The sequence below is a fragment of the Megascapheus bottae genome, chromosome 27, assembly GCF_031878675.1.
Source record: "Megascapheus bottae isolate mThoBot1 chromosome 27, mThoBot2.hap1, whole genome shotgun sequence".
Lineage (NCBI taxonomy): Eukaryota > Metazoa > Chordata > Mammalia > Rodentia > Geomyidae > Megascapheus > Megascapheus bottae.
Window position 1 is genome coordinate 17,893,802 of NC_143535.1, and position 60,948 is coordinate 17,954,749.

Here is a 60,948-nt window from a genome sequence, read left to right on the forward strand (position 1 = left end):
TCCTGAGCTTGTTGCAACTCAAGCCCTACTGGGCCTAAAGTATTGTTTGATGCATTTTGCTAAAATACCCAATAAATTAATTATTCCCTATACCAGGAATCAGGTGGAAACTTTGGCTGCCACTGTGGATATATGGGCAATTTTATTATGTGCCTTTCCCAATATTATTGATAACCATTATCCCAAGCATCCCCTGTTTGCCTTTGTAGAGAGAAATTTGGTTTATTTCCCCATTATTACCTCTAAGAAGCCTTTGGTTACAGCCTTGACTATTTATACTGATGGGTCAAAAACTGGCCAGGGTGCCTTTGTGGTGGAAGGTCAAAATCCAGTCGTGTTATATTTTCGACCGGATGTTCCCCAGGTCACGGAGTGCCTGGTGGTTCTAGAGGTGTTTAAAAGATTTGAAGAGCCCTTTAATCTTTTTTCTGATTCACAATATGTTGTTAATGCTGCTATTTCTCTTGAAGTCGCCACCTCAATTAGGCAGGCCAGCATGGTTTCTAACATATTATTACAGATTCAATCTCTTATTTTGGCAAGAAAGAAACCCTTTTATATAGGGCACATGAGAGCTCATACCTTGTTGCCAGGTCCCATGGCTAAGGCTAATGCCCAGGTAGATCAGGCAATTAGGGCCATGGTTTTGACAGCTATTGATTCTGTAGAATCAGCAAAAACTTTTCATCAGTTATATCATGTACCTGCTAATACACTTAGAATAAAATTTAATATAACCAGACATGAAGCACGAAATATTGTTAAAGCCTGTCAGTCTTGTGTGATTTTTCTCCCCTCTCCTAATGTGGGGATAAACCCTAGAGGCTTAAAACCAAATGCCCTATGGCAAATGGATGTTACTCATTTAGCGGAATTTGGAAAATTAAAATATTTACATGTCTCAGTGGATACCTATTCTGGCATAGTACATGCCACGCCCTTGGCAGGAGAAAAGGTTTCCCATGTAAAAGTACATTGTTTAGAAGCCTGGGCAGCCTGGGGAAAACCCCTTCACTTAAAAACTGATAATGGCCCTGCCTATACTTCTCATGGCTTCCGCGCCTTTTGTGCGCAAATGCAAGTAGCCCATACAACAGGATTACCATACAATCTGCAAGGACAAGGAATTGTGGAAAGAACCAACAAAAAATTAAAAGAAATACTTCAAAAACAAAAAGGGGGAATTGCGGAAGGAGCATCTCCCAGGGAAAGACTTTCCCTTGCACTTTTTACTTTAAATTTTTTAATTTTAAATAGTGATGATAAGTCAGCAGCAGATAGACATGCTGCCCCAAACCCTAAAATTATAACTGAGATGGTTAAATGGAAGGATGTTATTACAAATACTTGGTGCGGACCGGATCCCATAGTAAGGAGATCCAGGGAAGCTGTTTGTGTTTTTCCACAGGAGCAGGAAACACCACTTTGGGTCCCATTGCGATTGACGCGAAAGGTGGAAGGAGAACCCTAGAAAGGCACTGATGATGAAGATCATTCTCATGTTGGTGGTAATACTAGCAGATCCAGTGATGGCCCAGGAGAGGATTTTGTGGGCGCTGATGAAGACCTTTCCAATACCGATGCCTGTGAAGCATGACGCTCGTGTTTTCCCGTATCTTTTCACGACCAATTCATCATTGCAGTTACCTTTTCTTCCCATGGACAGACAGTTGGGCAATTATACGTTGCCGATGTCTTTATACCGCTAATCTGTCAAGGCAGTTGGGTCAGATGTTAACTGGACAATGGTCACATGATTTTGAAAACCTTACAAACCAATTGAGATATGAAATTATGATTGTTAATTCAACCAGGGTAAATGTGGCCCCTTTTCGGGAAAATTACTGATTGGATATTACAGGCGTCCTCCTGGGTAAAAGAATGGGCTGGAAGTTTAGCCTTATTGGGATTAATGATGTGTGGGTTGGGGATTTTGTGTTGGATGCTATGTAAAATGAGTTATAAACGAAAAAGAGATAATGCTATTATAAAACAAGCTTTTGCAGCATTAGAAATGCATCACTCCCCCCAAGTTTGGTTAAGTATGCTTGAAAAGAAAAGGATGTGTGGTCTGCCTATGGTTGGTCTGTCGCCTGCAAGCCCAAACACAGAGGGATAAGGTAATGATTTTCACAAGCATTAGCCGCCTTGGAAGTTGGATCCTCACCCCAAATATGGCTTTCAGCCTTAAAGGGCAATTGAGCCTTATTTTTCTGCATAGCCTTTGCACCCCAGGGGACAAGATCCCATTGCACAGGGACAGGTATGCAGCTTAAGATCTGGAGCAAACAGGATGCGAGGCGGATGCACTGCACTTGGGAAAAGGGAGATGCCTTTTCTCGAGAAGAGCACGTCTGTTTGCATGTGGGTAGATGCTAAAATTTCCCACCTCTGAAAAAAGGGCATCGGACTGGCGGGTCACCCTCTGGGAAAGAGCCTGGAGAGGAGGCCTTGCATTGTCCTTATTCTCTTCAGAGAACAGACCTCTACTCTTGCCTGATGCTCAAAACAAGAAGGGGGAGCTGTAGGGAGCCGGGACAAACGCCATTATAAGATGGCGCCCGTTTCCTGACTCCTTAGAGGTAAACAACTCCATATAACGTAATGCTGTGCTCAACTACGTGTCCTAAGTTATGCGCATGCGCGAATCACATGATGATCCCTGGCCAATCCCGCGGCACCTCGTTGTGGCAGTAGGGCGGCAGCCAATGGTGGAGTGACCCGTGTTCCTGTTCCCTATATAAGCAGCTGCTTTTGATGCCTCCCCCCTTTCGCTTCCTGCTCCCCCTTCAATCAAAAGGCTCTCCAATAAAGTATGATTTGAGAAGAATCCTCGAGTGGTGGTCGTTCTTCCTCGCTGGTCGAGGAGCTTGCCGCAAATGGGACTAAAGACATCCAGTGGATAAAAACATAGCCTCTTCAACAACTGGTGCTGGGAAAACTGGGCCCTCATATGCAGAAAACTGAAAGTGGATCTCTGCTTGTCACCGTGCATTAACATCAATTCAAAGTGAATCAAAGACCTCAATGTGACACCTGAAACACTAAAACTACTCCAAGAGATAGTAGGAAAGACCTTAGAACTTACAGATATAAATAGTAATTTTCTGAATAAAGCCCCAGAGGCACAACAAATAGAAGAGGAACTCCACAAGTGGGACTGCATTAAAATAAAAAGTTTCTCCACAGCTAAGGACATAGCTATGAAATTAGGAAGTCAACTAACCAATTGGGAAAAGATTTTTTAGCAGCAATATATCAGGCAAAGGCCTAATATCCAGTATATACCAGGAGCTCTAGAAACTAACCTCTCCCAAAGTTAATAGACCAATTACTAAATGGGCAAGGCAGCTAAGAAAAGACTTCTGGGAAGATGAGGTAAGAATGTCAAAGAAACACATGATCATCATTCCTGGCTATAAAGGAAACACAAATCAAAGCAACCCTGAGATACCATCTTAATCCAGTTAGATTGGCTGACATTTCTAATTCTGACAACAAGAAATCCTGGCAAGTATGTGGGTAAAAACGAATCCTATTGCACTGGTGGTGGGAATGAAAAGTAGTACAATCTCTCAATATTCACACAAACTCACATATTTACAGACACACATACTCACAAACTGCATCAATATTCAGGGTGGTTGGTCTACACTTTTCTTCGTTGTGAATCAGTTTTGAAATATCATACTTGTTTCATAGCAGCATTATTTCAGGAAGAGCTCAAAGAGTTATGGGTGTTAGGTTTTAGGGGTTTTGTTGTTGTTCTCTCTTTCTCTCTCTCTCTTTCTTTCTTTCTTTCTTTCTTTCTTTCTTTCTTTCTTTCTTTCTTTCTTTCTTTCTTTTCTTCCTTTTCTTGGTAGAATTCATCAGTGAATTCATCCTGGAATTTTCTCTTTGGGAGATTCCTTATTACTGCCACATTTCTTCTAGATTTTACAGTCTGAGTATAGGCTTTTAAAATATTCTCTCATTAGCCTTTTGATTTTCTTTGGTATTCTCTTTTTTCCTCTGGTATTCTTTAATCTTATGAATTGAAGCCTCTTCTATCCTTCTTTTAGTCAAATAGTTAGGGGTTTATAACTCTGTTTTCCATAAAACTAACTTTTTATCCCCTTGATTCTTTCTGCAGACGTCTCATCTCCTTTCTATTAATTTCTATCCTAATCTTCACTATTTATTTCCATTTGCTAATTTTCTTGTTTTTCTAGAAACTTAAGGTGTATCACTAGGATTCTGGTTTTATTTCTTTTTTTTATGTAGCACTTACAAATTTTGCTTTTAGCACTGCTTTTGCTGGATCTCAAAGGTTCTGGTAGCTTTTGTCTTCATTTTCATTAAATTCTAGGATATTTTTTTTTCTTTATGTCTTCAATGACCACTGAAATGCAGGTAAAAAAATGTTCAGTCTTAAATATTTATTTTCTGTAGTATCTTTTTGCTGTTGACCTCTAGTTTAATTCCATCACAGTCTAGCAGACTACAAGGTGTTATTTCAATTTTCTTTATTTGTTTAAGACTTGCTTGATGTCCTAAAATGGGATTTATTTTAGAGAAAGTTCTATAGGCTCCTGATAAGAATGTATATTGGGGCTGGGAATGTGGCTTAGTGGTAGAATGCTTGCCTAGCATGCATGAGGCTCTGGGTTCCATACCTCAGTACCCAGTGAACAGAACAAACTGGAAGTGACACTGTTACTCAAGTGCTAGAGTTTTAGATGTGAACACAGAGAGAGTCAGGGACAGTGCCCAGGCCCTGAGTTCAACACCTGGAACTGGCAAAAAAAATGTATCGAGCAGCTTCTGGGTGCAATATTTTTTAAATGTCTGTTGAGACAATTTGGTATTTGATTTCATTTAGTGCTGAGGTTTGTTTGTTGATTGTTGATTTCTTTGTTGATTTGGTGGTCAGTTGGTGATATTGGCATATTGAAGTCTGCTATTATTTTCGCACTGCAGTCCACCAGCATTTGTAAGTCAAGGAGTTTAATAACCTGGGGTACAGTATACCAGTTAACAACTGTAAATTCCTCTTTTTCAATCATTTTCTTTATTAATATGAAATGACTTCCTTTTTCTCTGCTGAATGATTTTAAGCTACTTTTATCTATTTATGAAGCCTATTTTTTTGTTATATGCATTTCTATTCTGCTTTCTTTCATGGTCTATTTGCTAGGAAAATCTTTTCCCAGCCTTTTAGCCTAAGCCTATATTTGTGTTTGTCAATGAGATGTGTTTCTTGTACACAACACATGGTTGGGTCTGGTTTTTTTTCTTTTTAAATCCAAGTTGCTCTTTTAATTGCTTTGATTAGAAATTCGAAGTCATTAATATTCAATGCTAATATTAAAAGGTATGTAACATTTCCTGTCATCTTGTTGCTTTTATGATACTTGATTCTCTTCTACTTCCATGTTTTTCCTATATTTTCCTGTTTGTTTTTTTAAATTTTCTTCTTTGGATAAGAGTCTTTTAAATACCTATTTTGTGTTGCTTTAGTAGTCATTAATTCCTTTAGCTTTTATTGATAATGGAAAATTTTCATTTCATCTGCAATTATGAAAGACAGCTTTGCTAGGTACACTACTCTAGGCTGGCAATTGTTACCTTGAAGGGCTTGAATTATGTCCTCTATATCCTCCTTGTATTTACAATTTCTGTTGAGAAATATGTTATTCTAATGTGTTTGTCATTATATTTAATCTGTCTCTTCTTCTTTGCAGCTTTCAACAGCTTTCTTTATTCTGCATTTTTAGAATTTTAACTATGCTTACCTGTCATGGTTTTTTTGGGTTTTTGTATGAACCTTTCTTTCCTCTTTAGTATCATTTAAATTTGTGACTGTGGGGAAGTGGCGCAGTGACTCAAAGAGGTAGAGCACTAGCTTTGAGCTGAAGAGCTCAGGGACAGGGCCCAGGCCCAGAGTTCTAGCCCCAGGACCAAAAAAAATATCTTTGACTGTGGAGTTGTTGGTTTTTGAGAAATACAGAGCAATATTAACTTAGTGATTTCTGTTTATTGGGATTCATGCATCTGGGGCCAGGTTTGGGTGAACATTTCAATCTCTTGTGTCCATTTAGTTAGTGATTTCTCACAATTTATTCCTGAGTAAAGTTTTGATTGTAGTGAATTTTTTTCTGTTACTAGAATGGAGTGTCGCAGCTCAATTAATAAATGATCCATTTCAGTACAATATAAACTATGTTCAGAACTTTTTGCTTAGAGAGAAGAAACATGGCTATAAAGCCATTGCAGTTGACAAATGACAGCTTCATATTTGTGGCAGTTCATAATGAAGATTAGACAGTACCTCCTTTCCAATGCCTTTGAGTACAGAAACAAAGATGTACCTTCGTGATTTCTGTTCATGTGATCAGGGGCCCACCTCTGCAATAACATCAAGAACAGCATCAGGAACAACAAAAATCTCTTTTTTCCACTTCTTGGAATTCACTTCATAAAATATTATGTCATATGATCAAATGCACATAGCTATTGGGCTTTTGTGGTCCACTCTTATGCATATCATCCTCCTTGGTCTCACCAAGCTACTAACACAACCATATTCATTGCAGCATTGTTTACCATAGCCAAGATCTGGAATCACCTCACATGCCCCCAAGTGGATGAATGGTCCAAGAAAATGTGGTAAATATATACAATAGAATTTTACTCTTCCATAAGAAAAAAAATGATTCCATATCATTCATAAAGAAAGGAAAATACTTGGAAAAAAATATGGTAAGCAAAGCCAGACTCAAAGAAACATAGATTAATAGATTGTGTGCTTTTTCAGATTTGTGGTAACTAGAATGTGCCTATAAATATATAAGTAAACACATTGGATGGTTAAAAAAGACCTGGGGGGAGGGAAAGGGAGACAAAGCATGAAAAGGGGTACCAATGTGCAAGAAGTATTGCACCCACTACCTGAAAAATGTAACTGTAACCCCTCTACACATTACCCTGACAATAAAATAAAATAATACCCTAGGAGGTGATTAATTATACAGATCTCTAAAAACCTTTTGTTTTATGAAGTGGACTCAGAAGTTTGTTGCAGTTCTGAAGTGGGGCTACCACCTGCCAAGCCTGAGTTTGCCTATCAGTAATCAGAGCTCTCTACCAGCAGAGGGTAGTTTCTCCATATTCTGGAATAAATGGCCACAGGTTTATGAAATTGTCCTCAGTCTGGGAAGGGCTGACACGTGCTCCCTCCCTCCCTCATTCCATTCTCTCTCTCTCTCTCTTTCTCTCTCTCTCTCTCTCTCTCTCTCTCTCTCTCTCTCTCTCTCTCTCTCTCTCTCTCTCTCTCTCTCTCCTTCTCTGTCAATGCTAGTGGTTTTAGGACACCTAGACAGTGGCTGATTGCTGCAGATTGCATTGATCTAACTGATGGTTTCTTTACAAGTTCCCAGTTTTGTCTGTCTCAGAACCTGAGGGACTGGAGCCAGCTTACTGACAAATAATGTCCTGGATACCTCATTCTCAAGCAGAAGGCCTCTCCATAAGATGATGTCTAACTAGCCACTGCTCTTCAAGATAGGGAAGCACCAGTTTCTCTCTCTCTCTCTCTCTCTCTCTCTCTCTCTCTCTCTCTCTCTCTCTCTCTCTCTCTCTCTCTCTCTCTCTCTCTCTCTCTCCTTCCCTCCCTTCCCTCCCCTCCCCCCCTCTTGCAAGCAAGTGCCCAGCCACAGTTACACACAGCATTCCCAGATGCCCAAATCTATACTCTAAAAATAAAAAGGGCTAGGCATAGTGGCTGATGCCTCTTATCCAAACTACTTGGGAGGCAAAGATTGGAAGGAACATGATTGCAGGCTAGTCCAGACAACTAAGTTCAAGAGAGACCATATCTCAAAAAATGAGAGTAGTTGTATATCCCTGTTATTCCAGCTACACAATAGGAGTAAACAGGAGGGTTGTATTCCAGGATGGCTTGTGTGTGTGTGTGTGTGTGTGTGTGTGTAAAAAGACTTGGTGTTCTAAGCTAGCAAGTACAAGACCCTGAGTTCAAACTCTACTACCAGAGAAAAAGGAAAAGAAGGAGAAGGGGGGGAGAAGGAGAAAGGGGGGAGAAGGAGAAGGAGGAGGAGATGGGGAGGAGGAGGAGGGGCAGGAAGAGAAGGAGGAGGACAGACTGAGACTAGTGACCTCTGAGAGAATAGATTTTTAAATATTCAATGTTCTCTGACCACAGTGAAATTAAATCAATATAATTTATCAAATTATATTAAATAAAATATTATTTAAACTAAATTCATATATAATATATTAGCTGAGCCATCTGGAAATTAAAACTACTAGTATTGTTTTGCTGGGTCTAAACCATACACTATGGCAAGAAAATTAAATTAAAAATACAGATATTGGAACAAAAGATTTTTTCCCATTCATATTATCATTAAATTATATGTCTTTAATCCGTACATTATTCTACTGATGTGGCCGTCACTCCAATAACAGTACTGATACTAGGACTTTAAATCCCTTTGGATAAAATACATTCAGGAAAGTTACTGTAACAGTGGGTGGCTTAACATTACATACATACATTTATCATCTGTCTGGTCTAATTTTACTTCTTGATTCCTTTAATGCATAGTTTACTAGCTTCCTGAGAAATTTTCTTTGATTGTAATTGAAGTTGGAAAGTTATCTCATCTTTCTTAAGGGAGGTAACTTGAATGGTTTTAATTGCTATTTCCCACATAGCTGTTTAATATGTATAAGGAAGAAAATAATGAGATTCTAGGAACCTGGTTCTGAGGTTTTGCAAGACTGTGGATGAGAAATTCTGTATCCTGTTCTATATGATCTGAATCCATTCCACTGTCCATTCCTGGGGAGAAGAGACAGAGGAAGACAAGGCATATACATTAACTATGTTATAATCCAAAATTCACAACTTTTGCCTCACCAAAGTTTTTGGCTACAGATACTGACTCCAAAATGACAGAGCTGGCAGATTTCCTCTTCTTGATTCGTGAGTGTGTGTGTGTGTGTGTGTGTGTGTGTGTGTGTGTGTGTGTGTGTGTGTGTGTCTGTCTGTCTGTCTGTCGGTTTGTCTCTGTCCTGGGGCTTGAACTCAGGGCCTGGTCATTGCTTAGGAGCTTTTCTGCTCCAGGATAGTGCTCTACCACTTGAGCCACAGTTTCACCTATACTTATTTAGGCAGTTAATTGGAGGGAAGAGTCTTACTGACTTTCCTGCCAGGACTGGCTTCAAATCCCAGTCCTCAGATCTCAGTCCCCTGAGTCATTAGAATTACAGGCCTGAGTCACTGACACCCAGATTTTCCTGATTCTTGGTAATAATATCTCACAAAGGTTTTAAGAAGAAAGATAAATGAAAGCCCGATTTAAATTATTTCCTCTGAATCCCCTGATCTTCAGAATCTCAAACTCTGTTTCCCTCCTGACTTCTTATTCTTCCTACATCCAGTTATTTACCTCTACCTTTTCTCAGTAATTATATCCCCCTCTTCATGGATAACTGAAAAAATATTTGAAGGGTAGAGGGCAGAGGAGGGCACAGAACTTGAGGAAAAAGGATGAGGACGTGCATCAAGGAAGCTCAGTGGGCACTGATGAATGTGAGCTCTACAAGTCATGGGTGGAGACTGAAGAGAATAAAGGAACAAAAGACACTGCCCAAAAGTAAATGTACTCATTACCTGACTCATATAATTGTAACCCCTCTGAATATCTCTTCTATAATAGCAATAAATTATTTTGTAAAAAAAAATCCTTTCTAAACATGAAAATTCAAAAAAAGTGTTGAATATATACATCGTGTGTATTTACAACTAAGCAGAAATTACTATTTTGTCGGATGTTACCATTGCTTCAGATCTCTCTAATAGAAACATTTGGAATATGCTTGCTATTTACCATGCAGAATAGATGTCACATGAATATGTGAATCCTTAGATAAGAGATATGTGAGTTGATGATTACACCAATCATGTAATAGATACTATCATCATTTCCATTTCACAAGCAGAGAAGTTGAAGCATGCAGAAAATTGTACCGTAACAGGGCTGATAATCGGCAAATCTGAAATTTGAATCCCTGTTAATTCACCTGCCGAGGCTCATGATTTGACCTCTGCACTATATATTACCTCTCACTAACACAGAGGCTACAAGAAAGCCAGTCTTTCAAAAATAAGTAAAGTTGGAGCCGGGAGTTTGGCCTAGTGGTTAAAGTGCATGCCTAGCATGCATGAAGACCCAGGTTCGATTCCTCGGTACCACATACATAGAAAAAAGCCAGAAGTGGTGCTGAGGCTCAAGTGGTACAGCTCTAGCCTTGAGAAAGTCCAAGGACAGTGTTCAGGCCCTGAGCTCAAGCCTAGGACTGGCAAAAAAAAAAAAAAAAAAAAAGTAAAGCTGTAGCACAGTAGCTAATTGCCTTCCTCTCATTCTTTGTCCTCTCCATTACTCCCCCCTCCCTCTGAAAAGGTTGCAAGTAATTTGAAGATGTGGGTAATTATGATAAATAACATGTCCTGTTCTGTGTACTTTGGGGTCACAGAGGAAGAGGACTGAATGGTTCAACTCAACATCCATCTTGGTCCACCTGGATCCCTTTCGTGGTTTCTGTAAATAAATTTACAGATCCCTTTCAATTCCTGCTTTTTAACTCCTCTATGTCCTGGTTCCTCATCCTTCGCTTTCATACTTAGCTGGTCTAAGTCCTATTCCAAAACTAAGTGACATTTTTCTTGGAATAGATTAATGTTTAAAATAATTTGCAGTGCAAGGGATCTATTTTTATATATTTTAAATTGCTTGCAAGGTTTTGTAACTAATGGATAAATAAAACAATGCAGATTTATTATCTTGTCGTTTTGAGGGTCAGAAATACAAAAATCCCACCTGAAATCTTAACTACTCAGGAGTCTGAGATGCAGAGGATTGCACTGTTCAAGCCACCCCAGAGGGGGAAGAAAAAGTTCTGACAACATCTCCAAAATGATCAGAAAAAAAAAAAAAAGCAGAACTACAAATGCGGCGGCTCATGGGGTGAGGTGCTAACCCTTCAAACAAGCCAAGTACGCAGAAGTTGCTGAGTTAGAGGCCTGTTGTGCTTCTCCCCACACCCCCTTATCCCTCCTCCCCAAAGAAAAAAAATGTTACAAAACCAGTGTTGTCCTTGGGTTGAAGTTGCAGTGCAGAACTCTGTCCTGAAGGCTCTTGGGAGAAGATCCATTTCCTCTTCTTTTCAGCTTCCCTGCATCCCCCAGCTTGTGGTCCCTTCCACTGTCCTCAAAGCCAGCCATCACCACTATGATAGCTCCTTCACTACCCCTAACCTTACTGTCCCCCTAATGTCATGACCCTTGTGATTACTCTTAGGATTCCAAGGGGAGAATTGGATGATCCCCTTACCTTTTATTTTTAATTTTCATTAGTACAAATTATTTGTATAAAGGTATTTCGTTGTGATATTTATTCACATCTATGTAGTTTCAGCTGATGAAATTCAATTGAATAATTCAGTTCTGTACCACTTGTTCTTCATACTCCTCCCAAGTTTCACATTATTTGTAAAACTCATATTGTGTTTGGTCTTCAAAGGCCAAACACATGATTCCAATTATTAATGAGTTGGAAAAAGACTTGAAATGCTTCTCATTTGTGGGTCTCCTTTGAAAATGTCCTGCTTGTATCATTTGCCAAGGTTTCTGTCATATTTCACATTGCTGGTTCACAAGGGCTGCTTTTCTGCTCTAGCATTTGTCTCTTTCAGTCTCAGAGATTCTAAATACATTTTCCCAAGTGTATAGTCACTCAAAATCATCAAATGAATGAACTAGTATGATGTAAGTTGCAGGTGACTACTAAAAGTTTTAGCCAACAATGATAAACAGGGGAAAAGAACAGGAAAAGTTTGGTGATATATATGGTCATTCATTATATGCTTTCTTCCAGTTTTTATTAGCTGGTGGCTCATGTCTGTAATCCTATCTACTCAGGAGGCTGAGGTCTGAGGATTGCCATTTAGAGCCAGCCCAGGCAGAAAAGTCTCTGTAAAACTCTATGTCCACTTAATCACCAGAAAACCATTGGTACTGTGGCTCAAAGTGGTAGAGCACTAGCCTTGATCAAAAGAGCTCAGGAACAATGCCCAGGCCCTGAGTTCAAGCCCCATGGCTGACAAAACAAAGCAAAACAACAACAAAATAACCCCACCATTTTTTACAAAGTACTTTTTAAAAGGTGAACGCTAACCCTATTACAGCTGAAAAAGCTTCAAGATACCTACCCCCAGGCTTTCTGCTAGAGGCCACTCTGTTTGTGGGGCTTGGGCTGTCTCTTAGCTTTACTGCTCAAGACTGGTATTCTATCTCTTGAACCACAGTTCTACTTCTGACTTATTTGCTGGTTTATTGAAAATAAGCATATCATTCATGGACTTTTCTGCCCAGCCTGTTTTCAAATTGTGATTCTCAGATCTTAGCACCATGGGTAGCTAGGAGTATAGACATGAACCTAAATGTATGTATGAACGTATGTATGTATGTACACATGCATGAATATACACACATATATGCACTTAGGTATTAGAAATATATGTATGTATATATTCCTAATACATACATATTATATGTATTCCAAATATATGTATGTGTATATGTATATATATATGTATTTCTATGTGGTATGTATGGTATATGTAAGTTCATAATACATACGTGTATATAGGCACACTATATTAGGTATTAGTAATATATACATATGCACTTGCTCTTTAGATATAGTGATGCCCTCTCTATTCCTGTACAAAGCCTACTCTGCTTGCAGGACTCAGCACAGCACAACCAGTACTAAGGAAGCACTGGAGCTGAGGGGCTGTTGCAGCATAAGATGTGTCCAGTACTGCTGCTCACTTTCAACTCTTCCTGCCCCTCTTCCGTTCAAATCATCATGGAGCTTCCTCCAGTGTAGAGGTTGGGTGCAATGTCTGCAAAGTTTCCTGAACAGGACCAGTTACTGGGCAGCAGGTCTTCAGGACATTATTGTCGTGATCATCAAGTTCCACCCCACCAAGATTGCTTCCCTCTGCCCTTAATTCAGAGGTAACGTGCTCTGAAAAGAGGAGGCTTTCTCCCCTGCCTACCTCTGTCTCTTACTGCTCCTAAGAGTAATCAAAGTAGCTTCCTTTTCTGCTTGCGTGTGTAGTACACACTTGAAAACAATCAAGTGCGTGTATGTGGGGTTTCATTTCTGTGAGACATGCAAAGCAAAAGCAAATCATATCAGTAGCTCCATACGAAAAGAACCACTCAACCACGGAGCCCTCTTCTCACGTACAGCTGGAACGTTTTCCAGGATAGAACATGTAAAACCACAAATCAAACCTCTGTAGGTTTTTAAAACATAGATACCATACAAAGTTTTTCTCAGTGGCCATGATGGGATAAAGATAAAATCTAATCACAGAAAGAAAAAAACGTTTTGGGGCAGCTGATTTACCATTTTAGTTTTTATCTTTTGTTTCGTTTTGTTTGTTTGTTTGTTTTTGCTTTGGTTACCTTTCAGATAAAGTCTTGTGTTTTTGTTTGCTGGCTTTGATCATTCTAATCCTTTCATGTTACAGTTGTCAGCACACCCAATTTAATGAACGAGGTTTCACCACTAACAATTTTTCCAGGTTTGACTTGCTTCTCAACCCTCCCAATCACTACCTGTACAGTATCTCAGATTACAGGCGAGAGTCTAAACACAACCTTTCACAACCAAGGAGTCAGAGAAGAAAATATAAGGAAACTCCCTGCCTACTTCCTCATTCTGGAAGAAGAGTAAGATAGCAGATGAGATTTCTAAACTGAAAGCTTACTGAAGGAAGAAAAATGACACAGCTTAGAAAACAAGAGACTCAAGAAGTGAAAGGCTAAAAACAAAATAGAGAAATCAGCAAAACTATCATTGTATTCTTTGAAAATCAAATCAATCCCCACCTCTATCTTCATCTTCCCAGCATGTGATCAGTAACTTCCAGTTATTTATAAACCACCCAGTATGGGATATTTTGCTACAGCACCACAAATGGACTATCACCTAGATGAAATAGGAAAATGATCAATTTTTGATTAAGAACCGAGGAAAGAAAACTTAAAAAGCAAACATAAGAATAGGGCTATTACTGAGTCCACAAAAATAAAAACAATTATAAGAGACCATGGTGAATACCTTTTCACGCCAATAAACTGGATGGTTGGTATGGTTGCCCAATTCACATGAAAACTGAATGCCCCATATGCAACTGAATTATGAGCTGTAGCATTTGGGAGGTGATTGAGTCAGGATGATTCTATCCTTATTAAAGGATTTTAAGAAGGGTGTCAATCCTTCTTGAGCAAACTTTCTGCAACGTGACACTTCAGTGTCCTATCCTCTGAAGGATACAGCAACAAGGTATCATCTTAGGATATCTTTGGCACCACAAGAACCAAAACCTACTGTAATTTTTTTCCAGCCCCAGGAACTCTGAGCAATTAACTTTAAGTTAATTAATTCCAAGTTGCAGCACAAACAAACTAAGGCAATAATCTAGATAATATGAGCAAACTCCTGAAAACATATCATCTACCAAAAGTAAATGATGAAGAAAGTAAAACTAGTAAGATTAAATCAATAATTCAAAAACCTCCTGAGCAGCGTGTGGCTCAAAAGATTGAGGGCCAATCTAGAAATCTCATGACTCTTCAGTTAATACCTTAGTTTATGGCAGTTCTTGTCATGCACATTTGTTGGGTTTTGTCCAATTTTCTTTCTGTACCAATTGAGATAATCAGTCGGTCTTCTTTTTTCCCCCATGCTGTTAATATGATATATTATACTAGCTCCTGTCACACACACATACACACACACACACACACACACACACACACACACACACGCACACACGTGCAAGTGCTGGTACTAGGGCTTGAACTCAGGCCCCAGGCACTGTCCTTCAGCTTTTTCACTCAAGATTGGCACTCTACCACTTGAAGCTACAGTTTCACTTCTGGCTTTTGGGTGACTAATTCGAGATAAGAGTTAAATTTCTGCCCTGGTTGATTTTGAATCATGATCCTCAGATCTCAGCCTCATGAGGACCTAGGATTATAGGCATAAATTACCAACACCCAGCTCATTTTTATATATAGAAACATCCTTGAAGTCTGGAAATAAATCCTACTACAATACTACAAAAGACGTATTTGAAAAAAATCAATATCCTACCTGAGACTTCTCATCCACTTGCTCAATCATTGGTCTATGGAAGTTCACCAATTTAGTCATCATGTTTGAATTCCAGTCCACACGAGAGGAGAAGGGAAGCCATATGATGCAATCCTCGTTTTTACCACACCCACCAGAAGTTGCCTGTTTTACTCTACTCTCAGCTCATTGCCCTGAACTGAGTCATACTAGACTAAGTTCCCAGGTAGACTTAGCTACTAAGCTACTAGACTAGCTATGAGTGAGCCTGTTGTATGAAAATTGGCTCAACTAGCACCACAGTGGACAAGAGGGGACTGGAAGTGAGCAACTCTATCCCAAGATTTTCCAAAAGAATAATCGTTCTATTCTAATAATATGTATAAAATAAATCATTCCCCACTATAATGCCACCCTAACCAGGGCACTGGTGTTTCATGCCTGTAATCCTAGCTACTCAAGAGACTGACACCTGGAAAAATCTCAGTTCAAAGTCCACTGGGCACAAGTCTATGAGATTCAATTTCCAAAACAACTAGACAAATGCTGTAGTGGGAACATTATTCAACTGGTGGACCACCTGAAAGGTGACTGAAGGCATAAGGCCCTGAGTTTAAGCCCTAGAACAGGAAAATGAAAAAATTTTAAAGATACATACATACATACATACATACATACATACATACATACGTACATACATATGTACGTACATACACATGTCACTGAGCTGGGCACTGGTGCCTCATGCTTAAAATCCTAAGGGCTCAGAATTGGAGACTCTTGGTTCAAAGCAAACCCTGGAAGAAAAGTCCATGAAACTTTATTTCTTAAATAGCCAGCAAAATCTGGACTGAAGATATATCTCAAGTGGTAGAGCACCAGCTAAGCAAATAAGCCGAATGAGAACATGGGGTCTTGATTTCAAGCTTTCATACTAGAAAAAAATAAAATTAAAAAGCCATCCTTAGTTTACTGAGAAGCACATGAAAACCCATTTCTATACATTAACGTGTTCTATTTCTATATGAAAGCAGCTTGATAATATTTTGTTAGCTGCTATTATTGTATCATTGTATAATTGATTTCCTAATTGTTTTCCTGTTGTTGACTGCTTGAAGCTTTGTTTTTAGCTTTTTTTTTTTTGCCAGTCCTGGGGCTTGAACTCAGGGCCTAAGCACTGTCCTTGGGCTTTCTCAAGGCTAGAGCTCTACCACTTGAGCCTCAGCACCACTTCCAGCTTTTTCCTATGTATGTGGTACTGAGGAATCGAACCCAGGCCTTCGTGCATGCTAGGCAAGCACTCTACCACTAGGCCAAACTCCCAGTCCCTAGTTTAGCTTCTTTTAAAGATGTTCAAATCTGTACTGTTTTATTAAATAAATATTTTCATTCTTAAAAAAGTTTATTTGGTATTTTTATTACATTCAGGTGCCATGGTGGATTTTTTTAATGTATTCAGACATGTCTTAATGTCATATAGTCAATCGCAATAATCAATGGATTAAAATAAAAGCAAGGAATATTTGAAAGCTGGAAAACAAGCAGAAGCCATAACATAATTGAGGATTTTTGTTATTTTTTTCCTAAGGAGAATGAAAGTTTCAGGAAGGCTATAGTCACATCTACATTTGTCTGGCTGCAGAGAGATTGGGGAGCACACAACTAGGAAATGGAACATGTGAATAGGAATGATAGCTACCTTGACTTTCACCTTATTAACAAGTCCTGAAAATTCTCACTCAAAGAATATGGTAGGAGCATATCCAGAAGGTGACAGGAGCTATCTGTCATTTGTAGAAAATGCTAGTATTTTCCAGGCTGAGATTCTGTCACTCTGAAGAGCATGGAAAAGCAGAACAAAGCAACCCACAATGAGAGCATGCTCTGTGGTCCCTGAGTATAGTAGTGCATTTCACTCCTGAGAAAACTGAGGGGCTTTGTACTAAGAAGAAATTGTAGGTCTGTCTCTTGCACTATTAGGGTGTTTGAGGATTTAGGGATTTCTGTAAGTACCATTCAATCCTTGGGCATTGGAAAATAATGCTTCTCAAAAGTTTTATCCTACACAAGAGGGTTTGAAGGACTTGGTCTCATGTGGAAATACAAAAATCTACTCACAGTGGGGTGTGTGTATGGGTGTGTGCGCGCGTAATGGTGATGTTGTTGTTACTTGCTTTCTAATTGCAGGGCTATGGTCTCCGTATATTGTAGTACACACTTTTGATAACCGATGTAAGTAGGCCTTGGCGTTGGTGTGCTTCTTAGTTGGAGAAATCAAGTTGGGGCTTGCTATTAGTCGATACCACATACTTTTTGAGCAACGGTCAACATTAAGGATACAGGACACTAAGATTCGGACACTTAGCTGATAAGGTCAGAGCTCCTCTATGTACTTGGGACATGATTCTTAGAGAGCCCAGCTTGGGTTTTGCTGAGACCTAGAGCTGCCTTCTCCTCCCCTTCCTTCTACCTCCTCAGTTTTTCCTTCCTCCCATCTCCCTCATATCCCTTTTGGGAGCAGCATCAGCTTTAAGCTGCCTGAAATTGATAGAGGCAGAAATAAAATCTTAGTTCTGACTTTTTAAGACTAAGAAGCATCTTTATCCTCCACTAACTATACAATTAACACTCATATGTTTATGGCTTTAGCTTATGAGGAAGTTAGGAGGCATACAGAAGCAGGTGTGAAGAGACAAGGCCATAGTCCCAGCACTCGGGAGACTAAGGCAGGAAGATAAGAAGTTTAGGCCAGCCTGAACTCTACCCAGTGATACCTTAAGTCAAGAAACAAAACAAGCAAAGGGGATGTAGCGATGAAACAGTCTCTTCGGGGTTATAGTCACTTAGGGCTCCGCTTGAAAATGTGTGCTGCAACGTGCATCAGGGTGAGGGCTGGTGATCTCATTTTCAAGCTAAGATGCCAGACCCGTTCTCGTACTGACTGGTGCCCATGGATTTTGAAATACGGGGTGGGGTGGAGCTCTGAGTGTGTCACCAGAGACAGGTAATTCTCAGCCACTGGATTCTTTCTCTGGTTTTTCTGTGCCTGACCTCTAGGCCATTATCCTTCCCATGTGTCCCCTTCCTGGGTCCAGGTCACAGAAGAAGGACGTTTTCAGGTTAATGTCTTAGGTTTCCCAATGCCTTTCCTGACTAAATAGAAGAGTCAGATTACTTGAACAAAAGAAGCAGCAATAGCCAGGCACCCATAGCTCGCGTTTGTGATCCTAGCTATTCAGAAGGCTGAGATCTGAGGATCTTGGTTCAAAGCCAACCTCAGAAGGAAAGTCTGTGAGACTCTTTATTTCTAATAAATTACCAAAAAAAGCAAGAAGTGGAGCTGTAGATTGAGTGGTAGAATGCTAGCCTCAGGAACAGCATAAAAAGCCCAGTTCAAAGTTCAAGCCCCAATGCCCCTCACCAAAAAAAAGAAAGAAAGAAAGAAAGAAAGAAAGAAAGAAAGAAAGAAAGAAAGAAATCATTGTCCAAGAAAACTTATACCCATTACCTGACTCATGGAGTTGTGGCCTCTCTATACAATACCTTAATTCTAACAATAAAATTATCTCAAAAAAAAAGGCAGCATTAAGGAGCCCTGCCCTTTGGTATTGCTTAGTGACCATCATTTGCTTTGCTTTACAAATGGATACTAAAAGCATGATCTCCAAGAAGCCTGAAAACAATAGAATGAGCTAGGATACCTTAGCCATCTCTAGAGGTTCTCATCCCCCACTTTCCCCAGTCATTTGTTTCCTATATGCCATTTGTGGAGCTGGAACCCAGGGTCTGGGCTCTGTCCCTGAGCTTTTATTGCTTGAGGCTAATATTGTACCACTAGAGCCACAGCTCTATTTCTGGCTTTAAGGGTAGTTTAATCAAGACTAAGACTCTCACAGACTTTCCTGCCTGGGGTAGCAGCTGGCTTTGATCCACATTCCTCATAAATCAGCCTTCTGAATGACAATAGCCACTGGATACCCAACATGGAGAGGTTTTTTTATCTCATTTTTTAAATTGAATAATTTTTGTTGTAAAGATGATGTACGGAGGGGTTAATAAGTAAGATAATGAGTACATTTCTTGTCGAACAGCCACCCCACCCTCATTTTTCTCCCATTATCCCTCCTCCCAACACCTTCCCCCAAAGCTGTAAAGTTCATTGCCAATCTGGTGTCTTGTAATTATTGCTGTTGCATTAGTTCACTATTTGTCCTAGTTTCATCATTTTGTCATTCCCCTTCCCTTCCCCAAAGCAGAGAAACATACATGCAAGACACAAGGTACCAGAATCAAAAACTAACTACAGGGGATAAGCTGTGGGAACCAAAAAGCAGAGAAGCCCTCACCCACTTATGACCAAAGAAGATTGCAAAGTTTCTTCAGTGTAATTGTGCTGCTCTGCTGTTTGGAGGCCATGGTGACAATGTTTATTGTGGGGTCCAGAGGTGGACAAACTATGAGACTACTCAGACACCATCGGGAAGTTAGAAGTTTATTGAGCAGGGAAGGAGCTGACATGCCAGGACTGCACTCCAAGGTCGGGATCCAGAGTGCAGCCGGGATATGTAAAAGCAGGCAGTTTTTAAAGAAGGCCAGCAAACATGATGAGGGTTTCACACTATAAATCTCATGCCTCTTTATCGATAGTCAAGAAGCATCTGGTAGTGCGTGCCAGGATGTCTCAAGATACAGTCTTTTTAGTCTGGGTAAAGGAATGACAGGGGAAAGGGTGTTAAGTCTGGGTAAACAGTGACAGAGGGAAGTGCTGAAAAGTGTGTTAAGTCTGGGTAAACAATGGCAGAGGGAAGCAGGGGGAAGGGAAGGACCCTAAGCCACAGTCCCTGATTTCCACAATTCCATTACAATATATTTCTCCATTTTCCCACATTACATGTTAAAAAAGAGGTAAAATTCTGTTAACTTAACTGCTGAATTCTGCTTCTGCAAATGGCTTGCTTAACTTGTGTTTGCTTGACCACCTGTATGTGGTACATGTAGCTTTTGTGCTTAAAATCCCAAGTTACAGGGGCCAGAAATTTGGCCTACTGGCAGAGTGCTTGCCTAGCATGCACAAAGACTGGGGTTTGATTCCTAGGTACCACATACATAGAGAAAAGCCAGAAGTGGTGCTGTAGCTCAAGTGGTAGAGCTCTGGCCTTGAGAAAACCTGAGGACAATGCACAGGCCATGAGCCCAAGCCCAGGACTGGCAAAAAAAAAAAAAAAAGCTACAGAGTCTAGATCCCAACCCTAAGACTCAGTCTCCCTGCCACCCCCATATGGTATAAATAATTTTTTCATCTGTCTCTGAGAGCAATGGCCTTGCTGCTTGTCTGGGTATACCATAAAACCAAAGGAGAAAAAAAAAAAGAAAGAAAAAGAAAAACTTCATGGAGTACATTAAACATAACAACATCCTCAACAGTAACAACAGCCAAACAAAACACTGAGAAGTGTTTAACAACTTAGTAATTCACCTCAGCTCAATTCTTTAAATTATCTGAGGCAGAACCCTAGCTCTAGCATTCTTTTAGTTCTGTTAATGCCTCCAGGGATGAGGAGCAAGAAAGAGACTGGCAGAGCAGGTAAATCCCTTAGCTAGAGATAAAGATAATCGCTGAGATAACTACAAAGATGAATAGGGCTTTAACACCTTAGAAGGAGCAAACAAAGTCAAGAATTCTAGATAAGAAAGCCGCTCCTCCTGGATTTTCGCTCAGAACACCTACGTCATCCATCCCATGGATTTGTGGTCAGAGAAGCCTATAGCCAATTTATTGGATGGGTGGCTGGATGGATGGATAGATGGACAGATGAATAAATGGGTGGATGGTGGGCAGGTGGATAGCTGGATGGTTGGATAGGTGAATGGGTGGATGAAATAATAAATGAATGAACTATATAGGCACAGAACTTAAACCCTGGACTTTGGTCCTGCATGAACCAACTGGAAGGAATCAACCCCTTTGCCAGATGCTGATTTATAGCTGTTTCTCTGGTGCTCACCTGCTTGTTGGACTTGGTAAGCAGTCTTTAAAGACTCTTCCAGTGATTCCCCTCCTCCCGGACCTTGCGATAACTTCGCACAGTTGAAGGTCACAGCTGGTCAAAGTCCACCTGGATGGCACCGGAACTGCCCACTGCTAAACCCCACACCTGGAGCCCACAGTGCCTGGGGACAGTCACGGTCTTCAAAGAAGGGTCGGGGAGGGTCAAGATCGCGGAGGCTAGGGCGGTTCCGGAAACTGCAGGCCCAGCAGGCTGGGAGGGAGGGGAGGTTAGGACTGGAGAGGGGCGGGACGGGGCGGGGCAGCCGGCTGGCGCTGGCACCTGCCCTCCTGGGCTCAGCTGCAGTTGGCAAGTGGCTGCGCCGGCCGGGGACACCTCCTAGACACCCACCGGGCGCAGGTCAGATGCCCTTTTTGGGGGAAGGGGACTCGAACTGGGAAGAGGGCTGGGGAGAGAGGACTCACCGAGAACGGGCTGGGATGGAGAGGAGAGATCAGGTTGAGAGGGGTCCGGACAGAGGAGGGAAGCAGGGATGGGAAGGAGTGCTCAGCTGGAGAGGGGGTTGGAGAGTGTGGGTTCCCTGGAACCCAGCCTGGGAGGCCCCTTGGGTCTGGGGAGCGATAATCCACAGGGCTTCAGCCTGAGCTCTTGCACATCTGTCCCCAAACAAAGCACCCGTCACCCTGGAAAGCTGGTGGCTCAGAGTCCCCAGGGAATCAGAATCATCCCACCCAGATACCCCTAAGTGTCCCAAGTGACTTGTGGTCACTTGTAACCCCGACTGTCTTTCTTAGCTCCTATCTGCAGGTAACACAACCAGGAAGTTTGTTATCTAAGAAAAGAGACTGATTAAAAAAAAAAACGTTCCTCCAGCCAGTTCCTCCAGTTTTGTTATTAGATTAAGGGGTAGAAACTTTAGGGGCACGGGAAGTTAACTAAGGATAAGCTGCACCATGGAGGCACCTATTGCTTTATGAATTGCAAATCGCTTTAAAATGTAATCAGAGAAGCCTCTCTCTTAAAGCTGGAAATGACTATTTCCTTTACATCCTCTTCCGTGCCACACCCTTCCTTATTGCTCCATCCAGGACTGCGCTCCATCCAGGGCTCTACTTCACGCCCACCCGACGTAGCCTAGTCGCTTGTTTTACAAGGTACTCAGTAGGCTGAGATCAGATCAGGGTTGGAAGCCAGCTCAGAAAGGAAAGTCCATGAGATTCTGATTTGCAATTAACCAGAAGAAAAGAAAAGAAAAGAAAAGAGAGAGGAAGAAAGAACAAAAGAAAGAGAGAGAAGGAAGGAAAGAAAGAAAGAAAGAAAGAAAGAAAGAAAGAAAGAAAGAAAGAAAATGATTTTTTTTTAAGCTGAAAGTGGAGTTGTGACTCAAATGGTATCTACTAGTCTTGAGTGAAAAATTAAGAAACCATGCCCAGGCAAAGTTCAAGTGCCACTACCAACACACAAACAGGAGAGGAGGAGGAGGAAAGAAAAAAGAAGGAAGGGAAGGGAAGGGGAAGAGGGAGGAGGAGGGAGGGAGAAGCAAAAGAAAGAAAAGAAAGAAGGTAGGAAAGAAAGAAAGAAAAAGTAGTGTGGCTTATTGTTTATAAGAATTGATGCTGGGAACTCGTGGCTCACACCTGTAATCCTAGCTACTCAGGAGGCTGAGATCTGAGGATCACAGTTCAAAGCCAGTCCATGCAGGAAAGTCCTTGAAACGTCTCCAATTAACCACCAGAAAACCGGAAGTACAGCTGTAGCTCCAAATGTTAGAGCACTAACCTTGAGCTGAAGAGCTCAGGGACAGCACCCAGGTCCCGAGTATGTTTATTTTAAACTGGATTGCAACAGAATCTGGTTTTTGTACCACAGTTCTATTGTAAGTGGCATAGGGCCACTTCAGACTTAGAAATCATGGAAGTTTCTTGATTTAGTAACCATGTGGTTTGGTCACCCTCTGTTAGTCAGAATGTGGGGAAGACATGGAACTGATATTGAGACTTTATAGAATCTGAACCTTGGGTTTTACAAGGGGGAGTGGCTGTGATCATGGAAGCTGACCTCGTTATCTCTGGTGCAGATTATTTGTTCTGATGTGATGGGAGCCACACGTGCAAGTTCCTTCTTTCTAAAGTGCTTTGGATTTTTTTTTCTCAGTCCTTCCATGGGAGGTGGAAACAGTCCCTCCACCCTTGTCCTTGTATTCTGTATATTCTGGATTCTTCTCCAGCCCTTCTGATGATGAAGCTTAGCTGTAATGGCAGAGATGAAGCTGTTGAATCTTCTGTTTGAGGGTCTCCTCTAATATGTATGTGGCTCCTGATATATTTGACCAGAGACACTGAGAAAAAAAGGAAGATTTGTATGAAGAGAATGCTGTCTTCTAACATTTACTAGTAAAGGATTCAGGGCAATTTCACCTGTGTGAAGCTACCCTCTTTGCAAAAGTCCTTGAAATTTTAAAACTTCTTAATTATAAGAGAAGTCATGTGTGTTATCAACAGATATGCACATACATAGGCAACATTTCTTAACCAATCATTGTTTCTACGAAGATGTCAGCAGACATGATTATTTACTATATTGGAATGTACTAAATGTGAATAGAGGCTGCAGGCAAGTAATCTCCATACTTCATTAGAACCCTGCAATTTCGAGACTTTTAACCAGCTAGTCTGCTCCCCAAGATGTTCACTGGAGCTAGATAAACAAAAACAGATTTAAATTTTAAGTTTTTTAGACTAACCAATGGCTCACAGCTGCAATCTTACCTTTTTGAAAGGATGGAGGTACAAAGTCAGCCCAGGCAGAAAAGTTTCCAAGATGCGTATCTCCAGTTAATAAGCAAAATGCAGGACTGATGCATGACTTCAGTGGTAGAGGACCACCTTTGAACAAGCTCCTCTACTGACAATTTTTGTTTACATACACAATTTTTTTTAGCTGCTCTCTTGTGTAAAAATTAAATAAGCCTAAGATGTATCTCTGGAGGCTAGAAGGAAAGTCAAAAGGTCTACCTACCCATTACGCTGAAGATATCAAAGCTTGTTGCCAGGACTAAGATACTATAAGCCATCCATTATCCACATCTTGCTGGCGTACGGGGTGTGGTGGCTCACGCCTGTAATCCTAGGTATTTAGGAGGCTGAGATCTGAGCACTGTGGTTCAAAAATAGCTGGGACAGACAAATCCAATTAAGCAGCAAAAATCTGGAAGTAAAAGTGTGGATCAAGGGGTAAAGGACTAGCCTTGAGCCCTGAATGCTAATGGTCAAGCCCCATTATAGTCACACACACACACACACACACACACACGCACAATACTACAACCGAGGTCTTTCAAACCTCACTCAGGGTTATCCATATATTAAATGGGGAACCAGGAGTCCACCCAGAATTACTTCCAGGACTGTACAGGTGTTTTGTTGTCGTCATTGTTGTTTATTTGTCCCTTTCATTTTGTGATAATGATTGTGATTTATTTCTCCTGAACAGATATACATTTGTTCGTCTCTTTTTATTTATTTATTTATTTTCATATATTTTTATTGTAATTAATAGAAGGGTTACATTATATTCGCCAGAGAGAAGGTGCATTGTTCGTCTCTTTTTGAGACAGTATCACACCACCTAGACTGGACTTGAACTTTCAATCCTTCTGCCTCAGCCTAAGAAAGAACATGAGGCCCTGAGTTCAAGCCCTGATATCAGCACAAAATAAAATAGAATAAATGGAGTTCCTGCCAAAGTATTATGTAATCACATCATAAGTCGAAAACGATTTCCCCACACCTAACCCCTGAGTGTCCTACCTCAGCAATGAAAATATACAATATAGGTTACTCCCTATGGAATTGTTTGATAGCTGGGAAACATCAGGTTGTCCCCACCCAGAAGCACAAAGAAGGTCATCAAAATATCACTCATGAAACATGTGAGTAGCCAAGATGGCCAAACACAAAGTCCTGTTGTAACCATATTGCTTTCATACTATCCTGTACTCAAACACTGTCAAGTTGAATCTTTGTCAATCCTTATCCTCTATACGTATAGATCCTAAAGATTTGACTGGATTTTGTGTTCTATGAGGGAAAAACATATTTGTCTGTCTGCTTTATAATTTCCATGCAAAGCCTAGACACTTAATAACAATAACAATGTATTCATTATATTCAATGTTTAAGCAATTAAAGGATGGCATTAGAATTTCATTTAGCTGTAAGCAGCAGATAACCTTTTTAAGGTGGCTTCAACAAGTAAGGAGTTGGGTTTGCCTCAGATAATTGTAAGCCTTGAATGGGAAAAGTTTGTGGCAAGAAAATGTGTTTTAAAATGTCATCTGAGACAGGGTCCTTTTGCATCCTGCCTCACTGGTGTGTGGCTAGAGCCATGAATCTCACTCAGATTCAGCATAAAGAAAGTCAGAAGCATATTTGAGTCTTTGATAACTTAGAGCTTTTCTGGCTAGGCACTGATAGCTGTAACTCTAGCTACTTGGGAGACTGAGATCTGAGGATGGTCATTTAAAGCAAGCCAGGGAAGGAAAGTCTGTGAGACTCGTATCTCTAATTAACAGAAAACAAGAAGTAGAGCTGTGGCTCAAAGTGGTGGAACACTACCTTTGAGTAAAATTGCTCAAGGACAGTCCCTAGTCCCTGAGTTCAAGCCCCACCACTGACAACAAAAAGAAAAAAAGAAGAAAAAAAAAGCCTTTCTGGAATCCCCATGGAGTTCTTGCATCTTGCTGGCCAGGAGTTTGTCTTGTAGTTGTGTTTTACATAGACATATTGCAATACCAACAAGGAGTTCTGTCAACATAGGAGGAAGTCACTGAAGGGCCACCTGTTGTCCACCTTTGAGTCAAAGACTATTTAAAAATGGCTTTGTCTTACAAAATGCCATCATTGATGAGATGCAGGCACTCTTATGAGAACTCAAGCTATCAGAGTTACAATTGGCTTCATGTCTGTAATGGAACCACTTTGAATCACATATTGGAAATAAATGTGAATATACTAAACACATTAGCTTTTTCCCTTGCCCTATTCCCTAAACGAAGTAGTATAACCATTATTTGTATAGTATTCACATTTTATCAGGTCTTCTTTGCATCAGTTATGGGGCTTGAACTCAGGGCCTGGGCACTGTCCCTGAGCAGTTTTGCTCAAGGGTAGTGCTCTACACTTAAAGCCACAACCCCACTTAACTAAAGATAAGCATCTCTTGAATTTTCTTGATTTAAACCACTCTCATAATCTGGGCCTCCAGATGACAGGTGTGTACCACCAGTGGCCAGCTTATAAAGTCTTCCTAAGTAATCTGAAGTGATTTCAAGTATATGGAAAGATACCTATAGATTATATGCAAATAGTATGCTATTTTATATAAGGGACTTGAGCACCTACAAATTTTGGTATCCATGGGAGAGTACTGGAACTAATTCTTCATGGACACTGAAGATAGACTGTATTTAAGTCTAAGACAAGTCTATGAACCTGAACAAGCACTGGCAGACCATGAAATTTGGCTGTGTGATACAGTTTTTCAAATTAGTTAGTTCTGTGGGGGTTTGGGGTTATTTATATTTTCATTTTCATTTCTGTTTTCATTTTGGTGTGATGCTGGTAGCTTTTTCCACTCAACGCTGTCACTTGATACTTCCAACTTTCTGTTTATAAATTGGAGATAAGAGCCCTTCCCATCTGTCTGCCTAGGCTGGCTTCAGACCAGGATCTTCAGAGCTCAGCCTCCTGAGTAGATAGGATTACAGTCATGAGCCACCAGTACCTGGAAGTTGCAGATTTTTACTGGGATTACACTGAGTTGTTACTCTCTGCAATACTTTTGTCTGTGCCTGACAGTAACCACCACCTTCCTATTCCTGGCATGTGAATACTGGCCCTTTCTTCCCTTCCTTCCTTCCCTCCCTCTCTACTTTCTTCCTTCCCTCTCTCCTTCCTTCTTCTTTCTTTCCTTTCTTCTTTCCTTCCTCCTTCCCTCCCTCTCTTTCTTTCTTCCTTTTTCATTCTCTATTTCTCTCTTTCCTTTCTCTCCTATTTCAGATCACATCTTTTGACATCCTCCCTTGTCTGTTTGAGGGCTTAGTTCTTTTGAACTGTTGTCATTTCATCTCATCTTCACTTCTTTCTCCCAGGCTCCCCAAACAGGATATGCTTACCATTAATATGTCATAATATTTACATTGTAAAGGCTATTCAGACCAATCCAGGCAGGTGAAATACCCTGACCTTTACCCTACCTTTTTTTCACCAATCTTTTTTGTATTTCCTGAAGTTAGTAATTGCTGCATTTTCTTTCTTTGCTTACTATTTTGAGGACTCTTCACCAACTCTTGCTTAGATTTGGACAGAATAATATAAATCCTCTCAATATGCATTAAATGTTGAATCAGTTTTACGTTGGGGGTGGGCAGGGGTACTTAGATCTCCATTCTCTGGAACTGGTTGTTCTTGGGTCTTAGTTACACAGGGAGCAGTGACCATCCCACACTGCAATCCTGGGAATTGTGCTGAATTCTGTTTTTGTTTGGTAGAGCTGGGTTGAAGGATAACTTCAACAAAATTGCTCATGGAGGCAGAAGCCCTTATCCCACAGACAAGGGAGCTCATGGTGCCCTTCCAAGAACCAAGAATTGTGTCTAGTTAACTAGTGGAAGAGAAAAGCCAGGTCACCATCAAGAAGCATGTGAAATAGATATGGAGTTTTTTCTTTTTTTCTATTGTGTGGCTTGAACTTAGAGCCTGGGAGCTGTCTCTGCACTTTTTCACTCAAGGCTAGTGTTCTACCACTTTGAGGCACATCGCCACTTTTGGTTTCCTGGTTTTAATTGGAGATGAGTCTCACAGACTTTCCTGCCTGGATTGGTGTTGAACCACAGTCCTCAAATCTGAATAGCTGGGATTACAGGTATGAACTACTGGTGCCTGGGTAGATTTTTCTATCTTGAAAACATTTTAAGGTCTTGTGATATTAAGGGAAAGAGCTTTGAACCTTTGTGGCCCCAATGAGTCATTATTTAATTTCTCATCCTAAATACATACTCACTTTTTAAAAAATTTTTAAATGTTATTGTAAAGATGATGTATAGAGAGGTTGTAGTTATGTAAGTCCAGTAATCACATTTTTCTAACAGTGTCACTCCTTCCCTCATTTTCTCCAAGTTACCCCCCACTCCCACCCCTGCCCCCAAGGTATTTTAGTCAAATATTATGACAATCAAAGAGATACCCCAAAACTCAGTTCAGGTAGCTAGAAGTCTTTATTTGAGTGCTAGCTGTCTGTAAGTCAGCCAATTACAAAGACTTGAAGCCAGCAAATACACGCAACACAATTAGGAAACAGACCAGAAAGAATGAAAAAACAACAATACAACACTGTGGTGACCAGAGAAGAGACAAGAGACAGGACAAAGGATGAGAACATGGAGATATATGGCATGGCATAATGGTGTCTGAGGTAGTTCAGGTAGGGTCAGGTCAAAGAATTGGGTCACAAGAAACTCCCAGTCCCAGACATTGGACAGACACATTTAGTAACCAATCAGCCAAGTGCCAATCCCTGCCTCCATGGATTCGGCCACACCCCGCATCTCTGTGGCATGAGTGTCATCTTACCTTGTGAAGACAAGATGCCAAATCCTACTTTAACCATGTGGCCAAGATGGTGATGGCCAGACTGATCTCCTCACTTCATATAGTTCATTTCCAACAGAGTGTCTAATGAGTATCACTGCTGAATTGGTTCATTATTTGCCCCACCCTTTCTGTGCTTCCCCTTCCCCTCTCCAAATCAGATAAACATATATAAGACAAAGGGTACAGAAATCAACAATAGCAACAAAGGGAACAAACCAAAGAAACGAAGAAAGAAGAAGAGAAAAACTGCAAACAGTACAATAAGTCCAATGGGTTATTACATTTGGACATGATTAATTAAACAGTAATCTAAATATTCACTCAGAACAAAGAGGGTATTCTTAGGAGCAGATCACAAAGGCTCAATAATTCTGTACATATTATCATATAAAATGATGCTTATCAAAAGGAACTTGAAGAAACAGAAATGAGATTTTTTTTAATTATACTGCTTATCGTACTCACTTTTATAGCTCATTTTGTTTTAGTAATTTTATGCCTCTTTTGTAAAGTTGGCTTCCCAAATGATACAAGACTCAGTTGTTGTTTGAGAACATGCCAGTTTTAGGCTGGTTTAATAGCTTGGAAATAATCACCTTCCTGAATTTTGAAAGCATTGTTCTATTTCCTTCTACTTTCTTAATATACTGATTTGTTTGCTTGATTTTTGGTTTTTTTTGTTGTTTTTTGTTTTTTGTTTGCAGTACTGGGATTTGAAGTCCAGAGCTCTGTGCTTACTAGGTTGATGCTCTGTCACTTAACCCTTAATGTGCTGTTGATAAGTTATTGTCATTTTAATTCCAGATCATCTGAACTTTGCTTTCATTTCTATAAAGCAGAATAAGCATAGTAAATTGCTGCCAGGATTTAAAAAAAAAAAAAAAACAAACTCAAGCTTAAAGCTTGTCCATGTACTTCCCTTAAGATTAAGGGAATAAATTCATTTTAGGGGAAATGAAGATGGGTAGACTAGAGGAAAATGAGGTTGATCAGCTTACAACAAATACAGGAGATATTCCTTCATGTGCTTCCCTCACGATTAAGGGACCAAAGTCTTTCAGAGGGAAATGGAGCCAGGTAACTCAAGGAAACGGAAATATGGTACTTAGAAACATAAAAATGCCATCTTTGCTTTAAAAAAGCAACAGGATGCATTCTTTCCTGAAAAAACTGCTTCCCCAATCTTAAACCACCTACTCCCACAAATGCAAGATAACTGGGTACTTCCTTATCTCACTGATGCATTCTTACCTAGAAACTCTGTAGGTAAAGCCAAGTGTAATTGCAGTAAAGACAAAAACACCTATCTTTGCATAACTTTGAAGCCAGATCTCCCAGCCTTACCATATAAATAGCCAAGGGGCAGCCTCTTTCTTCTCTATCTCCCTGAGAGACCACAAGATGTGCTCCTGCCTTTTGCTTGTCTCTTTGTCTGTCTTCTTGCCTTTCTTGCTGGTTTACTTGATAAAGCCTAGCCATTTTTTTCCATCATAACTTGTCCAGAAATTCTTTTTTTTTTTAACTGTATTTTTTTTGTCTTTTCTTTTTTGGCACTGGGAATCGAACCCAGGACGTTGCACTTCCTAGGCAAGCGCTTTGCCACTGAGCTACATCCCAGCCCTGTCCAGAAATTCTTATTCTGTGATCAAAATCAAGGACCCTAAAAGAAGACTTCCTACATTTAAAGGAAAACTTCACTAAACCTTAGCTGCATCCATCTTTTCTTTATTCCTCATCATTGATGATGGTTCATAATATTGCTAGCTGGTTGGGGTTTTTTTTTGTCACTGTACAAGAACTTCATAAGCATTGTTTTATGTTTAGAAATATCTAAATAAATTACCTATCATCTATCTATCTATCTATCTATCTATCTATCTATCTATCTATCTATCTGTCTATCTAACCTATCTTGGTAGTACCTGGGTATAAACTACAGAACTTGAGCTTGCTTCCCTTGCTTACTCAGCTGGCACTCTGTCACTTGAGCCAGGCCTCCAGCTTGGCATTTTGTTGGGTAGTTGGAGATGGAGTCTTGCACATTTCACAGTCCACCCCACAGCTCAGATTGTAATCCTCAAATCTCAGCTAGGCTTACAGGCATGAGTCATCAGTACCCAGCTTCACATTTATCACTTAATAAATAGCCTTTTAAATAGCCTTTCTACTTGTCCTTGCTGTTGTCTCACTCTCACCTTTTCTGCCACAATGCTGCCTCATTCTTCAGTTTGATGGCATGTCACAAAATAGACTGGGGAGTTCTCAGGGGTGACAACTCTCGTTACTGCCTTATTAAATGCTTGCCTATTTCTCAGGTTCTTATGGAACACTTCTCATTATTAACCTTAGTTCTGCTGGAAGTTCTTTCTGTCCTTGGCTTCCAGGCCTTGAAGATGCTATCCTTCATTTTCTTCTACTCTCCTTGATTCATACCTTCTCTTTGATCTGTTGTAATGTTGGTTTTCTTCTCCTTCCCCCTACCTTTATCTGCCTTCTGATGTATTACCTACAAAGCACAGTGTGTCTTCGATTCTAAATTACCTGCTTTGTCAATTGTGTAGTCCGTTTCTCAGAGTAACTCAGACTCAGGGTGAAAATCTCTCTTCTGGGTGTTTCTGGCTTTAGGGAGGAAGTTTATTTTTATAGGAAGGCTCTAGCACAATAACTAAGCTGTGTTGAATATGAATGGTGTTTCTCTATGTTTGCCATACGTAGTAGAACCTTGCAGCATTCCAAGACTGAGTACTGCTTGACTAATTACAGCCTGGCATAAATCAAATTTCTCCTAATGTTAATAAATGTATGCTACTCCAAGCACATCTATATCTGTATCAACTTGAAAGCCATTTTCCCCAAAATCCTTAGGAGAAATTGATGCGCAGAATGAGGTACCATATTTGGGGAAGAAGAGGTCACTTTTTCATCAGTATAATACATCTAGATAATCAAAGAACTCATCAAACTCTGCAGATTAAGTGAGAAAATACTGACTCCTGTAGCTCGCCAACTAGAGTTCCATGATGAGAAACAAAGTACCTTAAAGGAGAGCTAAGCTCCCTGCCTTTATTCTGCCACACCATGGCCAAATTTGCTCCAATCCCTGCATTTCGTTTCTGTTAGTGTGTGAGTGAGAAGCACAGACATCAGGGATTTTATAACTAGGAACTACCATAGAGATTTCTTTTTGCAACATAACCATTTCAAAAACCAAAACAGTAGTCAAATGACAAAGTGGCTCATGCCTGTTAAATCCTAGCAACACAGGAGGCTGACCTCTAAGGATATAGTTGCCATGCCAACCCTGGCAGGACAGTTCATGAGACTCTTATCTCCAATTAGTGACCAGAAAACCAGAAGTGATGTTGTGGTTCAAAGTGATTGAGCATTAACCTTAAGTGAAAAAGCTCAGGGACAGTGCCTAGGCTCTGTATTCAAGTCCCACAACGGACAAATAAAAACAAAAAACAAATAAACAAAAAAAAATCATTATAATCTTAAGCTGGGTGCTGGTGGCTCATGCCTGTTTTCCTAGCTAATCAGGAAGCTGACACCTCAGGATCATGATTCAAACACAGTCCAGGAAGAAAAGTCCTTAAAATTGTTATCTCTAGCTAACCAGGAAAAAAAAATCCAGAAGAAGAAAATATGGGTTAAGTGGTAGAGCACCAGCCTTGAGCAAAAAAATAGCCAAACAAGAGCAGGTCTTTTTTTTTTTTGGTCAGTTGTGGGACTTGAACTCGGCTTGGGCACTGTCCCTGAGCTCTTCAGTTCAAGGCTACCACCTTAGCCCTTGAGCCACAGAGTCACTTCCAGTTTCCTGGTGGTTAATTGGAGGTAAGAGTCTCTCGGACTTTTTAATGCCCCAGCTGACTTTGAACCCCCATCCTCAGATCTCAGCCTACTGAGTAGCTAGGATTACAGGCATGAGCCACCGCGCCCAGCCAAGAGCAGGTCTTTTGACTCAGAGCTTAATGTTTTCTAGTTTAGGATTCCTTCCAGTAAAACTTCCTAATTTTCAGAACAGTCTGGAAGATGCAAAGAAAAGAGGCCCTGATCAGATGCCACTCCTTTTATGAGCACTTCTTAAGTTCTCTTGTGAGAGCTACTTTTCAGTGTGCTATTGATATTTGTAAATCACAGTGCATTCAATCCTTCCCAATTACACATTTCTCTGCTAGATAATAACTTGAGCTGGGTTAGGAATCATTTGTATTCATTTTATTAATTCCACAGCATTCAGCAGAATCTAATTGACTCACAAGATGAAAAGACAAAGAAGGAAAGAAAGAAAGAAGGAAAGAAAGAAAGAAAGAAAGAAAGAAAGAAAGAAAGAAAGAAAGAAAGAAAGAAGGGAGGGAGGGAGGGAGGGAGGGAGGGAAGGAAGGAAGGAAGGAAGGAAGGAAGGAAGGAAGGAAGGAAGGAAGGAAGGAAGGAAAGAAGGAAGGAAGGAAAAGGAAGGATAGGAAGAAAAAGGAAGCATAGGAGGAAATAAAAGAAGGAAAAAAGACAGAAAACAATAAAAGAGTGAGTGAAAGAGAATAGACAAAATTTAAAGCTGAGGCTATCTGCTTAGGAACCCAAACTGGAGAGGAAATTAACTGGGCTTTTGTTCCGAGTGATGTTGTTCAGGTTACCTTGAGGTCACCCCAAACAATCTTTGGACTTTGATGGTGATCCTGTTCTTTCTGGCTGTGCTGTTTCTGAGACTCACCTCTACAGGAAATAGCACAGATACTAGCAGTTGCCAAACTTTATAAAGAGAGCTTTGCACTCCAGACCTAGTCAGGCAACAGGGCCATAGCTGCAGTTCACAACTGTCACATACTCTGGGCAAGAGAAGACACTCAACCCCCTACCTACATCTCTCGGTGTCTCATAGAACAGGAAGACGTATTAACCTTGCTATTTGCAGGGTAACAAAAGTGAAGTGAGGTTGGGTTAGCTATATTCTGAGGGAAACTCAGACAGAAGCAATCTGAGTACTCCTGCAGGAAACAGCAGACACAGGAAAAAAAGTTAAAAAAAAAATAAACAAAATGTCTTAAAGTAAAATAATACAGTGTTGAACAAAACATTCATTTCTATCAAGAAGCTGGGCTGAGTACAAACACCATGGTTTGCAAAATTTAAAAAAAAATGCTATAATCACTTTACCGTGGACTAGATACTTCATTTCCATAAAGAAGATTGGCTCAGGGGGCCGGGAGTTTGGCCTAGTGGTTAAAGTGCTTGCCTAGCATGCATGAAGACCCGGGTTCGATTCCTTGGTACCACATACATAGAAAAAAGCCGGAAGTGGTGCTGAGTGAGGCTCAAGTGGTAGAGCTCTAGTCTTGAGAAAGTCCAAGGACAGTGCTCAGGCCCTGAGCTCAAACCCAGGACTGGCAAAAAAAAAAAGAAGATTGGCTGAGCCTCACCAAAATCAGGTGGTGTTGAACAGTACATTTTTTTCCCTACATTGAGTCAGCTATTCAAAAACAAAGGACAATAGGTGTATCTTTCTGGAGACAGAAATCCAAAGTTCTTCCCTGTTGAGATTGGGCAGAAGGGCACCATATTGGAAAGAAGTTCCATTTATAAAATACTTATTCTAGTCACCTATTAGCTACTTTCAGTTAATCCTCACAAGAACCTCTAAAAGTGAATATCCATGTACCTACTTTAGACAGAGGGATGCTGAGATTCAGAGCAGTTTAGGAACCTGACCAAAACCAGGACTGATTCAAGATCTGATACTTCATAGTTTATATTCTTTCTATTCTGTGACTATATTACTCCTTAAAGTAAACTTTAAGAAGCATGTTTCCTTTACCAAAATCTAGTAAATAGAATGGCCCCCCCTTAATGTAACATTTGATTGAAGTTTGCACCATCTCTGCCTTCCTCAGAATTATAGGAGGGTTGATGGATAGATTTTTTGGCTAGTCTCAGGCCCTGCTCAGTGTAGCTTTTGGGTTAGTCCCAGCCCAACGCAATTTCAAGATTTAGGATATGGTGTACCTGTGGAAGAAAATGACTTCTACTATTCTTCTGTAAAGAAGGTTAGAGGGCAGAAGAACAGGTGACATTATCCAACCCAACTATGCTGTGAGAATTACTGGCTATTCTGATGTTTGTGTGCAAGCTTCACCCACACTAATGACTAATTCTCACTTGTTTTTCAAAAGATCTTTGATGACACTTGGGTGACATATCTTTGCTGCCATTTTCCCCAGCTTTTATTTTTACTTTTTTCCAATCCTGGGGCTTGAAGCCAGCACCTAGGCACTGTCCTTGAGCTTTCTTAAGGCTAGCACTCTACCCACTTGAGCCATAGCACCACTTCCAGCTTTTTCTGTGTATGTGATACCAAGGAATCTAACCCAGGCCTTTCTGCATGCTAGGCAAGCACTCTACCACTAGGCCACACTCCTGGACCACATCCTCCATTTTTATAACACTCTACACACTCTAATATTTATTATTTGTGTCATAATGTATTGCTTCGCCACACTTTGAGGAGGTTTAAGGAGGTCGGTCATTCTTTGTAGATTTAGGAAAGATACTTTTGAGTATAGGCAGGTATAGTGTCTCACATATCTGCTCCCAGCTTCTCAAGAAATAGAGATTGGGAGAATGATAGTTGAAGGCCAGCCCCGACAAGAACATATTTGAGACCGCAATCTCCACCAATTAGCCAGATATAGGGTTAGACATGTGTGGTCTTAACTACGTAGGAGGCCTTAGGTAGAAGGATCAATGTCTGAGGCTGGCTCATACCCTGCCTAGAAAATAAAGCAAAAAAAAAAGAATGAGGGTATGACTCAAGTAAAAGAATACCTGCCTTGAAAGCAAAAGTCCAGAATTCAAACCCAAATACAGCTAACAAAAACGAAAAGGAAATAAATAAAGAAGTTAGATAAGATGCCAAGAGAATTCATTGGGGGAAAAGAACAATCTTTTCAACAAATGATTGGCGTATTTGCTATTTTTTCCATATTTTTTTATGTTTTTTATTGTAATTAATAAAAGGGTTACATGACATTCACCAGATAGAAGGTGCATTACTTCACATACATTGATACCCTTTCTCATGTCTTGGTCCCCATTTCCCTCCCCCCCACCCCCACCCCTCATCTTGTTTTCCCCCCTTCCCTATCCAATTTCAAATAACCTAATATGCATTTATCCAATATATCCGACAACAAAGTGAAATACTATAACAATATGAGATAACCAAGGAACAGCAAAAGAGATGAGAGATAACATAGTACATTAAAGACAACAATCACTCATTTTATGGCTTTTGTTTTTATATCCTAGAGGTCCTTTCATTTAGCGTCATACTGTATTGCCTTTCGTATCTAGGTTTTGCTCTATTGTAAACCTTTGCTAGGAGAGCCCAAGGTTTCTACTGATTATGACGAATGAGGGAAACCATTGAGCCTATGTTCCTTTGAGTCTGGCTTACTTCACTTAATATGATTTTTTCTAAGTTTTTCCATTTCCTTACAAATGGGACGATGTCATTCTTTCTGACAGCAGCATAGAATTCCATTGTGTATAAATACCACATCTTGTTGATCCACTCATCAACTGAGGGATATCTAGGTTGGTTCCATATCTTTGCTATGGTAAATAGTGCTGCAATGAACATCATTGTGCTAGTGGATTTAGTATGTCCTTGTTTCTGGACAGTTGGGTAAATGCCAAGTAGTGGAATTGCTGGGTCATAGGGGAGCTCTATGTTTAGTCTTTTGAGGAACTGCCATACTGCTTTCCATAGTGGTTGAACAAGTTTGCACTCTCTCCCACAGTGATCCCTCCTGGCCACATCCCCTCCAGCATCTGTTGCTATTAGATTTCTTGATCCTGGCCATTCTAACTGGAGTGAGGTGGAATTTTGAAGTTGTTTTGATTTGCATTTCTTTTATGTCCAGAGATGTCGAGCATTTCTTCAGGAGTCTATAGGCCATTTTTTGTTTCTTCTTCAGAGAAGACTCTTTTGATGGGATGGTTGTTACTTTGGAGATTAGTTTTGGAGTGATTCAATTTTTTGAGCTGTTGATATATTTTAGATATGAGGCCTTTGTCTGTTGTGTGGTTAGTGAAGACCTTCTCCCATTCTGTAGGCTTCCTATTTAATTTACTAGCTATGTCCTTTGCCATACAAAAGCTCTGCAGTTTAATGCAGTCCCACTTATCCGACTTTCTCTGATTTGTTGTGTTTCTTGGTCCTTATTGAGAAAGTTTCGCCCTGTGCCAAGGAGGCCTAGTGTATCTCCTATTCCTTCTTGTAAAGTTTTCAGAGTGTCAGCTTTGATCCATTTGGAGTGAATTCTAGTACAGGGTGACAGAGAAGGATCCAACTTTAGTTTTCTGCAGGTGCTTAACCAGTTCTGCCAGCACTACTTGTTGAAGAGGCTGTCTTTCTTCCATTCTATTTTTTTGGCTCCCTTGTCAAAGATTAGGTGGCCTTAGGTCTGTGGTTTAATATCTGGGTCCTCAGTTCTATTCCATTGGTCTTCAGGTCTGTTTTTGTGCCAGTACCAAGCTGTTTTGATTATTATAGCTCTGTAATAGAGTCTAAAGTTTGGTATTGAAATTCCTCCTGCGCTGTTCTTTCTGCTAAGAAGTGTTTTTGCTATATGGGGTCTTTTATTATTCCATATGTACTTTTGGATTGCCTTTTCTATTTTTTAAAGAATGACATTGGGATATTGATGGGTATTGTGTTGAATTTGTAGATAGCCCTTGGCAAGATTGTCATTTTCACGATGTTGATTCTTCCAATCCAGGAACACGGGAGGTTTTTCCATTTCCTCAGTTCTGCTTTAATTTCCTTTTTTAGGGTTTTAAAGTTTTCATCAAAAAGGCCCTTTACATTCTTAAGTTAAGATAATTCCTAGGTACTTTATTTTCTTTGGGGCTATTGGAAAAGGAGTTGCTTTCCTGATTGTTGCCTCATTCCTCTCACTGTTGGCATAGAAGAAGGCAGTTGATTTTTGAGGATTAATTTTGTATCCTGCTACCTTTCCAAAGTTTTGAATCAGCTCAAGGAGCTTGGGAGTGGAGTCTATAGGGTTCTTTAAATAAATCATGTCATCTGCAAAGAGGGAGAGTTTCACTTCTTCTTTCCCTATTTGGATCCCCTTTATGCTTGCATCTTGCCTTATTGCTCTGGCTAGAAATTCTAATACTATGTTAAAGGGGAGTGGAGAGAGTGGGCATCCTTGTCTCATTCCTGATTTTAGAGGGAATGGCTTTAGCTTTTCACCATTAAGTATAATACTAGCTGTGGGTTTGTCATACACAGCCTTTATTATACTGAGGAATGTTCCATGGATTCCTAGTTTCTTCAAAGCTTTTAGCATAAAGGGGTGTTGGATCTTGTCAAATGCTTTTTCTGCATCTATTGAGACAATCATGTGATTTTTGTCTTTACTCCTGTTGATGTGTTGAATTAATTGATTTGCGTATGTTGAACCAGGTTTGCCTCCCTGTGATGAATCTAGTTTGATCATAGTGTATGATTTTTTTGATGAGATGCTGTAGACGGTTGAGAAGTTTTGCATCGATGTTCATCAAAGAGATAGGTCTATAGTTCTCTTTCTTTGATGAATCTCTGTCTGGTTTGGGGATGAGGGTTATACTGGCATCATAGAATGAGTTTGGCAAAGAGCCTTCATTTTCAATTTCGTTTAAGAGCTTGAGGAGTATTGGGGTGAGATCTGCTTTGAAGACCTTATAGAATCCATCTGGCCCTGGGCTTTTCTTAGGTGGAAGGTCTCTTATCGCCATTTCTATTTCAGTGCTTGAGATAGGCCTGTTTAGTTGGATTAGGTCTTCTTGGTTCAGTGTGGGAAGTTAAAATTGGCTAGAAATTCATCCATTTCTTCTAGATTCTCAAATTTGTTGGCATAAAGGTTTGAAAAGTATTCCCTCATGATGCTCCAGATCTTGGTAATTTCTTCCGTGATATTACCATTCTCATCTGTGATTTTGTTTATTTCAGTATGCTCCCTTCTTTTTTTGGTAAGATTTGCTAAGCGTCTGTCAAGTTTGTTAATTTTTTCAAAGAACCAGTGGAGTATTTGCTAATCAATCCCTCTTTCACATCATATAAAACAGTTTATTCAGCTGTGGACTCATGCCTATAATCCTAGCTACTTAAGAAGAAGCCATCCTTGGCAGGAAAGCCCATGAAACTTGTATCTCCAGAAGTAGAGCTATGGCTCAAGTAGTAGAGCACTAGCCTGGACAAATAAAAGCTCAGAAACAGTGCCCAGGCCCGAGTTCAAGCCCCAGGACCAGCACATACACACAAAAAGGTTATTCAAAATAGGCCACTGATGTAAATAAAAGACCTAAACCTACAAAATGAGAAGAAAACAGGAATAAATCTCTGTAACCTTTGGTTAAGGGGTAATTTCTTAAATATGACACTGACTATATAAATTTTTTTAAAAAATACATGAATTGAACTTCATCAAAACTAAGAGATTGAACTGGGTGCCTGGTAACTCACACTTATAATCCTAACTGCTCAGGAGGCTGAGATCAGGATGATACTTTTCCAAGTCAGCTTGGGCAGAGAAGTCCAAGAAACTCCATCTCAAGGGAAGAAGCTGGGTGTAGAGTCATCCCAGCTACAGTGAGAAGTGAAAAAAACAGGAGGATTGTATTCGTAGAACATGACTGGGTAAAAAAGTAAAATATGTATTTATCAAAATTAACCACCACAAAAAAAGAGTTAGAAATATGGATCCATGGTACAAGGCCCTGATTTCAACCTTCAGTGCCACCAACAAAGATGAAAATTTTCTGAGCTTCAGTGTCACCAAAAAAAAGTGAAAAGGGGGCAGAGAGATGAATTGAGATACAAGTCATCCCAGGCAAAAGATAAGGTGGTGAAAAGAAGCCAAACTACAAGTGGCTCCTGCCTATAATGCTAGGAGGCTGAGATCTGAAGCTCAAGTTCAAAGCTAGCCCAACCAAGCAAATTCTCAAGATTCTTATCTCCAAATTAATCAGCAAAAATCCAGAACCAGAGACACAGTCAGGTGGTAGAGAACTGGCCATAAACAAAGAGGCAAATGAGAGCTGGGCACTGGGGTCTTGTGCCTGTAATCCTAGTTATTCAGGAGGTTGAGATCCGAGGAATAGAGTTCAAAGCCAGCCTGGGCAGAAAGAGTCTGTGAGATTCTTAGTTCAAAAAATAAAAAAGCCACCAGAAAACTGGAAGTGGAACTGTGGCTCAAACTGGTAGAATACTAACCTTGAACAAAAAAGAGCTCAGAAGTAGCACCAGGCCCTCAGTTCATATCCTACAACCACCACTACCACCAACAAAAGGAGCCAAATGAGAATAGTAGTTTAAGCCCTGGGACCAGCACACCCCACCCCCACACACACAAGGTTAGCGAAACTCTCTCAAAGAATAATCCAGGCGGGGTGTTTCAGCTCTGAGATCTCACTTACCCAAGATTCATAGGTAGGAGAATTGCCATTGAAACTCACCCAGGCAAAAAAGCATGGGACTCTCTCTGAAGAACAGCAATAACAAGAAGGCTCAGGGTCTTGGCTTAGGAGCTAGAGCTTCTACCTAGCAAGCCTGCATCCTTAATTTCAAGATCTGGTGCTGCAGACAGGGAGGTGATGAGAGATGGGAAAGGAGGGGAGAGGGGAAGAAGGGAGGAGAGGAGTCAATAGAAGCATACAATCCACCTGATACTAAAATTGAGGAAGAAATCATAACATTGGAAATAACATTTTTTATTTATTTTTATTTTTTGCCAGTCCTGATCTTGAGCTCAGAGCCTGAGCACTGGCCTTGGACTTTCTCAAGGCTAGGGCTCTACCACTTGAGCCATAACACCACTTCTGGCTTTTTTCTATGTATGTAGTACCAAGGAATCGGACCTGGGTCTTCGTGCATGCTGGGCAAGCACTCCACCACTAGGCCAAACTCCCGGCCCAGAAATAACATTTTTAACAACACAAGAAAAGTACTTATAGACAGCACAGTAGGGAAAACCTTCAAAGAGCCAATGATTGCACTGCAAAAAAACAAAAAGTGTCTATACGTGACATGGCAACAATATAAGTGCAAAGATGCAGGAAGCTTGGTTTATGAGCACGAAATGATTGCCTGCTTCTAAAACCTGTAAGGCAAACAGCATTGTTTACTTAGACATTCAAAACCATTCTCCAGAAGGCCTCCCTACATCTACAGGGCTTCCTGGTTCCCAATTGCTTCTGATGTTTGCTTTTATGGAAAACAAAACACTGCACCTTAGCATAATGACACAACAGTCTCAATGGAAACTGGTCACTGCTTGGCCCTGCGGACACAGGTGTCCTGGTAAAGGTACACGAGTATTGTCCACAGTTTCCTTGAATAATCTTTAGTCACTGCAGTCAGATTTTTCACTGCTAAGTCTTTGTATGTAAACTGGATTAAAGAAACTACTGCTTCTGTAGTAGTTTCAAAGGCAGACCAACCATCTGCTTCCATAGATTGTCTATCTGCGGACATTTGATTGTCTATCTGAGATAGACGTAGATGAATCTCTCGATTAAACTTGAGTCTCAGTTTCAAGATACACTTATGCATAAGTATATTCCAGCTGGGTTCCAGGGTCTCATACCTGTAGTCCTAGCTACCCAGAAGACTGAGATCTTAAGTATGGAGGTTAGAAAGCAGCCTGGGTAAGAAAATCTGTGACTTTTATCGCCACCAAAAAGCCAGAAGTGAGGCTGTAGTTCCAGTGGTAGAGCACCAGCCTTGAACATAAAAGCTAAAGGAGGATGTGCAAGCCCTAAGTTCAAGCCACAAAACCAGTACCAGAGAAAGAGAGAGGCAGCAGAAGGAGGAAAAAGAAGCAGAAGAAGAAGAGGAGGAGGAGAAGGAAAAGAAGGAGGGGGAGGGTAGAAGGGGAGGAGAGAGAGGAGGAAGAAAAAGAAAATCCAAAATTACAAAAAAAACTAAAACTCTTCAAGCACTTTGGGTCCTAAGCATATCAGGTAATAGATACTTGGGTGTGTGTGTGTGTGTGTGTGTGTGTGTGTGTGTGTGTGTGTGTGTGTGAAAAGACAAAGACCTTAAGCTATTTTCTAGTGTTTTGTGCAAAGTGGAGGTAGGAAGTGAAAAATGTGGCTATTTAGTAGAGATTTCTAAACAAAGTGTTGAAGAAGGAACTCAGCTTCTCCTGGCTGCTTGCTTACTATCAAATTTGAGAAGAAAACAAAAATCTGAAAAGGGATTATTTGTGTTTTTAGAAAAGGGAAATGGGTACCAAGACATGTGAAAGGGTATCAATGTATGTGAATTAACGCACCTTCTATCTGGCAAATATCATGTAACCCTTTTACTAATTACAATAAAAAAAAAAGAATGTAAGCATATAGAACTGGAATTTTGGGCCAGACTATGTATGTCCCTATTTGTGACAAGATGGAATGATTGATATTCACCATGTGTCAACTTTCCATTAATAAAACAAATATCTGAGATAAAAAAAAGAAAAGGGAACCAGAATGTGACAATTTAAAAAATTATCACCCTATCCACATGGCAAAAGAGAGAGAGACAGAGAAGAGACAGAGACAGAGAGACAGGACATGTTTTAGAGAGAACAGGTTGTAACTGGATACATACAAAGATTTACTTACAGACATAACCATTCCACAACCTAGGGATAAAAAGCTAGGCATAGTGGCACATGCCTGTAGGCCCCTACACTTGTGAGGCAGTAGGATCACTTAGTGTTCTCTTCTAAAATAGGAAAATATCTACTTTATTTTTTTCTTTAAAAAATATATTAAGGCTGGGAGCATAGCATAGTGGTAGTGCTTGCCTAGCAGGCACAAAGCCCTGGGTTCAATTTCTCAGTATCACATACACAGAAAAAGCTGGAACTGGTACTGTGGCTCAAGTGGTAGAGCACTAGCCTTGAGAAAGCCCAAGGACAGTGCTCAGGCCCTGAGCTCAAGCCCCAGCACAAGCAAAAAAAAAAAAAAGATGATAGAAAATTTTAGTGACTATATAATTGAGGATGGCAGTTCAAAGCAACCCTGGACAGAGAAGTCCTGGAGACTCTTATCTCCAATTAACCACCAAAGAGGCAGAAGTAGAGTGATGGCTCAAGTGGTACAGCACCAGTCTTGAACAAAAAACACTTAGGGACAGTGTCTAAGCGCTGAGTTCAAGCTCTAGTACTGGCAGGCACACACACACACACACACACACACACACACACACACACACACACACAATGTAATGGATTAAAATAAGAGAAAAGGAAAAGGGGGAATCTAAGCTTTCTTTGTGAAAGCTATTTGATATTTTTGTCCTGATTGTGGGATTCTCATTAGGTTGGAAATGTTCATGATGAAATGGTGGTATTGTCTGACTATTAGGGAGAATATCTTTGGAGCACCTACTTAATCATGCACTACTTCTTTAAAATCAGTGTTTCAATTCCAGTTTTTTGAAACTAACCTTCTCATAGGCTTAGACTACTTGGTTATCCATATCCATATTGTTTGAAGCCTACATTTTCATTGGTTTATTTTAAGTATGGAAAATTTCTTTTTTCTTAAACCTGATCTGTCCTAGCTGGGTGAGGTGGTTCAAATCTGTAATCCTAGCTACAAAGGAGGCAGAGATTAGGGATCACAAATCAAAAGTATCCAAGAACCACAACAAAAATGAACCAATATTTGGATGTGATTGTGCATACCTGTCATTCCAGTGACATAGAGAAACACAAATAGGAAGATTACATACCAAGCTAGTGTGGGTATAGAGCGAATCTCTATTTTGAAAATGATTCCTGCAAAAAAATCTCAAGGTGTGGCACAGGTAATAGAGTTCCTGTCAATCAAGCACAAGTTCAAAACCACAAACTATCAAGACACACACATACACACACACACACACACACACACACACACACACACACACACACACACTGACTCATCTACAATGTGTTTCCTAATGTATTTGTGAGTGGAAAAAATCTACCTCACCACCTCTTTTATCCACAAATCAAGTACTCAGCCATAGATGTAATATACACAAATTGAAGATTTCTCCCCCTATTCTGGGCATGAACTCAAGGCCAAGGAATTGTGTCTCCATTTTCCTCAGGGACTTTTTACAAGAACTCAGGCTTTAAATGAGCTTCTCAGGAAAATGAGTTAAGTCTAGAAAGGAGGAGAAGCCTTTATGCACACACAGGTTTGATATGCATCTGCAAAACTGGTTTTGCTCCACCTTTGCTTAGGAAAACAAAGGAGTATAACAGGCTGGATCTAGAAAATAATCTATGTTAAACATTAAACAAGAGGAGAAGTAGGTTTTCTAGGCACATCAGTACAAAGAATTTTCTTCCTACAAAAATGGATTAAAACTGACAAAATTGTCAAAATTGAAGAGTTTATAGAATTTGAAATTGCCCACCAGTGAACAAAAGATTGAGAATTTCTTTGTGAAAAGATCCTATCTTCCAGTGGGGATGGTGGGAATGGTGCCTAGAGAGGCTTTCAATAGCCTTCTAGCTCAGTTAATGACCCTGTGTCAGATGGGAACTGAGTGTTGAAAATCCTTGGCTTTGATGGTAGAAATGTGAAAGATCATTGAGGATTAGGAGAAAGCATCCATGGTTTTTGCTAAAGTAGGTTTGTAGCCCCACTTGGGACCAGATTCCAATTAACTAGGAATTCAGTAAGGAGAGCCTGGAAATGAGAAAAAAAATCATACAAAGGGTGAAATAAGTCTCAGGTGAGTCAAACCAGGACTTATGCAATCCCCAGTATCATCGGAGACAGAGACAGAGACATGGAGAAATGCAACAAGAAAACCTTGAAAGCAACATGAGAAAAATGATTACTCTAAGTCACTGGAGTTGATCCTAAACTTTGGAAAACTAGCAGGGTATAAAATCAACCCACCCAAATCAGTAGCTTTTCTGCATGCCAACTATGAGAAGATTGGGACAGAAATCAGAAAAATAACTTTATTTGTAATAGCTTTAAAAAAAAAACAAAACTTAAGGGCTGGGAATTTGGCCTAGCAGTAGAGTGCTTGCCAAGCATGCATAGACCCAGGTTCAATTCCTCAATACCACATATATAGAATAAAAAGCCAGAAGTGGTGCTGTGGCTCAGGAAGTAGAGCTCTAACCTTGAGAAAACCCAAGGACAGGGTTCAGTATGCAACATTTCTTAAACCTAATCTGTCCTAGCTAGGTGGGGTGGCTCAAATCTGTAATCCTAGCTACAAAGGAGGCAGAGATTAGGGATCACAAATCAAGAACATCCAAGAACCACAACAAAAATGAACCAAGCTGAGGACTGGCAAAAAAAAAACTTAAAAGTATGGCAAAGGACATAGCTAGCAAGCTAAATAGAAAGGCCACAAAATGGAAAATTTTTATCAGACAGGGTTCAGAATATACTGAGAGCTCAGAAAATTAAACCCCCAAATATACTCTCCAAGGAACAACAATCAAGTTAATGGTCTAATGACTTAAAAGGAACTTCTCAGAAGAAATAAAAAATGGCTAGTAGACACAAGAAGAAATATTCAACATCTCTGGCCATGAAGGCCATACAAATGAAAACAACATTGAAATTCCACCTCATGCTAATTAGAATGGCCAATATCAAGGAAACTAACAATAAAAATTGCCAGGGGCCAGTAGTGTGGCCCAGTGGTAGAGTACTTTGCCTAGCATGCATGAATTCCTGGGTTCGATTCCTTAGTACCATATACGTCGAAAAAGCCAGAAATGGTGCTATGACACAAGTGGTAGAGTGTTACCCTTGAGCAAAAAAGCTCAGGGACAGTGCCCAGGGCCTGAGTTCAAGCCCCAGGACAGGCAAAAAAAAAAATGCCAGGGTAGATGTGACCAAAAGGGAACTCTATTACACTGTTAGTAAGAATGTAAACATGTTCAACCACTTGGGAAAGCAGTGGAGGTTCCTAAAAAGACTAAATATAGAGCTTCGGTATGACCCAGCAATTGCACTGTTGGACATTTATTCACTAGAACACAAATGAGGCTATACTAAAGGTACCAGAACAACTATGTTCATTGCAGCATTATTTACCTTAGCCAAGATGTGGAGTCAACCCAGATGTACCTCAATGTATGACTAGATCAAGAAAATGTGGTATATACACAACGGAAGTCTACTCATCCATCAGAAAGAATGATATTGTACCATTGATAAGGAAATGGAAAGACTTGGAAGACATATTAAGTGAAGTAAGCCAGATGCAGAGAAACATAGGGCTAATGGTTTTCCCTTTGAATTCACAATGTTGGCTATTCTAACTGGAGTGAACTGGAGTCTGTTGTTTTGATCTGTGTTTCCTTTATGGCCAGGTGTGATGAGCACTTCATATATTTCTTTGCCACTCTTACCTCTTCTGAGAAGTCTCTCCTTTGCTCCCTTGCCCATTAGTGATTGACTTTTACTAGGTTTGGGAGGGGTTAGTTTCTTGAGCTCCTTGTGTATACTGAATGTTACGCCTTCAAATCATACACAATAGATGCCATAAGCTGGGGGACTAATATATGGTATCAATGAAAAATGTTTAAATCTACCTTAGTGATAATCATTTATTAAAGAAGAAAAACATAATCTAGAAAAATACATCACTGAACAATTTTATTGCTGAATAAAAATCATAATTGCTCTGGGAGCTTCTTTTCTGTAGTAAGGGTTTCTTGTTTACTCATCCAGCCTTGAACCACCAAGGTTATAGAGACTGAATAGCAAAAGAGGACTAGAGATGACAAATGCAGCCTGAACAGGAGGAGTATAGCAGCACACACTGGGGCCTATAAGATACAGCAGGATTCATGGCTGTCTAAAGCCTCCCACCCCTGCTCAGGACAGACAGGACTGCTCACTCACACTCAGGCTGAACTAGCACCATGAACCTGGACCTGTCGATGGAGCTGAGACAAACCAGCTCAGACTAAACTGAGGCGCTCCACCTTACAGAGAAGGTGGAGGCTTCATGTCTAGCTCAGGATCCATGCCTACCCTCAAATGCTGACAAGGTTTAGGGCTTGAGTCCCAGGCTCCTCCCACAGCTCCATATGGCTAAGCCACACAAGTCAGAGAACAGTGCCTGAGAGCAGAAGGCAATGCCAGAGAAAGGAGGGCAGTACCTGGAGCAGAGGGAAATGCCCTGCCACAGGACATCGACCTGTCCCTGAAACTATACCATGCATTCATTATAAGAACTGCATTTCACCATGTGTAGAGGTCACTGAGACCCTGGGACAATGCATGGGCAACACTGAGTATCCTCAGACAGACAAAATTAACTGTACAGATAATTCCTACTTAACAGGAATTAGATGTAAGCACCTCAATGCCCCAAACTTAGGGAAGGTAAAAAGACACCACAGTTGAAAAACTATTTATTTTGTAAATTTTAAAACCTGAGCATACACATACTTTACATCTACCAAGGAGGCAAGTATGTCAGCTAGTATGGGGCTAAGGTGGTTTTAGAAAATAAGAGCAAGGGGAAGGCTAGAAAGGGTTATTCTGGGGCCAAGTAACTGAGGTCTGTGCTCTCCAGTGTCCTGGTACAACTGGGGGATCCCTTATAGCAGGTATGGGCTTGTGGAAGAGCACCCATGCAGGGAAGGTCTCTCTGTGCCAAGGCTCAAGCCTTGGACTGCAAATCCTTATGTCAAAACACCTGGGCCTCAGGTCTCAGAACTGTGGCCATAGCAGTAGAAGCAGCAGCAGTTCAGTGCGCAGTGGCAATGGTGGCCACCTGACCACTTCAGTTCTTCCCCCAGAAGATTCAGTGAAGAGCAGCACATGAGCGCATCATGAAGAAACCCAGGAGGAGGAGGAAAAGTGTAAAGATGGAGAGGCCGATGTGACCCGTGGAGCGGATGGCATCCTGTATACTCTGGGAGCTTCTTCACTGGAGCTGAGGGCTCTCAGCCTGGGCAGGAGGAAGTGGAGCAGCATTCACAGGGTCTGGGAGACAAAGCGAGACTCGAGGTCATATAAAAAAGAACGAGTCCCACATGTGATCCTGGAGGATAAAAGAACAAAAACAGGGCAAGAGAATCCCTTGGGAGATAGAGAGAGAGAGAGAGAGAGAGAGAGAGAGAGAGAGAGAGAGAGAGAGAGAGAGAGAGAGAGAGAGAGAGAGAGAGAGAGAGAGAGAGAGAGAGCCTCTTCTCATAGCCAAGCCAAGCAGGGGAAGCTCAGGGCCTCCCATTCCACTAACTGCACAGCAGAGGTCAGCAGGGTACACCCCGCACCTCAGCAGTGACAGCTCACAGAAAAGGAGGGGCGGTGCCTAGGGGGATCCACACCACACAGGAGCCAGGGGAACAAGTGGACCATCTGGACACATGGTTCCTTAGGTCTGCAGCCTCACCTGTGCCCAGTATGAGCCACACGCCAGGATCAAGCCTCCTCCACTGCCACTACCTGGCTCCCACCAAGGCCACTGCTTCCTCCAGGAGGGACACGACTGATGCCAGAGGTCTGGGCTGGCTTCATGGAATGCCCAGGGGCTGGCCGGCGCTGGGAGCAGCTGTGGGAAAGGGGGCTGGGGTGTGGAGCAGGGGTAGGGCTGGAGTCTACTTCTTTTTCCTCTGCTTTCTTCTTGCCTCCAGTATCTGCCGAGCATTTCGAGTCTTGGGCTTGCCACCACTGGCAAGTGAAGGGGCACCCGAGGCAAAAGCTTGGCCCCCTAGGAAGCCACTGCTGTTGGTGAGAACACTGGGGAGCTGGGACTGCTGCCCGCCAGCCTCAAAGGGTGTGGAGGCGCTCAGGCCCCCTCTGTGTCCAGCACAGAAGCTCAGGGGCCCACATGTGTCACTAGTGCTGCTGGCCGTGCCAGTGCCACTGGGGAAGCTCAGGCTAGAGGACACGGCTGATGCTGAGGGCCTGGGGTCTCTAGGCTCCGTGGGCTGGGGAGCCCCAGAGGGAAGCAGCTGGGAGGAGGAACTTGCAGCAGGATTTACCCCAAAGCCAAATGCAGGCCCGGAAGCCAGGACTGGACATAAACTGTCATGGCTGACAAAAGCCACCGTGGAGGGAGGAGCCATGGCCAGGCCAGTGGTGGCAGGGGCCATGGTGGCTGCGCCAGCTGGCTGCTGAGGGAAGGGTGGCTGCTGGGTCACAGGGCTGGAGACGGCCTGAGTGCTGTCCAGGAAGACCTCGCTCACTCTCCTCAGCCTGGCTCTCTTTTCTTCTTCCACGTCTTCCACAGTGACGGGGTAGCCAATCTGGGGTGCAGGAGGCAGGCTCAGGGGGCCCCCTCTCCCGGGGCGCAGCAGCTGTGTCTTCCTCTTTCTGCTCCCAGAGGAGGAAAGCAAAGTCCCTGCCTTTTGCTGCCTCTGAGTGTCGGGATCTGGGTCCTTGGCTCCCAGGGCCACCTTGTCGGGCCCCTGGTGTGAATGTGAGGGCCTGGCAGGGACACCCGGCTTCCCTCTGGCTTTGTTGGCAGGGCTCTGTGGAGTCTGGGGCCAGGCGGGCCAGGGGCTCCGCCTCCTGTACAGAAGTGACCAGGGGGCGCACTGGAGGGCACTGTATGAGCTGGCGATGGCGTTCCTGCTGCCCGAGCTAAGGATGCCAGCTGTGCCCACGTGCACGGGGTCCCCTGAGCTCTCCGAGGAGCCTGCTGTCTCCTGGGACTGGGCCTGGGGCGCACTGGCCACGCGGGACCCCTCGCCGCCATGGCCTTGGCCCTGGCCAGCAGGGGCTGGGGAGGACGGGAAGAAGCTGCGCACTGGTGTTCTGCTGGCCGCGGGGATCCGCACGGTGATCTGGTTGCGCCTCCTTCTGAGGGTCACTGTCCTGTCCCCTTCATCCCAGCGCACCCTGGCCAGTGAGCCAGGGGGACACTGGAGCAGGGGGAGCGGGCAGCGCCTTTTAGGGGGGATGCGGAAGCGCGTGTGTGAGGCCCCGTGTTGGAGGGGGACAGGCCTCCTGGAGGCGGTGACCCCGGAGGGGAGCACGCGCTGGACGTGCTGGACCCTCAGGGGCTGCGGGGGCCGCAGGCGGTGTGCGGGGCCGCGGCGCCCGGGCCGGTGCTGGGCCTGGACAGGAACAGGGGCTGCGATCTGCCCGAGCTGGACGAGCTGGCTTAGGCCGCTGCCCATGAGGCAGGTCTGTGGACACCGGGCTAGCCCAGTGGCTCTGTGGCTCTAGTCGCCGTTGACCGAGGACCCTGGGCCGGGGCCGCGTCACAATGCCCACTGGCGCGCTGCTGCCTTCTGACCAAACAAGGGCCAGGCGCGTGGCCCTGCGCTCAGGGCTCTGCCCTGCAGTGGGGAGACCCCAGGCTGCACCCAGAGCCCTGGCGCGCTGCCTGCCTCCCCACCCCGGACACAGGCCGCTCCAAGGCCGTTTAAAACTGAATTGCTTTTGTATGGACGGTGAAAACCACGTGGAATCAATTTTGAATAAGCTTATTCACACACACACACACACACACACACACACACACAAGCACACACACGCACACACGCACACAGAGCAAATGCCAGGGTCTTATTGGGGCTACAAGTTTCATGCCATAGGACTGGAGGAAAGAATAAGAGTTTCAGCATTTTAGGGAGCCCATCAGGGAAAAGAAACAGGAAGCTCTCAGCTTTCAGTCTGGCTTCCCAGGCTAGGAAGAAGTTCACAGTCATAATTCCTTCCCAAGAGGGAAGAGGAGGTGTGAAGTGGGAATATCCAGGGAAGGGTTTGCGAGTCTCCCAACCCAAAGTAGACCTGTGGATAAAAGGCTCCTCTCCCAAAGTCAGTGCAGACTGGAGGAGGGGACTGCTTCCTCTACAGTGAAACCGCAAGATAAGCTTCAAGTCATATGAAAACAACCTAGGAAATTGAGAAAGCCCAGTGACAGTGTTCAGGGCCGGGGTAGGGAGAAAGACTTGGAAAAAATCATATTAGGGGAAGTAAACCAGAGACCCAAAGGAACATTGGCTCAATGGTTTCCCTCATTTGTAATTATTAGTACACATCTAGGACTCTCCTAGCAGATGATTACAGTAGTGCAAAACCTAAGTACATAAGGTCCTATAGGATGAGACTAAATGAAAGGAACTCTAGGATATGGAAACAAGGGTTTTTTCTTCAGTATTTGTTGTTCTTAATGTACTATGTTATTTCTCTTGTCTTTTTTTGCCCTTTGGTCAGTCTCTTATTGTTATTGTATCTGACTTTGTTACCTGGTATATATATATATGTTTTTTGCCAGCCCTGGGCTTGGAACTCAGGACCTGGGCATTGTCCTTGGGCTTTCTCAAGGCTAGAGCTCTACCGCTTGAGCCACAGAACCATTTCCAGCTTTTTTCTATATATATGGTAGTGAGGAATCGAGCCTGGGTCTTCGTGCATGGTAGGCAAGTACTCTACCACTAGGCCAAACTTCCAGCCCCACCTGGTATATTGTATATACATTTATTTGTTTATTTGAAATAGGAAAGGGAAAGGGGGGAAACAAGATGATTGGGAGGGGGTGGGAGGAGAGAAATGGGGACAAAAACATGAGAACTGTAACCCCTCTCTATACATTACCCCAACAACAAAAAAATTTAAATCTAGGAAAAGTGGCTGGGAGTTTAGCCTAGTGGTAGAGTGCTTGCCTAGCATGCGTGAAGACCCAGGTTCGATTCCTCGGTACTACATACTTAGCAAAAAGCCAGAAATGGTGCTGTGGCTCAAGTGGTAGAGCTCTAGCCTTGAGAAAGCCCAAGGACAATGGCCAGGCCCTGAGTTCCAGGCCCAGGACTGGCAACATAATTTTTTTTTTTAATCTAGGAAAAATGTGACACTACCCGAAGAACACAATTCCAGACTCAATCCCTAAGAAATGAAGAAAATGCCCATTGTAAGAAAAAACAGATGTACACTGGGTCTTGTGGTGTCATATTGCAAATGCCTGGGATCTTGTATAAACCATCAAGCCCCGTTTTATTTCAGATCTAGCTTCCACCTATGAGAAAAAACACCTGCTGTTTGTCTCTGAGCTTAGCCTACCTCACTTAACATGACATAATATTTTCTCATGCCCATGGAAAATTCTGTGTATAGGTACCATACATTTTTCAATCTATTCTTCTATTATAGCGCATCTGCGTTCATCCCTATTTTTAAAGCCTCAGCATCCTTAGTGTTCTATTCCATAACTCACCTGACAGACCAGCTTACTGTCATATTACCATCAAGGTTTTTCCTACATGGATCTTTCTCTTTTTTTCTTTTCTTTTTTTTTTTTTGGCCAGTCCTGGGCTTGAGCTCAGGGCCTGAGCACTGTCCTTGGACTTTCTCAAGCCTAGAGCTCTACCACTTGAGCCTCAGCACCACTTCCGGCGTTTTTCTATGTATGTGGTACCAAGGAATCGAACCTGGGTCTTCATGCATGCTAGGCAAGCACTTTAACCACTAGGCCAAACTCCTGGCCTCCATGGATCTTTCTTGATACCACTTATTATCTGGAATCCTTGGGCATCTATTTGCTTCTGGCTGAGATATGCATTTATATGTCATCATTTAGCCACCTAACAGCTGTTCCTGATTTTCAGGTGTCCTGGCACACGGATGGCAAACTTCAAGGGCCACGCTCTCCCTGGGAGTTTCTTTTTGATCATTGGCGTGTGGTGGTCAGTGAAGTTCCCACTGAAGTACTTTCACCAAAAGGGCAAGAAGAACAGGCTGAGCCAACAGCAGCAGCGGATTGAAATCATTGAAGGTGCAGTCAAGATTTTCTTTAGTGCCATTGGTAAGAGCAGAACTCATTTGATCCAGGAGTTTTCCCTATCATATCTAGATCCTTCAGTCCTTTTGCAGGACCCTGCAAAACAGAGGATTCACTGGAAGACACGAGAGGACAAGAAATTTCAAGAGGCCACAGAATATCCTAACATTGCACTGTGTAGAGAGCTTCATATTAACAGCTAGTAAAACCTTATGCCATATGTGCTAGGAGAGCCTACCAGATAAAGTATACCATTTATCTTAAGGAGAAATGCATCGAGAGATGTCAGAACAAAATGCATACTACATAAAAAAAGATAAAAATAGAAAAAAATTCTAAGTTTATAGGCTCTTTAAAAAAAAAAAGCACTAAAGTGATTTTAAGAAAAACCACACCCTAGCAAGTGCTGGTGGCTCAAACTAATCCTAGCTACTCAAGAGGCTGAGATCTGAGGATCATGGATCAAAGCCAGTCTGGGCACAAAACATCCATGAAACTTTTATCTCCAATTAACTTCCAGAAACCTGGAAGTGGCACTGTGGCTCAAGGTGATAGAGTGCTAGTCTGAAGAGCTCAGGGACAGGGCCCAGGCTCAGAGATCAAGCCTCATGACAGACAAAAAGAAAGGAAGGAAGGGAGAGAGAGAGAGAGAGAGAGAGAGAGAGAGAGAGAGAGAGAGAGAGAGAGAGAGAGAGAGAGAGAGAGAGAGAGAGTCATGCCCTACCTGGAATACTGCTAATTGTTTCTCTTGCTAGCATCTCAGGGTCCTTGGTACCCAATGCACTGGCCAATCCTCCATCCTCTAATCTCAAGCAGCTTTTCACAGGGGACATTTGTTCAGGGAGACCAATGAGAGGCAGCACAAGACAAGGAAAACCACTGACAAGCTTCTGCTCCTTCTGATAAAAACCTCTCACTTCCATTGTTCCTTGTCATCTATTGTACATCTGCTGGTGGTCCCAGAAGAGCCAGCAGTGGTGAAAGTAACAATTATCCCTCCTTGGAATGGATCTGTAGAATAACAAGGAATCTTGTCCTTGGCCTATAGTTCTATTAGAGGGACTAAACAATATTAGCAGCTTCCCTTGGAGGAAGGAAGCTTGCTTAGTGTCCTCTCATGTTGCTGTTTTCCCTTGCTTAGAGCAGGCTTCAGAAATCTCTGGAGTAGACCGGATTGCTTGTTCTAAATGGTAAGGATAGTATCAACTTTGTCTAAATAAAGTGGGAAAAACACTCCTTGGCAGTATGGCTGCCAAGTGGTGGAAGGGTTAAACATTCAGTAGCTCCAAGCCTGAGCTTCAACCACATGGCAGGCCCTGCTGTATGAGAACTAGGAAAATGATGGGGCCTCTACAGGGTCCTTGCTTCACAGGGCTTTCATTCAAATATCATTGAAACCTTTCCTGGGTCATTTTCACAAACTTCCTGAACTCTTTTATTTGAAGTCAGAGACTACTCTGAAAAACAAATGTTTTGTGAAAGGGTCTAGAAGGGCATCATGGGGCGGGGCAGAGGGGGGACGTCCTATAAGATATTTTGGTATTTTGCTGGACAAAAAGGCCAATTTGTGTTTTCTGAGATAGGTGATAAAATTTAAAAAAAAAACAAAACTGAGTGACTTTGAGGCACAGCTTCATTTGCTTCGGGTTCCAGGCACACCACAACCCTCTGCTTTTTCAGCCAGTATTTTAAAACAGGACCAGAGGAGCCATAGATCTCAGAACCCTCTGCTAAGGAAGGGCATGTCCTCTCTCCCAGTCCACATCAGGACGCTCATCTGGGAGCTGTTTCACCCCTGGGCAGGCACAGGGATCTACTTCACAACACATCAGCTCACAGCCTTCATGTAGTCTCTGCTTCTTCCTGGAACCTCTTCACTGCTTCATTACCAAGGAAGCCTAAAGACTCATGCACCAGCCATTCCATCATCATGCCCTGCTTCATCTTGGCTGCCTGAAAGTCTTCCAGGGTGTGTGTGCTCGCGCACGCATGTGTTTTAACTGCTTCTTCTATAGCCCTAATAGGGAAATAACATTCACGCGTGATACAAAAATTGCCCAGCAAACATCTTATTTGATATGGAGGTAGCTGCTCCCAGGGCAGCAAAGCAGGTGTGCCCGCTCACAGGCCACAGTCCCCCACATCTAGGCTTGTGTGTGCCTTTGGACTGGTCTGTGCTGCCTCCAGTTGGTGTGGGAACAGCTCTTCCTCCTCACTCTTGAGCCTTGCTTCCCTGCAGGGTTCCTGGCAGAGCAGCTTGTTCCCGATGGGCCCTTCTTCCATCTCTACCAGGATGACCACTGGGTGAAGCTGATGAACTGGCAGCACTCCACGATGTACCTCTTCTTTGGAATCTCAGGGATTGTTGACATGCTCACCTACCTTTCCACCCACATCATGCCCTTGGGGGTGGACAGATTGGTGCTGTCCATGTCAGTCCTCAATGAAGGTAATGGAATGGGGTGGCTGGAGGTAAGGGAGGACGGATGGACAAGGGAAATTTGTGGGAGATCAGAACACAAAAGGTATTGGAAATATAATAACCCCCTCCAGAAAAAAAATTCAACTCCTAGAGCTTCAAAAATCTAAACAGGCCTTTGGTGATATGCTCTTGAGTGGTCCATTTCACATAAAGCAGCCATGGAGAGAGATGGGGAAGATGGATGGAGGAGGTGATATTGAACAAGATGCACTCTACTCACAACCTGACATGTTGAATTGAAAAAAAAATATTTTAAACCTAAGAAGAAAAGCAACCCTGGGGGTGAGGCTTGTGGGTAATTCTCAGAGCTTCAATGGCACCCTAACCTCCCCCACACTCCTGCCGCCCCACACATGTGCACACACACTCACACACACAGTAAATGCCCAAAGATGACTGAATGCCACCATGAGGGGAATAGTACCCTTTGGGAGGAGAAAATCTGGAGCACCCTATTGTACACCCTGAGGTGTCCTGTTTCACTCCATTGCAAACCTCAGGGGACCCACCATATAAGTCAAATTTTCCATCTCTCAATGAAATTCCTGCCAGGGTATTTGTGAGGAGGTTAATTTGGAACTTCGAGTCCACTGTTGGTTCATTGTGGGTTCTCCTGCTAGTGTGGAAAGCAGATCACAATGGGAGCTAAACTAGGAATAAAATGGTTATGATTTGAGCTAGAAAGGGAAGTAGTGAGGGGTTGGGGATTTACTCAGTGGAAGAGGCCTTGCCTGGCAAGTGCAAGGCCCTAAGTTCAGTCCTCAGCTCTGTGGAAAAAAGGAAGGAAGGAAGGAAGGAAGGAAGGAAGGAAGGAAGGAAGGAAGGAAGGGAGGTACTGAAAGAGGTCTCACAATTATGATGGTACCTTAAGCAACTCACAGTACCATACCCCTCTCCTGGACACACAAATAGTTCCCTCTGGGGTTGGAGGCATGGCTCATTTGGTAGATCACCAGTTATTGAAAGCAGCATTGGGCATTGAGTTTGAGTCCCAATCTCAGAACTGAAACAAAGAAAAGAAAAAGAGAAAGAGAGAGAGAAAGAGAGAGAGAGAGGGGAAGAAGAAGAAGAAGGAGGAGGGAGGAAGGAAGGAAGAAAATAATGAAAGAAACAGCTCCTGCTGGAAGGTCATTCCAATATGCTTTGCACTCCTAGTGCCTGAAAAAGCATCTTGTAATCCAACTACCTCACCCCTTGTGAACTTCAGCAGGAAAAGCTGAACAGGTATATGAGGGCAAAACTGAATGCATGCAACCTGCATGTAGAACTCAGCAGCATACCCCACCTGCCCTACTGTTCCTGTTAGAAATCCAACCATTTGTGGAGCCTGTAGACATTGTTAGCCACATCCTTTAAAGATCCATGAAACCAAATCCTATTTCTACTCATAGTTGCCTGTCATGTTATGTAAACTGCTTTCCTAAATGCTGAGGATTCTAGCTTTGAGGAAGAAATCCCCCCAAAGGAGGAATCCTCCTAAGCAGACACAAGCAAGTCTGACGGCTGTCATTTGGTGTGTGCAGGCTTTCTCTTCTACTACCACGTTCACAATCGACCCCTACTGGACCAGCACATCCACTCACTCCTGCTGCTTTCTGCATTTGGAGGAAGTATCTCCATCTTCCTTGAGGTGCTCCATCGGGACAATATCGTGCTGGAACTTTTAAGAGCCAGTCTTACTATTCTTCAGGGATCCTGGTTCTGGCAGGTGATTATGGTTCACACCAAATGCTCTACAGGGGGACGGGATTAGGGATTCCCTTTTGGTGTTTGCCCAAGAAAAATCCTGCAGGCAGTGTGCTGTGTGACAATGCAGAAGGTGCACTTTGGGGATGGATTTCCATGGCGCTTTCCTCTCACATGCCTCTTGCCCCGTGGTCTCCATCAATGCCCATTGATGCTGATCTCCCGAGGTGCGTTGTCCTGGGCCCATCTGCCAATCTACTCACACAAAGTGTATGCCCAGCATACGATGCTGTCTTCAGCTTATCCTATCATAAACCAACTTCAACTTAGGTAGGCTTCCTGTGCAGAAAGGGCTTTGTGTTAATGCATATGGGAACCACGAGGAAGGGTGTGGCACAAGTCACTCACGGTAACCATGGCTGAAGGCAGGCAGGGTTGCTTCTGGGGACAATTAACCCTAAGACCAGTTTGTCTATTCCCTCAGATTGGGTTTGTGCTGTTCCCACCTTTTGGAACAGTGGAATGGGACCAGAAGGACGAGCACAACATCATGTTCATCACCATGTGCTTCAGCTGGCACTGCATTGCCGCCCTGTGTGTTGTGGCTATCAATTACATGCTCGTTTACTGGTATGTCTGGGAGAAGGGAACTTAGGCCAACCCTTTTCTTCCTCTCCAACCCCTAAACATTGCCGGTTCATTTCTATCACCTTGTGAGTGCCAACTCCATACCAAGCTGTGTGTGGCACTCTCCACTCCCAGGGTAGCTGTCACAAGTTCATTTGCCAGCAGGAATGATGAACCTTTGTGAGGTTAAAGGAGTTGACTGGGTCACCCAGTGACCCAAGGCACTTGGTAACCCAAGGCAGCTCTCACAGATTTGAATCTCATGGTGTGATGGGGAAAACTCTAAAATAGAAATCAGTTCTGTAGGATGCACGAGTTCCTGCTGTCACCACTTCATTCCAGAACTCTGGACCTCTTTTCTGCCTTGCCTTGCACACTTCCCACAGTGGGTGTGACTAAGGAAACAAGTGCCAGGGCTGACAGGTCTCTCCCCAGTGCTCTTCAGCGGAATCCGCTGAGAGCTGTTAACTTCTAGGAACTTATTGCAGCCCAGACACGACAGAATGCACTTATGCTAAAAGGCGGTGCTGTGAAGTTTCTCCAGACAGCAAAATGAAGGCTTCCATAACTTTATCAAGGTCACACAATTTGCAAATGGCAGTACATTTCAGTGAGTGAATTTTAGTATATCATATGACATTTCTATCACTGTTAGAGCTGCCCCTACCTTCTTCCCACCCATATGCCCCTGCAGGTATGAGTGACATATTTCCCCAACAAAGAGCTCCTACCCACCAATGGGAGGAAGGTAAGGTCATGGATTCTTTCAGTGTTACTTCCTGCTCAGGCTGGATGGCTGTGCAGTCTCAGTTGTGACACTTCAGTTACCATAAAAATATTTATCTACTGATGAAAACACTGAGAAGTTAGATATTCAGACATGCAATCATATTTAGACATGTGAAGAAAAGAGTATAAGAACAAAGTATATGCTTCATACCTTTGGTGTGGGGAAAAAAGGGATCCTTTGGGCCCATCTAATTCATTCTTTCTCAATTCCAGCTTTCTGAACAGGTCAAAGAAACATGGACAAGGAGAGATCATTGGGATTCAGAAACTAAAGTCTGACTACACTGACCATACTGCCCTTTTGAGTGTCTCAGATGAGGAGTGAGACCAAGCTATGGGGACTTGAGGACCACTGACCCTAGGCAGATGCCATCAGAATTCTCCATCTCCTGTGTTTTGAGGACCCCTTGATGTGCTCCCAGAGCTCCATCCCCTCACACATTCCCTATTCACATGAAGTTGGAAGCTCAAATACAGGAAATCAGGCTTTGGATGTTTTGTGTATCTGGATTTTTAAATATAATTAACTTATATTCTGTGTGAAGTGTCATATCCTATAAAGAAAAATGAAGTAATGCCTATGAGCCTCAAGCCTGTGTATCTCCAAGTAGAAGAAGTCCAGACTCTGAAAACCTACAGCAGGAAGTGACCTCATGAAAGAAGCCAACAGTGTTTGAATGCAGAGCATGCAGCTACTTCTGAAAATTTACCCTTCTGTCCCTTGAGAAACTAAGGTTTGATACCAGGACTTCCATGAATTACACAGCCTAATTTGGTTTAGAGCCACAATTCTGACTTTTTTTTGGCTTGCTTTTGTTTTAAGTAAAGCAATTCATCAGCTCTCCCCTTCTCCCCCCCACCCCCCTGCCAAGTTCTGGGGTTTAAACTCAGAGTATAGTCACCATCCTTGAGTACTTTTGCCTCAAGGCTAACACTCAGCCACTTGAGCCATTTCTAGTTTTTTTTCTGTGTATGTGGTACTGAGGAATCAAACCCAGTGCTTCATGCATGCTAGGCAAGCACTCTCCCATTACACCATATTCTGGCCCAACTTTGTTTGGTGTTTTTAACATTACCTGTTAAACATTTTCTATCAAAGAGTACCACTGTTGATAAGCAACGAGGTTCAGCTAAAGGTATTTTTTTAATCAGTAAGCTAGTTATTGGCAATCCCAAGAATTGAAACTCAGGCCTTCTGACTCTTCAAAGTTATCTTCATAGGGAATTGATAGCAAAGGAAATCTCTATAATAAGCTACAGCAGAAAAATAGGTTTTTAACAGGCAATATGGTTCAAGCCTGTCATTTAAGCAACTTAGGAGGCTAAAGTCTGAAGATAGGCTAAAAAGGTTCCCAAGACCCCTTCTGAACTATGTATGTACACACCGGTATACACTTGTTGTCCCAGTTATGGAGGAAACAAAAGTACTGGGCAGAGATGTTGGCCTGTCATACCAACAATGTAAGGAAGCACAAGTGAAAGGTTAACAGTCCAGCCCTGCCCCAATAAAAAGCAAGACAATCTCTTACAGATAACCATCATAAATAAGCCTGACAGGCCATATGTTTGTAGTTTATGCATATAATCTTAGATACTCAAGAGGCTGAAATCTGAAGATCTCCATTCACAGGTAAGGCAGGCACAAAAAGAAAAACCCTAATTAACCAGAAAAACTCCAATTAACCAGCCAAGTGCCACAAGTGGTACAGTGCCAACCTTGGGCAAAATATCTGAGAGAAGAGTAGGCCCCAAATCCAGCATACACACATGTATGTGCAGAGAAAGAGAGAGAGAGAGAGAGAGAGAGAGAGAGAGAGAGAGAGAGAGAGAGAGAGAGAGAGAGAGAGAGAAAGGGGATGAAGGATTGACTCAAGTGGACAAGTTCCTGCCTAGCAAGCATGAGTCCCAGAATTCTATTGCTAGTACTGTGAAAAAATAAAAATCAAATAAAGGTCACATTGGAAAGATCGTCCTTGAGTATTAACATAGATGAAAGCAAAATACACGAATTTCAAATTAGTAAAATTGACTGCTGACACAAGCCTTAACTCTGTGTCTTTTTCTTAACTTTCTTCAATCAGAACACTGAGATGAATACAGGGGCTGCAGATGTACACAGGGAGTGAAAGTCTAATTTGAGAGGAAAAGGAGGAGGCGAAATGGGAAGTCTGCCCTACAGAAACACGCTGTAGCAGCCATGAAAGAATTACACACACCAAGGAAGGAATTACACACACACACACCAAGTTAAAGGGTCATAGAGATCAAATAATATTTTACACTTGTACATTAATTCTGAAATGGGTTCTATCTCATTTGATTCACAGAACCATAATTTTAGTACCTGAAATCCTTCAGAAAGGTATCCTGATCTGGGTTACACAACTACCAGGTAGAAAAGTCCATTTCTAGTATAGCACTAGTGTAGATGCTTAGCATCTCTCTCGTTCTCCATGCTGCTCTTCACATACACCCAGTAGAGACACTGCACTTTCTAAGAAATAATGTCCTTATGAGAAAGCTGAACAAGTCTTTCAGAGTTCAAGTCTCACTCCAGGACTGAGAATAAGCTACAAAGAGCCTTTGTCCTTCAAGAACTTCTCTGTTTCCTTTTAGGATATACCCTGAGTTTCCAGCTGCACAAACACTAATTCAAGCCTCATTCAAGGACTATTAGTAGTCATTGGGATATAATGTGATTTCCCTTCGGGACTAGAAATAGGAAGAAAATTCCACTTTC

General features: G+C 42.1%; 2 protein-coding genes across 2 annotated transcripts; one reads left to right on the forward strand and one right to left on the reverse strand.

The window, feature by feature from the left end:
- The first annotated feature begins 21,554 nt into the window (after window positions 1-21,554).
- Tmem45b (transmembrane protein 45B) lies at window positions 21,555-58,562 on the forward strand. The gene is made up of 6 exons (XM_090319710.1): window positions 21,555-21,625; window positions 52,452-52,648; window positions 54,864-55,073; window positions 56,630-56,814; window positions 57,277-57,422; window positions 58,422-58,562. The coding sequence occupies exons 2-6, from the start codon at window positions 52,468-52,470 to the stop codon at window positions 58,531-58,533; spliced, it is 834 nt and encodes a 277-aa protein (XP_090175836.1). The 5' UTR covers window positions 21,555-21,625; window positions 52,452-52,467; the 3' UTR covers window positions 58,534-58,562.
- LOC150045725 (uncharacterized) lies at window positions 47,328-50,021 on the reverse strand. The gene is made up of 2 exons (XM_090319709.1): window positions 48,290-50,021; window positions 47,328-47,880 (listed from the first exon to the last, which is right to left on the reverse strand). The coding sequence occupies exon 1, from the start codon at window positions 50,019-50,021 to the stop codon at window positions 48,495-48,497; it is 1,527 nt and encodes a 508-aa protein (XP_090175835.1). The 3' UTR covers window positions 47,328-47,880; window positions 48,290-48,494.
- Window positions 58,563-60,948: the final 2,386 nt, after the last annotated feature.

Bases quoted from the DNA above. Each gene is read 5' to 3' on its own strand.
- LOC150045725 (XM_090319709.1), bottom strand. From the start codon at position 50,021: ATGGGCAGCGGCCTAAGCCAGCTCGTCCAGCTCGGGCAGATCGCAGCC.
- Tmem45b (XM_090319710.1), top strand. From the start codon at position 52,468: ATGGCAAACTTCAAGGGCCACGCTCTCCCTGGGAGTTTCTTTTTGATC. The intron at 52,649-54,863 runs GTAAGAGCAGAA...GCTTCCCTGCAG, and splicing joins GATTTTCTTTAGTGCCATTG to GGTTCCTGGCAGAGCAGCTT. The intron at 55,074-56,629 runs GTAATGGAATGG...TGGTGTGTGCAG, and splicing joins CATGTCAGTCCTCAATGAAG to GCTTTCTCTTCTACTACCAC.